Source organism: Podarcis vaucheri (assembly GCF_965113315.1).
Source record: "Podarcis vaucheri genome assembly, chromosome: 7".
In the NCBI taxonomy this organism is placed as follows: Eukaryota; Metazoa; Chordata; class Lepidosauria; order Squamata; family Lacertidae; genus Podarcis; species Podarcis vaucheri.
The window spans coordinates 676,597-745,692 of NC_138765.1; the positions used below are offsets into that span (position 1 = coordinate 676,597).

The 69,096-nt window shown below is 52.2% G+C and overlaps 4 protein-coding genes across 5 annotated transcripts; all 4 read right to left on the reverse strand.

Annotated features, from left to right (window-relative positions):
- Positions 1-2,731: 2,731 nt before the first annotated feature.
- LOC309536903 (uncharacterized protein) lies at positions 2,732-7,191 on the reverse strand. The gene is made up of 2 exons (XM_082231293.1): positions 6,930-7,191; positions 2,732-5,309 (listed from the first exon to the last, which is right to left on the reverse strand). The coding sequence occupies exon 2, from the start codon at positions 5,284-5,286 to the stop codon at positions 4,300-4,302; it is 987 nt and encodes a 328-aa protein (XP_082087419.1). The 5' UTR covers positions 5,287-5,309; positions 6,930-7,191; the 3' UTR covers positions 2,732-4,299.
- Positions 5,563-23,316, reverse strand: LOC309536774 (uncharacterized protein). Its single transcript, XM_082231077.1, has 6 exons — positions 23,244-23,316; positions 19,293-19,787; positions 18,310-18,391; positions 17,621-17,703; positions 17,185-17,311; positions 5,563-8,709 (listed from the first exon to the last, which is right to left on the reverse strand). The coding sequence occupies exons 2-6, from the start codon at positions 19,704-19,706 to the stop codon at positions 7,223-7,225; spliced, it is 2,193 nt and encodes a 730-aa protein (XP_082087203.1). The 5' UTR covers positions 19,707-19,787; positions 23,244-23,316; the 3' UTR covers positions 5,563-7,222.
- Positions 23,317-26,783: 3,467 nt separating this feature from the next.
- Positions 26,784-55,719, reverse strand: PRX (periaxin). Of its 2 annotated transcripts, none has more exons than XM_082230930.1 (6): positions 55,712-55,719; positions 39,034-39,089; positions 37,817-37,909; positions 36,574-36,868; positions 35,410-35,603; positions 26,784-32,257 (listed from the first exon to the last, which is right to left on the reverse strand). In XM_082230930.1, exons 4-6 carry the CDS (start codon positions 36,758-36,760, stop codon positions 27,290-27,292), a joined length of 5,349 nt encoding a protein of 1,782 aa, XP_082087056.1. In that variant the 5' UTR covers positions 36,761-36,868; positions 37,817-37,909; positions 39,034-39,089; positions 55,712-55,719; the 3' UTR covers positions 26,784-27,289. The 2 variants fall into 2 exon arrangements, with proteins under 2 accessions (XP_082087056.1, XP_082087055.1); XM_082230929.1 differs by lacking the exon at positions 55,712-55,719 and adding an exon at positions 39,656-39,896.
- Positions 55,720-65,202: 9,483 nt separating this feature from the next.
- Positions 65,203-68,984, reverse strand: SERTAD1 (SERTA domain containing 1). Its single transcript, XM_082233369.1, has 2 exons — positions 68,845-68,984; positions 65,203-67,035 (listed from the first exon to the last, which is right to left on the reverse strand). The coding sequence occupies exon 2, from the start codon at positions 67,029-67,031 to the stop codon at positions 66,303-66,305; it is 729 nt and encodes a 242-aa protein (XP_082089495.1). The 5' UTR covers positions 67,032-67,035; positions 68,845-68,984; the 3' UTR covers positions 65,203-66,302.
- Positions 68,985-69,096: the final 112 nt, after the last annotated feature.

Consider the following 69,096-nt stretch of genomic DNA (forward strand, 5'->3'; position numbering starts at 1 on the left):
AACTGTCTATGGAAGAAATTAGAGAGATGGGGCATAGATAGAAGGCTGTTATGGCTTATAACCCAATTACATCAGGGGTCGTCGGCTAGAGTGAGACTCACACCGGCGGGAAACCTATCCAACGAGGTCCCAATAAATAGAGGTGTGCGCCAAGGCTGCATTTTGGCCCCACTCCTCTTTAACTTGTTTATTAGCGATATGAAGCTCATTCTGAATGAGTCTCAAGCCAACATTCATGCCCCCCGCCTAGCTGATTTCCGCTGCCCTCTGCTCCTATATGCCGACGATGCAGCGATCCTTTCCTACTCTAGAGTCGGTTTATGCAGAGCTCTAAAGACTTTTGCGGCTTATTGCAAACTCAACCATCTGACAATTAATCATGAGAAATCTAAAGTCCTGGTCTTTACCAGGTCTCGGAAAACTTACAGCTGGAAGTTGGATGGAGTCCAATTGGAACAGGTTTTCAAATTTAAATACCTGGGAGTCTTTTTTCACTACAACCTAAGCTGGAAGCCACAGATACAGTATTTACTAAACAAAGGGAGAACAATACTTTATACTCTACTCCATTTTTTTGCCGCCGACGGAGCCTCCCACATCCCTTCTGCATTGAAGGTATACCACGCAAAAGTGGTTTCCACCCTCTGTTATGCTGCCCCGCTCTGGGCCCCAGGGTCCAATTTAACATCGCTTGAGACATTGCAGAGTCAGTTTCTCCATCGCCTCCTGAAACTCCCCATGTGTGTGAGCAACGCAGCCATACGTTTGGAGTTAAGGATTGCATCATTGGAGACTGTCATCTGGAAGCGAGTCTTTGGCTATTGGCTGTCTAGCTGGCATAGGCTTCCCAACCATTACCTTTTCCAGTGCCTCTGGCGGGACGACTTTGTCAATCCGTGGGTAGGAAAAATCCATGCCAAACTCCTGAGCATCGGAATTTCCCCAGCGGACTCCCTAAAGATGAACTTATGCTCAGCCAAAAGCCTTATAGAGCAAAGATTAGCAGACATTGAAAATCAACACAACCTCGCCTGGGGTGGGGGTGTTTGCTCCACCAGGTATCACGGAATAACCCCACCACTTGGCCTTCCATCATACATGTCATCTCTTTCATCTGTACCACACCGACTTGCATTTATTCGTGCAAGGTTCAATGTCCTTCCATCGAACCTGCTGAGCCACAGATTTTCCAAGGGTTTGGTGTCTCCGCTATGCGTGTGTGACGGGAAAACTGTTGAACCTCTTCCACATATAATGTTCAACTGCCCCCTACATAGCATAGCCATTGCGCTTGGTTGGCAGGCCTGTTGAGTCACACGCCGCACTACTTTTGCAGGACACAGATCCCTCTGTAACTCTGCAGGTGGCGAGATTCCTGAACGCGGTTATCTCACACACAAAAACCACTAAAAAACAACATCATCAAAAACTAATCGGACAGTTATGATGAGAGTGTATGTCGGATCTCGTTTTCAGTTTTCCTTTTTCTGCGATCCGTCCCTTGGAGCTCCCCGGGCCCCAAGCTGTTATTTGGCTCTGCTCAATGACCCACCCTTGCATCGTGGTGTTCTCCTTCTGGTGCCAAATATATCGGTCTTTATGCCTCTGTCCTTTTATGTTTGTACATATTTTATGGGCTAATAGCCGTAAATAAATAAATAAATAAAATAAATATTTAAATACCTTTTTCAGTTCATTATATATCATTTCCCAGAAGGCCTTGATCCTTGGGCACGTCCACCAAAGGTGAAAGAATGTACCTTCAATCTCTTTACATTTCCAACATTTGTTATCGGGCAAATGATATATTTTTGCAAGCTTGACTGGAGTCATGTACCACCTGTACATCATTTTCATAATATTCTCTCTTAAGGCATTATATGCCGTAAATTTAATCCCAGTGGTCCACTTCTCCCAGTCAGCAAACATGATATTGTGACCTATGTCTTGTGCCCATTTTATCATTGCAGATTTTACCGTTTCTTCCTCAGTATTCCATTTCGACAGCAGATTATATTCTTGAAAGTATCTTAGCATTGGGTTCTAACAATTCTGTTTCTAACTTTGATTTTTCCACCTGGAAACCAATTTTTTTGTCCAAATTATAAACCTCTCTAATTTACTAATTTACTTTTTGGGCCACACAAGACACCTGAAGGCAGCCCTGTTTAGGGAAGCTTTTAATGTTTAATATATTATTGTATTTTAATATTCTGTTGGAAGCCGCCCAGAGTAGCTGGGTATAAATTTTTTATTATTATTATTATTATTATTATTATTATTATTATTATTATTATTATTATTATTATTATCATCATCATCATCATCATCACAGCATTACCTTTTAGGGGGTGTACTGAGAAAGGTGACAAGGACTGATTTTGCAGTCGTTCAGGGGAGTTTCATTTCCGAGGGTGCTGGAGACTTGAAATCAAGCCACAATTCAACTCAGCAGCAAGCTACACCCCCACTGTACAGCATTATTGCCAGTGTGGTGTAGTGGTTAAGAGCGGCAGTCATGTAATCTGGGAAACCGGGTTTGTGTCTCCACTCCTCCACATGCAGCTGCTGGGTGACCTTGGGTCAGTCACACTTCTCTGAAGTCTCTCAGCCCCACTCACCTCGCAGAGTGTTTGTTGTGGGGGAGGAAGGGAAAGGAGAATGTTAGCCGCTTTGAGACTCCTGAAGGGGAGTGAAAGGCGGGATATCAAATCCAAACTCTTCTTCTTATTATTATTTTACTTTCCACAAAACAAGATTCCACAATTAACATTGAAAATACGTGTCTCCCCCCCCCCACCTTCATATGTATATCTTTATCTTTTCATCATTATCTCTACTGAGATTCTTAAAATCTTCAAGCTTCCCCCCCATTCCCACTTCTGGTTCCTTATATACACCAAATTCTTCTGCATATCCATATCTACTATTAATCCATTATTATATCCTAAATTATCCAAATTTCTGGTAATTGCAAGCGTTTAGTCCAAAGCTGCTAATGTTTCAACTTGTTTAGTGTTCTTTGCACATATACAATAAATGTTTCCCACTCTTTTTTGAATTTCTCATTATCATAGTCTTTGAGCTTTGTTGTTAGTTTCACCATCTCTGCATAGTCCATAAGTTTGATTCGCCATTCTTCAAAGTTTCTTCCTTCCATCTTTGAACTAACAGGATCCAGGCCGCTGTTGTAGCATACATGAATATCTTGTTCTTTGGGTAGTTCAGCATCTATTGAACCTATTAAGAAAGCTGCTGGGTTTTAAACAAAGGTCATTTTAAACATTTTTTTCTGTTCATTATAAATCCTTTCCCAGAAATTTTTAATAATTCTCCAACTGAAGAAGTGTGCATGCACACAAAATAATATACCCAGAACAAACTTAGTTGGTCTCTAAGGTGCTACTGGACAATTTTTTATTTTTTTTAAATGAAACCAGACTTTCAAAAATCCCTCCGATCAAAGTGTGCCTTGCCAAACTCACAAGTATTTCCAGGTACTCACTCCACTTAATGGGTGTTCTCCTGCAGACATCAAGTTTCTTGGATGCAAGGTCATGTTCACAATTATAAATCCAATAAGAAATGAGAATGGGTTTGGGTTGCTTTTGATCCAACTTTCCCATCAGCAAGCTGCTGGCCATTTATATCAAATAAACTGGTAACTTTCCCACTTACAAACTTTCCCAATGCAGTGGCTATTACCTAGGAGATGGGGACGAACCTCCTTTTTATTTCTCTGTCTGGTGCCGAATTTAGTCGAATACAATCTTTTATAAAATCTTCTTTACCTTCCCATCGGCTGTAAGTAGTTTTGGGAAATCTCTGCTTCAGCCTAGAGTGGAGGCTTGTCTCCCACGGAGTTGCGCTGCTGCCAGGACCACTGGCTCCGTCACTGCTCCCCACACCCCTCCCCATGCCTTTCAGCAGAGGAATCGAGGGCAGCTGCAGAAGCTTTTGCGGGCTGCTGGACCCTCCACACCTGCAGAACCCTCTCAGGGGGTTTTGCGCACTCTGCCTTAGTGCTTCTCCCTGCTGCTCCACGGGGCTCAAGTGTCAGAGCGATCACTCGCACTCTGCAGTAACTCGCACTCCGACCGCCATCTGCAGAAACCAGAAGTCTCCCACTGTACAGCATTTTAAGTGTTTGTGGGAGAGGTGGTGTTGCTGTGTTGTTTTTCTTTTAGCTATTTATTCATGCTTTTACCTTGTATTTTATTTTGTGAACGACCCTGAGATTTTGTGATGAAGGGCAGTATGTAAATCTAAAAAATAATAATGCCTTCTAAAATTAAATCTCTACACAAACACTACTAGTCTTCCTCCACCGTGAGTTTTTTGATGGGAAGTGAGGCTGCTCTTATGTCTGAAGCTTTTTCCACACTCTTGGCACTGAAATGGTTTCTCCCCTGTATGAATTATTCGATGGGAAGCGAGATGGTAGCTGTGACTGAAGCTCTTTCCGCATTCCAAGCACTGATAGGGTTTCTCCCCTGTATGAATTCTTTGATGGGCAGTGAGACCTTCTTTCCAGGTGAAGCTCTTTCCACATTCCAAGCACTGAAATGGCTTCTCCCCTGTATGAATTCTTTGATGGTAAGTGAAACTATCCTTTCGACTGAAGCCCTTTCCACATTCCAAGCACTGATAGGGTTTCTCCCCTGTATGAATTCTTTGATGGGAAGTGAGATTTTCTTTCCTAGTGAAGCTCTTTCCACATTCCAAGCACAGATAGGGTTTCTCCCCTGTATGAATTCTTTGATGGGAAGTGAGATTTTCTTTCCAGGTGAACCTCTTTCCACACTCCAAGCACTGATAGGGTTTCGCCCCTGTATGAATTCTTTGATGGGAAGTGAGATTGGTCCTCTGACTGAAGCTCTTTCCACATTCCCAACAACAATGTGGTTTCTCCCCTGTATGAATTCTTTGATGGGAAGCTAAAGTCTGTTTCCAGATGAAGCTCTTTCCACACTCCAAGCACTGATAAGGTTTCTCTCCTGTATGATGTGATTTGTGGGAAGTGAGACTGTCCTTTCGACTAAAGCTCTTTCCACATTCCAAGCAACAATATGGTTTCTCTCCTGTATGAATTCTTTGATGGGAAGCGAAACTCTTTTTCCAGGTGAAGCTCTTTCCACACTCCAAGCACTGATAGGGTTTCTTCTCAAGGGGATTTCTTTGATGGGAAGAGGAATGGGAGCTCTGACTGAAGCTCTCTCCATAGTCTGAATACTGATATGGCTCCTCCACTGTATGGATTTCATTGTGGTCTCCCTTGTTCTTCATTTCCAATTCATCAATACCTGAAACTAAGAGGCAAACGTATTAGAGGCTTGGGAAGAAGTGCAGCTCAAAATTATGGAGGAATGCTAATTAAGGCTTGTGACAGGGAAAGAACTCAAGGGAGTTAGATGTTACAATGTTCATTTTGTTCTGTAAAAATGTCTAGTTTCATATACAAATCGAGTATTGGCTGTTTTCTCTCACTTAAGTTTTTAAAAGATTAACACAGCTTAACAGTCACATCAATTTGTTCAAATTTAAATATGGATCTGTACTACATTCATAAATAACGTGTTCTTTTATTATTATTTAAATGATGGACAATGAAGGAATGTTCCCTGTCCAAAATTAAGATATATTCAATATGCTCAATTGTTCAATATGCAGTAATAAATTTTAAGAGCTGGTGAAATATTTGGGAACACTGACACTGGACAGGCATGGTCTTAGTCAGCTGCCTTGTAGAGAGCAATGTAAGAGTAGGGGAACAAAAATGGAAAGCATATGGACTTCTGTGTGCTGAAAAACACTTTGTGTATTGAACAAATGTGTGTAGCAGCTGCCAAATTAAACTTCTTCCGTGGCTAAAAAATATAATTATGATGTGCATCACCTTAAAACAATTTGGATGTTTTCTTAAATTCTTGACATCACAGCATGCAGCAGAAACTTGTCATATTGGCATTATTATTATTATTCAAGTGTCCTTACTTAAATGTTACATTACTGCAAGAAGTTACAGGGGACGAGGCAGGGGGGCCTTCTCAGTAGGGGAACCCACCCTGTGGAACGCCCTCCCATCAGATGTCAAGAAGATAACTATGCAACTTTTAGAGGACTTCTGAAGGCACCTCTGTATGGGGAATTTTTAAATGTTTGATGTTTCATTATGTTTTTATATTTTTTGGAAGCTGCCCAGAGTGGCTGGGGCATCCCAGGGAGATGGGCAGGGTAAAAATAACAAAATTATCATTATTGTTACTACAGGGTTCACTGCCTGAGATTCAAAAGGCCTGGCTCTCCTTCCTCCTCTCCGTCTCAGAGGCTGGGCTTTCTGTCTCATCTCAAGGACTGCCAAAGCGCCAAAAAAAGCCTCTTGACTTCCACTCAAACAGTCCACATCAATCCTAAGCATCTCCTGTTCTGATTTCTATTTTTTGGTCTCCCTTTCCAGCTTTTTAGATTTTTCCTCCCTTCCTTTCATGTAGACATCAAGTGCTTCTGTTTTCTTTGTCAGTGTCTCTACTTTAGTGGTCAAATTTGTCACCATTTCACTATTTCTATCAATTCGGGCTAATAGCTTCTCCAACTTTTCCTTCATCTCTTTAGTCCGGTATTTTTTTAGGTCATCAAAAAGTTCCACCAATTCAGATGGGGACCTGTCCCCTGGGTCTTGCTCTGAAGATCTTCTACTCGGGCCTGGTGTTAACTGTTTTTTAACTGCCATAGTCAAAATCTCACTCTCCCTTTTCCAGCAACCCCTTATCAGTTTCTCAAGGCCACAGAATAACTCTTTCCTAAGAGATCCTGTTTCCTGTACTTTTCCAGCCCTCTCTCTTCCATCCAGCCTGATACCCAGAATGCATAAGCTGTTTAACATAAAATCCAGTTTCTCAAATTAAGATTCGAATTAACCAAATAATTACTTTAAGAGAGGAACCACAAGAAAGAAAAAAGAAACAATGTGTCCAAGAGGACACAGCAATTTAGATGTCCAGAGAAGAGTGGTTGTGTTGCAGTAATCCAATTCTCTTTAACTGTCTCACAGTAGAAGACATATTTTCCTTCGAAGAGCAGACTTGTCCAAACCTGTCCTGCTATTAGCTTTTTTAGCCAACTCTCAGTCCTTTTAAGAGCTCAAATGGTTTTTTAAAGAACTTTAAAAATGAGACCAGATTTTCATAAATCCCTCCAATCACTCTTGGCACTGAAATGGTTTCTACCCTGTGTGAATTCTCTGATGGGAAGTAAGATTGTTGCTTTGACTGAAGCGCTTTCCACATTCCACGCACTGATATGGTTTCTCCCCTGTATGGATTTTTTGATGGGCTGTGAGACTTTCTTTCCTGGTGAAGCTCTTTCCACATTCCAGGCACTGATAGGGGTTTTCCCCTGTATGAATTCTTTGATGGGAAATGAAACTTATTTTCCAGGTAAAGCTCTTTCCACATTCCAAGCACTGATAGGGTTTCTCCCCTGTATGAATTCTTTGATGCGAAGTGAGATTGGCGCTGTTAATGAATCTCTTTCCACATTCCACACACTGATATGGTTTCTCCCCTGTATGGATTTTTTGATGGGCTGTGAGACTTTCTTTCCTGGTGAAGCTCTTTCCACATTCCAGGCACTGATAGGGGTTTTCTCCTGTATGAATTCTTTGATGGGAAATGAAACTTATTTTCCAGGTAAAGCTCTTTCCACATTCCAAGCACTGATAGGGTTTCTCCCCTGTATGAATTCTTTGATGCAAAGTGAGATTGGCGCTGTTAATGAATCTCTTTCCACATTCCACACACTGATATGGTTTCTCCCCTGTATGGATTTTTTGATGGGAAGCTAAACTCACTTTCCAGTTGAAGCTCTTTCCACACTCCAAGCATTGATAAGGTTTCTCCCCTGTATGGATTTTTTGATGGGCTGTGAGACTTTCTTTCCTGGTGAAGCTCTTTCCACATTCCAGGCACTGATAGGGGTTTTCCCCTGTATGAATTCTTTGATGGGAAGTGAAACTTATTTTCCAGGTGAAGCTCTTTCCACATTCCAAGCACTTAAAGGGTTTCTCCCTTGCATGAACTCTTTGATGGGTAGTGAGACTTTCTTTCCAAGTAAAGCTCTTTCCACATTCCAAGCACTTAAAGGGTTTGTCTCCTGTATGAATTCTTTGATGGGAAGTAAAATCTGAGTTCCTCCTGAAGCTTTTTCCACATTCCATGCACTGATATGGTTTCTCCTCTGTATGAATTATTTGATGGGAAGTGAAACTTATTTTCCAGGTGAAACTCTTTCCACATTCCAAGCACTGATAGGGTTTCTCCCCTGTATGAATTCTTTGATGGGAAGTGAGATATAATTTCCTGGTGAAGCTCTTTCCACATTCCAAGCACTGATAGGGTTTCTCCCCTGTGTGAATTCGTTGATGGGAAGTGAGATTTTCTTTCCTGTTGAAGCTCTCTCCACATTCCAAACATTGATATGGTTTCTCCCCTGCATGATTTTTTTGATGGGAAGTGAGATTTTCTTTCCTGGTGAAGCTCTTTCCACATTCCAAGCACTGATAGGGCTTCTTCTCAAGGGGATTTCTTTGATGGGAAGAGGAATGGGAGCTCTGACTGAAGCTCTCTCCACAGTCTGAATCCTGATATGGCTCCTCCACTGTGTGAAATTCATTGTGCTCTCCCTTGTTCTTCATTTCCAATTTATCACCACCTGAAACTCAGAGGCAAACGGATTAGAGTCCAGGGAAGAAGTGCAGCTCAAAATTATGGAGCAATGCTCATTAAGGTTTGTGACAGGGAAAGAACTGAAGGGAGTTAGATGTTATAATGTTCATTTTGTTCTGTAAAAATGTCTACTTTCATAAACAAATCAAATTGAATATTAGATGTTTTCTCTCTTAACTATTTTTAGCTTAACTTGGTAGCATCTTTTTGTTCAAATTTAAATATGGATCTGTACTATCTTCATGAATAAAATGTACTTTTATTATTATTTAAATGGTGGCCAATGCTGGAAAGTTCCCTGTCCAAAATTAAGATATATTCAATATGCTAAGTTGTTCAATATGCAGTAATTATTTTAAAATAATTTTTATTGGTTTTCTTTTTCTCGTAACAAATATCCACTATCAATAACATTCATTTTCCAGTTTCTCCCCACCCTGTTGACTTCCCTCAGCTTCCATTTCTGGTTTATTACCTCATATATTACATTCTGCTATTTGTATAAAATAATATTTTGTCACATTGTAAAATTTCTTTTTCTCTATCAATAAAGCTGTAAACTGCCGAGTCCATGTGTCAGGGGTTCAGGAGCAGAGACGCGGGACAGGGAGGAAACAGAGAGCGAGGGGGAGGAATCCGAAGGGAGAATGAGTGATGATGACGACCCGAGATCTCCGAGCCTGTCCAGTGAGTCAGAGGATTCTCAGAAAGGAGCACCAGTGGTCAGAGCTAGGGGGGGACCCAGGGGGACACCCCAGGAAGGAGGGACCAGAGAGAGTTCAGAGAGCAGCAGCTGGAAATCGGGACCAACATTCCCAGCTGAGAGCAGCGGGGAGAAAGGGAAACAGGCATCGGGTTCCGGAGGCTGTCAGCAGGAGGGAGGGCATGAGTCAGGAGTGGTCACGCCCTCATCAGGAAGCGAGGAAACGGTCAAGAGGAAGGTAGAGGGTTGGGCGCGCGCGCCAAGTTCAAATGCAGCGGAAGCTGGCGCAGTAAGCAGCCCGGAAAGGGAGCCAGGTCCCAAAGCCCGCCGCAAGGAGGCAGAAGGGTCAGGGGGGTCCTCGTCAGCCTCAGCGTCAGAAGAGAGTAGGAAGGAGGGGACCTCGGGGGGCAGAGGGACCCAGCGTAGAAGGGAAAGGCGCAGGAGGTGGAGCAAGGCTAGGGTATTAAGTTGGTGTGCAGGAGGCGGGGAGTCAGACGGGACTTCGCCAGTCTAGCGTAGAAGACGTAGAGCTGCACGTTGCAGTTCGGAAATGAAACCTGTAAATCAATAAAGACTCTTATAAAATGAATGCTGGCCAGCGTGGTCCTAAGTGAGCTGGGATCAGGTTGCAGCTCTGACGCCATGTTTTTTTGTTTCTGTAGGAATGTTGTAAATGGTTCCCATACTTTTTCAAAGTCACTACTGTCCTTTTCACGCAGTTCAATATGCAGTAATAAGTCTAAACAAATTTTAAGAGCTGGTGAAATATTTGGGAACACTGACACTGGACAGGCCTGGTCTAAGTCAGCTGCCTTGTAGTGGGCGATGTAAGAGTAGGGGAACAAAAATGGCAAACATGAACTTCTGTGTGCTGAAAAATACTCTTTGTGTATTGAACAAATGTGTGTAGCAGCTGCCAAATTTAAACTTCTTCAGTGGCTAAAAAATATAATTATGTGTTGGGAAAAAGCACCAAGGCAAAAGCCAGCTCCAGATGGCTGGAATGCAAAACAGAATGCTGTTGTTTTGCACTGTACTATTGGAGAAAAGGTGGAGCCTATTCTCTGTACTGAGCACCGGATGTTAGCTCAGAGTGTCATGTGACCTGTGCTGGAAGTACAGGGGTGGAGTTTGTGTCTCTTCTGATGGAGTCTGAAGGGAACAGACGCATTTCTATGTACTGTTGAGTGACAGGAATAAAACATGTAAAAGGACTCCTGTCTGTCTCATTTCCCCTCCCTGGGGACAATGCAGGGAGGGAGAGAAGAAGAGAGAAGCAGAGGGTGTGTTCTATCTCACGTCTAATGAGAAGAATCGCCGGGTTTGTTTACCTAGCCTGCCGGGGTCGCAGACGGAAGGTAAACACAGTATCTTGCTCAATTGCCTCGGGGGAGGCCAGGTACCTCTGACTGTGAGCGAAGATACTAACATTATGATGTGCATCACCTTAAAGCAATTTGGATGTTTTCATAAATTCTTGACATCACAGCATGCAGCAGAAACTTGTCATATCAGCATTATTATTACTCAAGTGCCCTTGCTTAAATGTTACATTACTGCAAGAAGTTACGGGGGACGAGGCAGGGGGCCTTCTCGGTAGGGGCACCCACCCTGTGGAACGCTCTCCCATCAGATGTCAAGGAGATAACTATGCAACTTAGAGGACTTCTGAAGGCACCTCTGTATGGGGAATTTTTAAATGTTTGATGTTCAATGCCTGAGATTCAAAAAGCCTGGCTCTGTTTTGGGATGGAGTTTGTTTGGTTCAGTCGTGGAATCTGTGCCATCTCCAATGTCAAGCGACTCTTTGGTCAACCAGAGAGAGACAGAAGCAAGAACAAAAGCAGGAAACTGGACTGAAGCTACTCCAACACCCCAAATCACTCTGAAGCCTACATTTAAGAAGGCCTGGGCAGTTCAGACATCCTGGTCAGGGTTTTAAAAGGCAGAACTGGAGGAAGAATATTCACAGGGAAAACAATCAATAGCCATCCATCCAAGGTTTGCTGTGGGAGTGTTAGCATCCCAGGTGCTGTGAGTGGCGCTGTTGAGCCTCATCGAAATATCAGAGGTTCATCACCTAGATATATATCTTGAATTACAGGGACTTCCGGGTTAGCGCGAAAAGGTTAATGGCGGATTCCCTCCGAGCTCCGGAGGGAATTGGCTCCGCGGAAGACGGGTCCTGCCGCGGCAGCGACGCAGGGACCCTCAGAAACCACAGGTGCTGAAGCCTGTGGACTTGGTGACTCGGCGGGCACCATTTGCACCCTCCCCGACCCGCAAAAAAGCCTTTTTAAAGGCTTCGGAGTAGGGGACGGAGAGTGGCGCGGTGCTGAGAGTAGGCCGCTTCTTCTACGGAGTGAAGCCGCAAGCCATGGCCTGAGAGCGCTGACTTCTTCCTTTGAGCATTTGGATTACAAAAGTAACAACCCGTGAGTAGTACGGAAATTGGACTTAAAAATCTATTTTTCCTGAATTCGGTACGATCGGGGGAGGTGTTAAAAGGAAGTCCGCCCCCCGTCTTGCAGACAATTTAAAGCAAGAATTGGATAACTAAGGTCGAGAGACCAGGGCTATCGACTGTCTGGCTCCGAAGCGCCCTCTCCGATTGCATGGAGCCCGGACAGCCCCGTGGTTTTCTTCGGAGCTGAGGGCGATGAAACAATCGCTGAGACGGCTAGAGCGTCGGTGGCAGAAAACTCACTCCGAATCTGACCGGACACAGGTTAGAGCTCAACGTCGAGCCTACCAAGTGGCGATAGCGACGGCGAAGAAGACTTTCTTCACCGCCTCTATTGCATCTGCAGAAAATAGTAGCAGGAGACTCTTTCAGGTGGTCCGCAATTTAACGGAACCACCTTTACCATCGGGGCCTTGTAAAGACCCCAAGATCTCCTGCAACGATTTTGCAAAGTTTTTTGCAGATAAAATCACTCATATTCGGAAGGAGCTAGACACCACCGTGGGAGCAGGGCTGGGGCGGGAGAGTGCTAGAGCCCTGTCTGGTCAAGTTGCATGGAATCAATTTCAATCCGTTACCCCCGAGGATGTGGACAGGCTGCTTGGACGAGTGAAACCAACCACCTGTCTCCTTGATCCTTGCCCATCCTGGCTTATAAAAGCTAGCCGGGAAGGGCTGGGCGATGGGCTCTGCGGGGTGGTGAATGCTTCCCTCTGTGAGGGAACATTCCCAGATCCGCTGAAAGAGGCGGTCATTAAACCGCTTCTTAAAAAACCATCTTTAGACCCGGCCAGTATGGCCAACTATCGCCCAGTCTCAAATCTTCCATTCTTGGGCAAGGTGATTGAGCGTGTGGTTGCTGAACAACTCCAGGCACGCCTGGAGGATGCGGACCATTTGGATCCCTTCCAATCAGGGTTCAGGCCTCATCATGGGACTGAAACTGCCTTGGTCGCACTGGTTGATGATCTCCGGCGAGCTAGGGACAAAGGTGAGAGTTGTTTCCTAGTTCTGCTGGATCTCTCAGCGGCCTTTGATACAATCGACCATAACATCCTTCTGGACCGTCTAGAGGGGTTGGGAGCTGGGGGCACTGTTATACAGTGGTTTCGCTCCTTTCTCCTGGGCCGTGTTCAGAAAGTGGTGGTGGGGGATGAGTGTTCAGACCCTTGGGCCCTCACTTGTGGGGTGCCTCAGGGTTCCGTCCTCTCCCCCATGCTTTTTAACATCTATATGAAGCCACTGGGAGAGATCATCAGGGGGTTTGGACTGGGTGTCCATCAATATGCAGATGATACCCAGCTCTACCTTTCTTTCAAATCAGAACCAGTGAAGGCGGTGAAGGTCCTGTGTGAGTGCCTGGAGGCGGTTGGAGGATGGATGGCGGCTAATGGATTGAAGTTGAATCCTGACAAGACAGAAGTACTGTTTTTGGGGGACAGGGGGCGGGCTGGTGTGGAGGACTCCCTGGTCCTGAATGGGGTAACTGTGCCCCTGAAGGACCAGGTGCGTAGCCTGGGAGTCATTTTGGACTCACAGCTGTCCATGGAGGCACAGGTCAATTCTGTATCCAGGGCAGCTGTCTACCAACTCCACCTGGTACGCAGGCTGAGACCCTACTTGCCCGCTGACTGTCTGGCCAGAGTGGTGCATGCTCTAGTTATCTCCCGCTTGGACTACTGCAATGCGCTCTACGTGGGGCTACCTTTGAAGGTGACTCGGAAACTACAACTAATCCAGAATGCGGCAGCTAGACTGGTGACTGGGGGCGGCCGCCGAGACCACATAACACCGGTCTTGAAAGACCTACATTGGCTCCCAGTACGTTTCCGAGCACAATTCAAAGTGTTGGTGTTGACCTTTAAAGCCCTAAACGGCTTCGGCCCAGTATACCTGAAGGAGCGTCTCCACCCCCATCGTTCTGCCCGGACACTGAGGTCCAGCGCCGAGGGCCTTCTGGCGGTTCCCTCATTGCGAGAAGCGAAGCTACAGGGAACCAGGCAGAGGGCCTTTTCGGTGGTGGCGCCCGCCCTGTGGAATGCCCTCCCATCGGATGTCAAGGTGATGGAAAACTACCTGACATTCAGAAAACATCTTAAGGCGGCCCTATTCAGGGAAGCTTTTAATGTATGATATTTTAGTGTTTTTTGGTTTCTGTGGAAGCCGCCCAGAGTGGCTGGGGAGACCCAGCCAGATGGGCGGGGTATAAATAATAAATTATTATTATTATTATTATTATTATTTTTCTCTTTGTGAGACAAAAGTTATTAATTTCACGATTTGGCATTAGAAGTATTTTGCTGGAGGATAAGAACTAACTTTTAGGAGCTGACGTGCAACCCCCCGGGATCCGGGAGCGATCCGCGAGAGAGCCTGTTGAGGAGGTATAAAGAGTTTGACAGCTGTCAAACGAGCTGTCAATGTTAGAAAAAATTGCCTTTTGTTATTTCTGCTGGCTAATTTTGATACATTTGACTTCAAGTTGTTGAAAATAAAGAAGAAATAAAAACAAAGTAACTTGACTGTTGGAGAAAGAATACTAAGTAACCGGAATCCCTCTAGAGGGGGTTCTAAGACATTACAATGGCTGCAGATGGAAAAATACAGGCTGAGTTGGATAGAATGTTCTTTCTCTTGGGAAAATTACAAGATCAGAGTGAAGCTTTGGCTACAGATGTAACAACCTTGAATTTTAAAGTAAATAAACTTGTTGATTGTGCCGAGGACTTAACTCAAGAAGATTTTGCAGCTGAACAAGAAGAGATATGTGCTGATTCAGAGGAGTGGGAAGGAGGAGCTGAAATGCCGCAGGTAAAAAAGGACGACCAGAGGCCTGCAAAAATGGATTACAAGGAAAACAAGACCTGGATGATGAGAATTTGGTTTGAATTTGAGAATGAAGATTGGAGAGATCTCCCCATGGGGAGATCGGAAGACCTATGGATTACAAATTTGATTAAGACGAAAGTTGGAGCTTTAGGGACATTTGGATTTAAAAGGAATAAGAAACATAATTTGGGCTCCACTTTTGAATATGGAGGTCTGGTTGGAAGAAAAATAGACCCTACTGGGACAGAGCTTCTCCGAGACTCGATGTCCAACATAAAGGACTACCAACAAAACCGGCAGAGAGGGACTGAGAGAGATTTGAGGGCCTCGGATGTGAGGGACCCAGGTTGAGAACTGATAGATTGATGGATATTTTTTGGGGATCGAAACCGGGAAAGGGGGGGGCCCGAAAGTTTTGGATCCAAAGGGTGTATAATTACCGTAAATTTCGCTCTATAACACGCAGATTTTTTCTCCTAAAAAGTAAGGTGAAATGTCTGTGCGTGTTATTGAGCGAATGTGTGGTCCCTGGAGCTCATTCGCCGGAGCGCAGGGGCAAAATAGGGAAGAGAGAAGGCGGAAGCTTTCCTGCATTCTGCCTCAGGGTCTTACTGCCCACCTGCTTCTGTTGCTGCGTTTGCTCAAACTCAACAAAGAGCAGGGAATCCCCTGCCCTCCTGGCAAGCAGAGGGTTAAGGAAATGATCACGTCCTTCCTTCTTCCCTAGTCTCACACACACTGTGTGCAGGCTCCAGCCCACCACTTCCTCCTCTCTGTGCTCTAGTCTAGGGACTCGCAGGCAGCCGAAAAGCATGCAGGTGGGGGAGAGGGAGAGAGAGAGGGAGAGAGAGAGAGGGGGGGGCTGGCTTGGGGGGGACGACTTTTGCTTTACAATGGTAGGTTTCTCATTTCTTTTCCAAAAGCAAGAGAGCCCTGCCCCCAGGCCCCCTCCAAATTACAGCTTCTCCAAGCAATGTACTGCTGGAGGGAGACAGTATGCTTGTTTGGAAGAGAAACCCTGCTTCCCTGCTCGTAAGTAACAGCAGGCTGGATTGCAGAGTGAGACATGGAAATCTCCTCTCCCCTTCATTAAAAGCCTAATACTCTTCTTTGAAGAAGTATAACGTGAGAATGTTTTATATATATATATTTTAAAGTTCTTTTCCTCATTGTGTGCTATACACTGATAATTGCTGCCACAATAACAATTGATTGAAAATGGAATTTAGTCTCCCCCCCCCCATAGAGAGCTGTTCTTCAAACGTTTAGCCTTAATACAGTGGCTGATGTAATACCCTTCTGCTTCACTAGGCATTTTATATAGGGACATTAAAATTGATTTTCTACATCTTGGCAGATGAAAAAAAAGTGTGTTACATGCCCTATTGCCCAAAAGTGTGCAAGCACAGAGCAAAGGTTGCAGTGACAGAGGTGGCCAAAAAAGAAATACTGTAAATAAAAAAGAAATCATACTTCGTATATCCTGTCTGGCTTGGGGGGGGGAGGGCTTTTGCTTTCCTTCCCTCCCCATTTAAAACATGGTGACAAAGCACGGATCCACATGGATCCTCAGGATTTTTGCATTGGGTCACCCCAAATTCACCATCAGATCACATTACATGTCCATGGCTACAGTCTGTACCAAAAAATCACGCACCCACTGTTGCCTGGGGCTGCAATGGTGCAAAAACGTGGTTACAAAGCATGGATCCACAGGATCTTTGCACTGGGTCACCCCAAATTCACCATCAGATAACATAGCATGTCCATGGCTACAGCCTGGACCAAAAAAATCACGCACCCACTGTTGCCTAGGGTCGCAGTGGTGCAAAAACGTGGTTACAAAGCATGGATCCACATGGATCCTCAGGATTTTTGCATTGGGCTACTCCAAACTCACTGTCAGATCACATGTCTGTGGCCACAGCATGAACCACAAAAATCATACATCCACTGTTTCGTTCAGAATATTTTTTTTCTTGTTTTCCTCCTCTAAAAACTACGTGCGTGTTATGGTCTGGTGCGTGTTATAGAGCGAAAAATACGGTATATGTTGCTTTCGATGTTTTGTAATTAATATAAAAAATTGGGAAATTTGTGGAAGGGAACTTGGGTCGACCTTAGAAAAGGACGGAAATGATGGGTAATGTGGTTTAATCGAGGTTTATAAGTTAAATTTGGTTAATTAAGAAGAATTAAGTAAAATATTAATAAGGTAAAAGTTGTAGACAAGAACTTGCTGAGTTAACTATTGGAATTGGGATGCAAGAAGGGGAGGTGTGGGGAAGTCAGGGGAAGTGGTTAAGAAATTAAGGATTTGAAATTATATATGTTTGTCTTTGTGTTTCTATGTCTGTATTGTGTATTGTGTGTGTCTATATAAATTGTGAAAACCCAATAAAAATTTTACAATATATATATATTGAATTACAAAACAGATAAGATGATCCAATAGGGAGCCTTACTGAGAGAGTCCCACATCCCACGATTCTCCTCCATGACCTCCTGATGCAGAGCTCTCTGGTCAGGATCCAGCAACGCCCACTCCTCATCTGTGATATAGACAGCTACATCTTCAAAGCAAACTGTATCCTAACAGAACAGGGAAAAGGCTGTCCTCTTAGAGAACATTCACTTGGCTCTGTTGTTTTCTACAGCGGCCAGACCCCTCTCTGCCTTCCTCATCCCTCTCTCCTGCTGCAGCTTCTGCCTCGGAGTCTGGGCTGCTCTCTGCCACAGACTCCCTCTGCTCCCTGAGCCCTCTTCCCTCTCCAGCTTCAGACCCCTCCTCCTCCTCCTCCTCCCAGTCGGCTCCCTCTTCTCTGGCTCCTCCCACCATTCCTCTGCATCCAGCCAGTCTGCATCCAAGCAGTCCTTCCCCACAAGGCTCCTTCCCCCTACCTGATCTGGGTCCACAGCTGCTGCCTCCCCTCCACCACCATGAAAAGATGAAGGAGCAGGTCTTGGTGGCATCATTCCGTCACCTGAGAGAGACCAAGGTAAGTGGGAAACTGTAAGTGCATCTCTACGTACAGATGGGGCTTGTCCAAGTCTCCCCCTACTAGCTTCCGGTTCCGCTCTGCTTTAATGGAGGCAGCGGGAGATCGTTGGCAAAGGAAAAACAAGGATGACTGAGGGTAATTCTCCTTCCAAGTTGCCCCCAGGGACAGGGGAGAACGGGCTTCACTCCCAGTTCGTCTCGGTACCAGGCTCCGGCTCCAGCATGGATTGCGAGAGGCAGGAAGGCGCTGAGTGCAAACACCCTTCACCTGCCGAAAACCCTCCTTCGCTGCCATTAAGAAGCAGAGGTTCTCCTGTCAATTAAAGCTCAATTTGGACTAATGTACAGGTGTTGCTGGAAGGGATGAGATCATAAACTGTGGAATTGAACCAGCTGCAGTGAACGTCTCCCCTGCTGAGTACATTTGTACATTTATACCCATTTCATATAATAGTTGTGCAAAAATACATCTCTCCCCCCGCTCTGGGCTCCAGGTGTCTTCCCTCAAAAGATGCAAAGAAATCACAGATTAGTTTCAAAACCAAGAGAATGTGACAAAACAGGGGAGAAAACACTCCTTCCTCCTTACCCAGAGGCCTCACTCTGGCGTCCAACGAAGTCTTCTCTGTCTCAGAAGAATCAAGACCCATTTCTGCCAAAAGATCCTTCCTCTGAAAGAGCAACAAGGATTCAAAACAGAGAATGGGGAGAAGGGTTAGAAAAGGAATGGCAAAGGCAAGCGCTTTCGGGGGACAGAGGTGAAAGCTGCTTCCTGCTTCTGCTAGACTGGTGTCTGGGGTTGGCTGCCAGGACCATGAAACATTGGTCCTCACGGATCTTCACCGGCTCCCAGAATGTTTCCAAGCACAATTCAAAGTGTTGGCGCTGAACTTCAAAGCCCTAAACGGCCTCAAAGGCCCAGTATACCCACAGGAGCGTCTCCATCCCCTTTGTTCAACCCGGACCCTGAGGTCCAGCTCTGAGGGTCTTCTGCTGGTTCCCTCTCTGCAACAAGCAAAGTTACAGGGAACCAGGGAGGACCTTCTCGGTAGTGGTGCCTGCCCTGTGGAATGCCCTCCCATCAGATGTCTAGGCAATAAGCAACTACCCTACTTTTAAAAGACATCTGAAAGCAGTCCTGTTTAGGGATATTTTTAATGTTTAATGCTGTATTGTGTTTTTAATACTTGGTTGGAAGCCACCCAGGGTGGTTGGGGAAACCCAGCCAGATAGGCGGGATATAAACAATAAATTATCATCATCATCACCATCATCATTATTACAGGGAACAAGGCACCAACCCTGTGGAATACTCTCCCATCGGATGATAAGGAGATAAAGAACTGCATAACTTTTAGAAGACATCTGATGTCTTATTATGCTTTTCTATGTGCTCGAAGGCACCCAGCCACATGGGTGTGGTATTAAAATAATAACAACAACAACAACAACAATAACAGCAGTAGTAGTAGTAGATTCCCAAAAAAGGATGGGCCATTAAGAAATGATTTGGGAATACTCTCCCTCCTCTTTGGAGCCCCTTGGGAGTATCCAGAGGAAAGTCTCTCTCACCTGCTGCTCTGCCTGCTTCCTCTCCTCTGCCTGACTCAGGAGGAAACCTTCGGCCAGGGCCACTGCCTGGGAGGTGGTCTCCGCTCCGCATTCCCTCACCCAGCTCTCCATCTCCAGAGGAAGGACAGCCAGGAACTGCTCCAAGATCACCAGGTCCAACATCTGAGCTTTCATGTGCCTTTCTGGCTTCAGCCACTGGTGGCAAAAGTGGTAGAACTGGCTGCAAACCTCTCGGGGTCCTTTGGCCTCCTGGTAGAAGAACTGCCTGAGCTGCTGGCTCTGCACCTCTGAGCAAAGGGTGTCCTCCTCACCCAGGATCTTCTGCACGGATTTTTCCCAGAATTCCCCACTGCTCCCCGTTTCCATGGCATGGCCTCTTCCTGCTTCAGGGCCAGCTGAGTCTTGCTCATCCATCTCTGTTCCCAGGAAGTCTCCAAGAGATCGGAAAGTGCCCCTTGGTCCTCTGCCAAGTTCTAATGGAAGGTGCAGCAAATCCTACGAATCAAACACATTCTTCTATTATAAGATCAATACACAGCCAAGAGAAGAAGAATGTTCCCTGAGCAAGCGTGGGAAGAGGAGGAGGAGGAAGAAGTCATAACTGTGAATGACAAGTGAGTCATTTGTATCCCAACCCCACTTCATAGTCCAGAGCTTCACCCCAATCCAGCCATATCTGCTTGGGTGGCCTTGGTAAGCAGGAGGGCCCATGTCTAGCTCCAGCCACTGTCCCTTTGGCACAGACAGGATGTGGCCATGGGACTTCCTGCTCTGGATCCGAGGGGACGGTGGCAAGGCCCTCTGGGTGGAACTGCCCTGGAAGACACCTCGGAAACTGGCTCCAAATGCAGCGGTTGGGTTCTCAACTGGGTTCCCTCTTTTGCTAATGGCATTTCTATCCCACCTTTTTCTCCAACAGGCTCCAGGTGGTGTCCAGGACTGGACCCAAGAGGAATGCTGGAGACCCCCTTCCCTCCTCCTGAACCTTCCCGAGAAGAGGAGGACAGTACAGTGGTGCCTCGCATGACGAAAATAATTCGTTCCGCAAGTCTTTTCGTCTTGCGATGTTTTTCGTCTTGCAAAGCACGGTCCATCGCAACTGCGCCTCTTCAAGCGGCTTTTTAAAAAAAGCGCAAGACGTTTTCGTCCTGCGAAGCAAGCCCATACGGAAATTCGTCTAGTGAAGCAACACAAAACCGATAAACCCTTTCGTCTAGCGAGTTTTTCGTCTTGCGGGGCACCACTGTATAGATTGACAACACTGGTTTGCAGAAGGTCATAGTTCAGAGGCTGCAGAGGGGAGAAGCTGGGAAATATTGGGAGAGCAGCAGGAGGAAGCAGCAGCAGCACCAGGGGAGAGACAGCTGACAGACTCTGTGTCTTCAGAAAGCATTCCTGACCCCCCTTCTCCCAGGAGCCAGCATGCATTGAGAGTAGGAGAACAGGAAGCTCAGAGGCAGAAAGCACAGATCAGCCGACGCAGGGATGACGTAGAAGAGGAGAGACAGAGGGGTGGGACTTTACTCAGAACAACGCCATTACTGCAATGGAGAGGCGCTGTTCAAAGTCTCTCTCTGTAAGTATTGAATAAAGGACTCGGCAGGAACTCTTCTTGTTGTCTACTTCTTGGCTGGCCACAGGGGGGGGGGGGGATGGGATTCCCTGAAGCCTGACAGGTGGCATCTACCCCTCCTCACTGAAGACCCACGAAAATCCTTTGGCATACATGTAGTTCCTGTTTTAAAATACCTGCATTGGTTGCCAGTTCATTTCTGGGCCTAAGTTCATCAACAGACCAACACTTTATATTGTTTAATTGGCAATGGAAGAGGAGAAAGGCCCATGACTCACCCTTAATCGAAGCACAACCACAAGGGCTTTGCCATGTGGAATGCTCTCTGTTCTCTGCTCACTATGTTCTATCCTGCATTTTTGGTTATATTCAAACCAATTCATTAACCATCTGCCAAGCAAGATGGCTTCCTCCAAAGAGTCTTGGGAACCGTAGTTTATTAAGGATGCTCACAGTTCTTAAGAGACACCATCCAGCTGCCCCACTAGATCCTAAAAAGATATTGAAAAGCTTTGAAAACACACAATTAATTTAGGTTCTCTCCCCCCCACCCGCCAGCAGATGCTTTGGCTGCCCCCCCCCCGGGAATTCCTGGCTACGCCCATGGCCTCCATCCTCCTTGTCAGCGAGTCCCCTAGCAACTCTCATCACTCAAGTGTGGGGGTTGCCTCTTTCGCGCCCACCCTCCGCTTGCTTCCTTTCCAGGAGGGCCTCTCCTGCCTTGGATTCCTGGGGCATTTAATGACCAGCTCCAGTCAGCATTCCCTAATGTAGAAGCAATTCTGAGAATGTTCATTTGAATGATGAATGCAAATTGCCATGGAGAAAGATCCTTTTCTCAGCTGAAGAGGATAAAAAATGAATTTAGAACAACAAAGTTTCAAGATAAATTATGTTACCTCAGCATCATGTGCACAGAAAATGACAAGCTATGCAGTTTATCGTTTGATGATATCATCAGCGATTTTGCTTTGGCAAAAGCAAGCAAAGTACTGTAATTTAGATCATGTTTGTGTACTGTTTGAATCCACAGTATACAATGAATCATGATAAAATTATACAGCTGAATGGGTATGGGGTAGATGCAATAATACAATTAGTCCTGTTTAATAATTTTTTGATGTACAGGCATATATAGTATTGGTATTATTTATGAATGATATATTACTAGAAATACTGTCATTTACACTCAGTAAGTGTAACAGGGTACAAAAGTCTGCTGTCCCAATGAACAGTGTGGACTACTATGGTGATACTGCATTGATATTATATAAAAACACATTGTATTAACTACAATTGCATTGTACAGGTTATACCACTTAATTTCATATTAATAAAGCTATTTATAATTATTAGTAGTTTGCCTCATATATTTACACCTCTTATTATTTCATGTTATATCAAGTTTCTAGAGACTTGATTATGAGTCTTTGTAAATTGTGTTTCTGAAGGAACTTTTGTCATTGCCAAATGCCAATGGGTTTGCATTATTAAGTTTGTTATGAATAAAAAAATCATTTCAAGTTAGAGCTTAATAATTATTTCACTATTAATATACTTCCTCATTGTATTTCACTATTAATATACTTCCTCATTGTATTTTAGTTCAACAATGACTTTGATAAAATACATATTTTGCTAAGTGCAAATGGCTTGAGATAGAATCCTAGAATCCTAGAGTTGGAAGAGACCCCAAGGGCCATCGAGTCCAACCCCCTGCCAAGCAGGAAACACCATCAGAGCACTCCTGACATATGGTTGTCAAGCCTCTGCTTAAAGACCTCCAAAGTAGGAGACTCCACCACACTCCTTGGCAGCAAATTCCACTGTCCAACAGCTCTTACTGTCAGGAAGTTCTTCCTAATGTTTAGGTGGAATCTTCTTTCTTGTAGTTTGGATCCATTGCTCCATGTCCGCTTCTCTGGAGCAGCAGAAAACAACCTTTCTCCCTCCTCCATGTGACATCCTTTTATATATTTGAACATGGCTATCATATCACCCCTTAACCTCCTCTTCTCCAGGCTAAACATGCCCAGCTCCCTTAGCCGTTCCTCATCAGGCATCGTTTCCAGGCCCTTGACCATTTTGGTCGCCCTCCTCTGGACACTCACAGATACCTCTGAGCTCCGCCAATTACCACCTTGCAGATATTCAGTGCAAAAACAGCGACCATTTGCTGTGGCCCCCGAGCAGCTGGACTCCTTCGAAAGGGCCCCATTGCCTTCCTCCGACCTCACCCCGGCCCTCTTTGGGGGCCCCCGGCTCCTGGGGGAGGGAGTTCCACGGGTTCCCCCCCCGCAGCCCCCCCATGCCCCCCCCGGGCAGTCCTGCCCCCCCCCTCGCCCTTCTCCCCGAGGCGGAACAGAGAGGAGACCCACCAAAGGCCCGCGGGCGAGGGCGAAGCCGCTCTCCACGAGGAGACCCTCTTGCAGGAAGTGACGGAGAGGGGAGCGGTCCTCTCTAGGAAGCCAGCTCGGTGCCCCTTAACCCTTGGCGAGCGGGGCGCGGAGGAGCGCCGGGCGTTGCGCAGGCGCAGAGCTGCTCCCTCCCCGGAATGGTGGGGGGGGACCTTGGCGGGGCCTGGGAGGGTGCGGGGCCCCCGGGCCGAGAGGAGGGGCGCCTGGCCGGGAAGAAGCCGGGACTGGGCGCGTGTGCGTGGGAAGGGGGAACCCGTGTCCGGGAGGAGGAGCCCGTCTGCCTGCCCCCATGGGGCTCCGGGGCTGGGAAGGGGCGTCCGGGCGGGGGAGGGCTTATGGGGGGGGGCGAAGGGACCAGATCGGGGGACCCGGGGGTGTCGAGTCCCGCCTGGCTCTCTTGGGGACCCCTGGGCAGCTCTGGCGGGGGGGGGCTGCGGGGGTGGGAGGTGGGGGGGGGCTGCCCTGTCCCAGCAAGGGGGGGTCTCCGGGGGCTGAAAGAGCAGCTGGAGGGGGGGGGGAGACGTGCTTCAGAGACATTGCATACAAATGTATGTATTCCGCTTGCCAGTGGTGTAGAGTGGGGGGTGCGGGGGGCTGGCCGCACCGGGCGCAACATCTGGGGGTTAGGGTTAGGGGGTGCAAATCCACGGGTTAGGGGGCGCAAATACATGGGTTAGGGGGCGCAAATTACTTGCCTTGCCCCTGGTGCTGACAACCCACGCTACGCCACTGCCGCTTGCTTGTGTATTCTGTATTGTAGCATATGTGCTTTGTTCCTATATTTCAGCAATAAATATCATATGTTCTTATCTGTTAGTGAAGCTGCCTTTGAAACAACGCAGAAGCAGTCAAAGGGATTTTCCTAGGAAGCCTTTTATTCCACCTCTGGTGACATTGTGTGTTCTGAACACACTGACATTCTTATAAGTTTGTGGGTGCCAAATGGCCCAAAATTCCTGGATTCCATAAGTGTTGCATTTGATTTAGAGTTGGGTTGGGTTGCCAAAACTGGTTGCCAGACCCATGTTTATTAAACTGTGTGTTAGACACTTCCAATCCTCTGGAATCAGCATGTCTTCAAAGCTCCTTCAACCAGGCAAGTTTGCCATGAAGTGAGAGGCTGGGGTCATGGGCTGTTCAGAGAAGAAAGGGACTCGGTAGGAGAGGCCAAGGTGAGAGGGCCCTCTTCTTCCGCCGGTGAAGCAAGGTGAGCTGCAGAGCTTAGGAGTTATGGGATGGAGAAGCAGCAGGCAGAGCAGGAGGGTTGAGGTTTGTTTGAATCCCTCAGCCGCCCCTGATCTCCTTTGCCCCAGACCTGGCCGTGTCTGGGTAGTGAGGGGGAGAGAGAAGGGAGACTGCAGAGGGACAGGGGCCAGGGTGGGGCAGTGGTTAGAGTGTTGGACGGGGACCTGGGAGACAAGAGTTCAAATCCCCCTTGGGGGGGGGCAGTAGCTGCCTCTCAGTGTCACCCACCTCACAGGGCTGTTGTGGGGATTAAATGGGGAAGGGGAGAACCATGCATATGGCACCTGGAGCCCCCTGGAGAAAACAGTGGGATGTAACTGCCATGGAATCAGGGATGCGGGTGGTGCTGTGGGTTAAACCACAGAGCCTAGGGCTTGCCGATCAGAAGGTTGGCAGTTCAAATCCCCGCGATGGGGTGAGCTCCCATTGCTCGGTCCCTGCTCCTGCCAACCTAGCAGCTCGAAAGCACGTCAAAGTGCAAGTAGATAAATAGGTACCGCTCCGGCGGGAAGGTAAACGGTGTTTCCGTGCGCTGCTCTGGTTCGCCAGAAGAGGCTTAGTCCTGCTGGCCACATGACCCGGAAGCTGTATGCCGGCTCCCTCGGGCAGTAAAGCGAGATGAGCGCCGCAACCCCAAAGTCGGTCACGACTGGACCTAATGGTCAGGGGTCCCTTTATCTTTACTAAATGCCATGGACAAACTAAGTGTCCGTTGTATATCAAGCAATAGGAAAAGACCACACAAAAAGCAATAACGTTAGTCCACAGATTAATTTTTATTTAAACCCAGAATAGAAAAAAGCAGCAGTAAGTACAGTGTCTCAAAGATACAGCGTAACATCTTTACCTTAAAAAAAGTAATTAAACATAACAATCGGCAAAGAGGCAGTTAAATGGAATTTTTTAGTGGCAAGGAAAAAAAGGAAGCCCATCACAGCAGGCCTGTGTTGTTAAAAGTTAGGACAACAGATTTTTGTACATCTCAAGAGCAATAAGAAAGTATTCCTTCCCACCCTTTGCTTGAGAAGCTAAGACACCCCCCCCCCACTGCCGCCCTGCCCCTTCCTGGCATGTAAACACCTGAACGAGGTCCCTGCACCCCCCACCCCCTCCCTCACTGACACACCTGAAAGTGCCCCCCCCTTGGGGGGAACTCAGGAGATACTTTACATTTGTGGGCCTGGGACGAATTCATGGCTGCTTAAAATAAGGCAGAGGGTCAGTGGGTGGGTGGGGATAAGTCACAATTTAGCCCTTGTTCCTATCTCAGACCCCTTCCAAATTCAAGTAAAGTTGGGGATTGCTGGCAAAACACCCCCCCCTCCCATGAAGGAAATGCTGAGGAGTGGGAGAAGAAAGAGAAAACTCTGGAAGAGAGAGAGCTGGTTCTGACTGAGCAAAGAGGAAGGCAAGGGGGGTCCTGCAAGAAGAAGAAGAAGAGGGGAAGACCCCATTTTACAGGGGTGAAGAAGAGGGATTGGGCTCCAGGTCAAGAGAGCACACTGGATCCTGGCACTGAAAAGAGAGGGGCCCCCCCTTTGTGCCAAAAGTTAGTTCCAACTTGAAAACCACCTGAAACGCCCCCTAGTCCAGACCTCACCAGGGAACATTTTAGCTGCACTTCCTGCATTTCAGGGGGCGGGTCTAGATGACCCTTGGGGTCCCTTCAACTCGAGGTTCTCAGACGCAGAAGAGCCACAGAAACACACAGGCCCGATATCAGGCGTGGGGGGCTGGCCCAGGAGGCCTTGCCAGGCCGGGGGGCACAGCACAATGGCTTCACCCGGCCCTCCAGAACCAGCCCCCCTCAATGGGCTTTGGACTACAACTCCCAACCGGGCCTGCCAGCAGAAGGCGGGGGGGGGATGGAAACAGCCGTCCAAAAGGTCCGGCCAGCTCCAGAGGCGACCCAAGGCTGCTCTCCAACGGGGCGCTGCTCCAGGCATCTGAGTTGCCCAGTTCAAGGGAGCTGGCGGGACCAAGAACCGGGGTTCCTGAATTGCAGGGGTTGGACTAGATGAGGCTGGAGTGTCCTCTTCCAGGATTCCTCTTCTGGCTCCCAATGCCAGGTCTGGAAATTTCCCGTGAAGCTGCGCCACCCCCCCTTTCACAAGAGGGGAGGAACTCTTTTTTTCCTGCGTCTTAAACTACCCTTTGACTGGCAACCATCTCCAATCTCCTCGCTGGACACTCCCAACCAAAGATGCATCAGATTCTCCTTCCACCTTGTCCCCAATTTCTAAATAGGCTTTATTTCAAAACAGGGTGGGGGGTTGAGAGGGCTTAGTCTTCCAAACAACCCTTTATCCATTAGTTAGTAGAAAAGCTTCCCAGTGCAAGGAGAGGAAAGCAGACCCCTGAGCCCAGCCTGGCCCCCCACCAAATTCTGCCCGCATGGCTTGAGGCCCCAAGATGGGCAGAGGAAGGCCTGGGGGGCAGCTGCTGGCTGGGACTTTGATTGGGGCAGGGTGGGGGCACAGGGAGAGAAGCCCCTGAAGACAGGAAGACCGGCCAGGGGGTGGCACTGGGGGGATTTATTCACATTGGTTTTTTACAAAAAGAAACCACCACCCCCGGCTGTGAGGAGGGTGGCGCCTTCATGGTAGGCTTGCAAAAGCAGGTGGGAAGCCTCCAGTGACTGGGGGGGGGCTCTGATTGCTTCCCCCACTCCTTTGCCAAGGCCGGCGCCCCCTTGTGGTTAGTGCTAAGCATTGCACAGGGAGTGGGGCGGGGTGCAGGAGGGCCCTAGGCAGCTGCCCCACTCACACAGTTGCCTCCCCTGCCTCTCCTCTGGCCCCCGCCACCCTGCCCTCCAAGACCTGCCCCTCATGCTCCCCAGAGAAGCCCACTGAGGGCAGCTGGATCCTCAAACTCCCCTCGCCCTGCTCGGAGCCCCCCTCCGGGGCCCCTTGAGCTTTGGGGCTCAGGGCCACCTTGGGAAACCGGGACTTTGGGGACCTCTCCCCCCTGGCGCCCATCTCAGCCGCTTCCAGAGAAGACATCTCCAGCCGGGCAGCCGAGGAGACCACGGCCCCAGCAGCCCCCTCCCCAGTGCGCTTCCGGAAGCCCGAGAAGGAGATCTTGGGCGACTTGAACTTGGCCGCCTTGAGGGCCGCCAAGGCTCCCCTGCCGGCCCCCAGGGCTTCGTCCTTGGCCTCCTCTGCCCGCACCAGCTCCAGGTTCAGCTCCAGGTCTGCTCCTGCCATCTTGGGCGGGGAGGAGAGCTCCACCTGCGGCAGGCGGATCTTGCCCAGCCTGGCCCCATTGTGCAGAGAGGCCCCCGCCTGCTCCCCATTGACTTGGGGCCCCCCCTCGCCCTTGGAGAAGCCCAGCTTGGGCCCCCTCATCTTCAGGGGAGAGCCGTCCTCCAGCTCCCCATTGACTTCGGCTCCGCCTCCCTTGGCCTTGGGTGAGAGGGACAGCCCAAAGGTGGGGGGCTTCAGCTTCAGCTTGGCCCTCCCCCCCTTGCTGCCATCTGCCTCCTCCCCCTCCCCCTCCAGGAGCCCCTCCGCCCCTCTGCCCTTGGCCCTCCCCAGCCCAAACGGGGCCCTCTTGACCTTGGCCTCCCCCTCGTGCCCAGGGGGTCCTCCTTCCCCGCCTTCTGCTCCCCCTTTGGGGAGAGACAGCCCAAACTTGGGGATCTTCACCTTGTACCTCTTCCCTGCCTCCGCCTCAGGGGCCTCCCCGCTTCGGCCCCCCTGGGCCCCCTCCACCTGGTACTCGGCATGCGCCTTGAGGCTGGGGGCCGAGAGCTCCACGCCGGGCACGTGGAAGGCCGCTCTCTTCCCCTCCAACTCGCCTGGAGAGGGAGCGCCGTCCCCCTGGGGGCCCAGCAGCTCCACAGCTGGCACCTTGATCTGGGGCGCCTTCAGCCTGGCCTCGAACCCTCCCACTTCCACATCCAGATCTGGGAGCTTCCCTGCTTCCCGCCGGGCAGCCTCACTCTTCCCCTCCTGGTCCACCGAGAAGCCCACATCTGGCAGGGCAATCTGGGGCACCTTGAAGGAGAAGTCCGCCCCTTCGGGTGGGGGGCAGAGGGGCTGGGTGTCTGCACCCGCTTTGGAGAGGCCCAGGGACGGGAGCTTGATCTTGAACTTGCCCTCCTCGGGGGACCCCCGGGCCTCCGCTTCCCCCTTGGCAAGGCCAAAGCCAATGGGCACAGAGGGCATCTTGATCTGGGCGCCTTCCTTGGCCTCAGGGCTCAGCGCCTCTGCGCTGCCTCTCAGTTTGGGGGCCTTCAGCTCCAGCTGTGGGACTCGGGGCAAATCCGCCTCAGCTTCCACTTCCCTGTCCGAGGTGGAGCCCCCAAATTTGGCCAGCCTGATGACCGGGCCCCCAGCTTTGGCGCGTGTCCCCTTCCCTGCTTCCGAGCCCACATCCAGCTCCACCTCAGGGGCCTTCACTCGGGGGGCAGAGAACTTGGGCAGCCCCACGGAAGGCATCCGGAACTTGGCTTCTGACCCTTCAGGGACCCCCTCTCCCCCCTCTGCCGTCAGGGGCAGCTCCGTATCCGACAGGCGCCCCTTGGGCAAGGAGAGGTCCACTCTGGGCAAGCGGATCTTGGTGCCCAGGAGGGAGGTGTCCACCGCCCCTTCCCCACCTTCCTCCCCGAAGCTGAGCCTGCGCCCCCCAAGCAGCTGCACCTCTGCCCCACCCTCCTCTGCTCTCCCAAACCTTGGCAGCTCTACCTGCGGCAGTTTGATCTTGGCCTCTGCTGGCAGCATGGGCTCTTCCACCCCGGCGGTGGGTAAACTCACTTCCAGCTCTAGTTTGGGGGTGGAAATGCCCACCGTGGGGATCTTCAGCTCCCCCTCGTATCTGCGGAGGCTGGCCTCCGAGACGCCCCCCACCGGCTTCTCCCCTTCACCTCTGCTGCTGGGCATGGAGATCTCCAGAGAGGGCACCTTCACCTTGAGGGCAGGGCTCTCTGCACCCACGGCCAGCCCCACCTCATCCCTGGCCCCGATCCTGGGCAGCTCCACCTGGGGAAGCTTCACTTCCAGCTCGGGCGGGGCCTGCAGATGTGCCAGCTTCCCTGGGTCTGCTTCCACCTTGGGGGAGGAGAGCTTCAGCCTGGGCATCTTGGCGAAGGGGCCCCCCTTGGGCTTCTCCCTGGGGCTGCCAGGGGCTTTCTTGGCTTCTGCTTCCATGCCCGCTGTGTCCCTGCGCATGAGGCCGAACGAGGGCATCTTGAACTTGGAGCCTTTGGCCTCCTTTTCGGGCACCTTTGTGCCCAGGTCTCCTGCCAGGGCCTCCCTGCTCCCTCTCAACTTGCCCTCCTGGCTCTCAAATGCCAGGTCCCCTTCCTTGCCTTTGCCCCAGAATTTGGGCAGCGAAAACTTGGGTACTTTCAGCTTGATGTCGGGCACCTCAGTGCCAACCTCGGGCAAAGGGGTGCCGGAAGGCTCTTCACCGGGCCATGCGGGGAGGTCAAGGTCCACGTCCACCGCCGGCACTGTGACATCCACCGCTGGCAGCTCCACCCCCCCGTGAGCCTCAAGGGCTGCAGTTGCCCTTGCCTTGGGTGCCGTCCCTTCCACGTCCACTTTCGATTTGGGAAAGGAAATCCCAAACCTTGGCCCTTTCAGCTTGGCTTCCATGCCACCCTCCGCCTCAGGGGCCGAGGCCTCTGGGCTGGCCTTCCAGGCTTTGGGGCCAGAGATGCCGAACTTGGGGAGCGTAAACCTGGGTGCCTTGAGGCTGGCCTGAGCCGCCAGGGCTTTGCCGCCCTCCAGGGTCACATCTGGGATCTTGACGGACGGGATTTCGACAGAGGGCAGCTTCACTTTGGCCCCCTCCACTTCCAGCAAAGGCTGGCCCTTCACAGCCAGGCTGCTCTCGGCTGCTCCTTCCTCCTTCCCCAGAGAAAGGTCCACTTTGGGAATCTTGGCCCCCACCCCGCTGACATCAGGCCCCCCCAAGACCCTCTCCCTTGGCTCTGCCTCTGGCAGGCCCCCCTGGCACGTGGGGACACTGATCTCCACCTCCAAGTCTCTGGTCACGGCCTTGGGCGAGGGCACCCTGAGCTTGACCTCGTGGCCCCGGGGCAGCTGCTCAGAGGCCGCCCGCTCTCTCTCCACCTTTGGCAGATCCAGTTCCAGCCCAACTTTGGGCAAGTCAATGTCCAGTGCAGGCACGGCCGCCGACGGACAGCTCAGGCGAGCGGCAGGGACAGCCACCTCCACCCGCGGCTTCTCCACGGAGATATTCAACTCTGGCCTGGGCACGGGGGCCTTGGGCAGCTGCATGTCCGGCAGCCGCATTGCCGGCAAGGAGAGGTCCACCTTGGGGACGCTGACCTTCATGCCGGCCTCACCTTCCAGCCTGGGCACCTGGGCATGCATCTGGGGCAGGGAGTCTGCCTTGGCAGAGAGGTCAAACTTTGGGAGAGACACCTGGGGCACCTGGAACTTGAACCCGGGGCCTTCAGCAACCTCTCCTGACTTCGGCCTCCCGGCGGGGGCTGCCACCTCCCCCATGGGCCTGGGAAGCTGCACCTCCCCCACTTTGGGGAGAGCAATGTCCAGAGATGGAACCTTCACCTCGGGGAACACGGCCCCCTCTTTGCTTTCTAGCTTGCGTTCCGTCAAGGAAATCCCGAACCCTGGGAGCTGGATCTTGGGGCCTTTGGCTTTCGCCTTGGGGCTTTCATGCCTCCCCATGCTGAGCTCCACCTGGGGCAGCCGGCCTTCTTCTTCCCCTTTCTCCAGGGGGGCTCTGGAGCCCAGCTTGGGCAGGTTGAGCAAAGGCACCTTGACGGAGACGTCTGGGACCTCTGCTCTGGCCTTCGGAAGCTCCACTTCAGCCTTCCCCTTGGGCAGGGGGATCCCCAGCTCCACCGAGGGGATCCCCACCTCCAGGGGGGGCAGGGCCACCCCCGCCTTCAGCTTCTCCTCCCGCTCTTCCGTTTTGCCCAGGGCCACTTCGACAGCCGGGACCTTGACGCTGGGTGCTTTCAGCTCCGCCTCCTCAGCAGAGACCCCAAACTTGGGGGCCCTGATCTTGAAGCCTTCCCCTTTAGGGGTCGTCTCTGGGGTGGCTCTCTCCAGCCCAGGGAAGGACAGGTCAACGTCCACCTTGGGGGCTGCCACTTCGGCCACAGGCAGCTTCAGCCGGCCCTGGAGACCCCCTTCTGGGAGCTCCACCCCGCTGACTTTGGGCAGGGCGGCCTCCAACTTGGGCAGTCCAAACTGGGGAGCCTGGACTCTGCTTTTGGGGGACTCTCTGCCAGGCCCAGCTTTGGGCAGTGGCAGGTCGAGCTCCACCTGCGGGGCCTGAAACTCGCCTTCTGCCTTGGCCCCCGCCCGCTTGGCCTTGCCGAAGGGCGTGCTGAAGCGGGAGAGGCCGCCTGCTGCTTTCGCCTCTACCGCAGCCTTGGGCAGGCCCACCTCCAGCCAGCCCCCGGCCCCCTTGGCTCTCGCTGCCGCAGCCTCCTTAACCTTCAGCCTGGGGAACTTCAGCCTGCGCCGCTTGGTCTCCAGGGAGGACAGGCGAGGAGAGATGTCTGGGCTGGGCTCCGAAACGGCCACTTCTCCTGCGCTCTTGGCCTTGCGCAGCTTGGAGAACTTGGGCAGAGAGAACTCCACGTCGACGGGAGCCACGTCCAGCTTGCCACCAGCCAAGTCCCCGCTCCAGGACGCCCCTGACGCCGCCTGCAGGTCCTTGGCCTTTGCAGCCACCGCCTTCTTCTTCTTCTTCTTTTTCTTCAGTGATGTCAGGCTCTGGATGTTCTGGGGAAAGAAGTGCAAATGAGGCATCTGATCAAGATCTGCATTTTAAAATGAGCTTAAAAAATATATTTGTAAATGTTTGTATCTCTCATGCCAGGCAGAAACCATACTCTGGCAGCTGTTTATCTTCCTGGACAAAGGCCCCCCTGATTTATTTATAGCAGGAGCCAAAATTCTCAAAGTTGTAAAAAAGGGAATTACAGGCTGGGAGCAAAGGTTACTAGGTTACTGACCCTACAGAATACAATCAAGCTGCAAAAGCACTAATTAAGAGTTGGTAAATAGTAGGATTCATTGTTTAACAAAATATAATACCATGTGTCTCCCATTAGAGCAGGGGTGCCCAAACATTTTTCAAAGAGGGCCAGATTTGATGGAAGTGAACATGCATGAGGGCCGACCAAAGTTGAGCTTTTTTTAAGGATTGAAGAGCTTTTGGGGGGATGTCCCCCCAAGGTTTATTGACCTTTTTTAAGGATTTGACAGCAATAAATGAATGAACTGCCACAGGGGTCTGATAAAACCGGCCGGAGGGCCGAATTGGGCCTCAAAGCAGACTTTGGATATGCCTGCCTTAAGAACTAGCACAAAATAACCCATAGATAAAACACAGTACTTGTTGCTTCTTGTTATGTGTCACACACACACACACACACACACACACACCATGGTACTTGTTGGTTCTAGCTCCTGAAAGCTCTATTTTAAAAGACCTCCAACCCCTTTGCCACCATCTATTTCCCGAATTCTTCCGTTGTCCCCCTGTTGTTGTCTTTTTATAATATAGCATTCATCAAGAATACAAACAACAAGTAATGGATACCGGTCACCAGCTACAAAGCGAAATGAGGTGGAAAATAATAGCAGCATGCTAAAATTGTACCTTGGCTTCAGGATCAGTGCTACAAACTTTTTCGTTTGTTTGTTTTTTGGAGGGGGGAGGAAAGCTGCACCCTACTTTGCTAAATTCCAACTTATCCTCATGAGGGAGGTTATAATCCCACCGACACCAGCCCCATATTTTTTTCACCTCTCTGACTTCCTCCTCTCTCATATCTATATCAATATCAGGGGAGGGAGCCTCGCCTGCACAATAAGCGATAAAAAGAAGGGTGCTGCTGCTGCTCGGCTTTTCTTCGCGGGCTTTCTGCTGAGGGGCGGGGCGGGCGAGGCAGAGAGCGCTCTGCACATGCTCAGTAGACCCCTTAGCCCACAATAAACACCCTCCCCCCCCGGACCCTGAGGAGGCAGCCCAGCCTCTCTTGGCGGCTCCCCACCTGCGCTGCTCCCGGACGAGGCTCCGCCATTCTCCTCCACGGGCATTGCGCCGCCGCTTCCGACTCGCGCCGGGTTTCGAATGCCTCGCGGCGCTTCCGGCGGAGTGGGCGGAAAAAACCTGCGCACTTTCCAAATATCGTGAGATAAAAGCGGCGGCTTCGCGTGAAACTGCCGAGACAACAAATCCCTAGACTGGCGGCCGCCGCCGGCTACAGGGGCCACAAGACGAGGTCTGGCGGGCCGGATTCGGCCCGCGGGCCTTGTGTTTGACACCCGTGCATTAGAGATTTGAGCCACATTTCCTAAGGTTAAAAGGGCAAATAGAAACAGCAGCTGGACTAGGGAAAGAGGCTTCTCTCTGAAGCTGCTTTGAAGCTTCAGAGAACTCAGAGAACTTAGAGAACTTAGCTTTTATTAAATTCCTTTTTATTTTGAAAAGGCCTTTCCTTTTCTTCTAAAAATCTATATATGTTATGTATGAAATATATTGGCTTAAATGAAATTATGCAAAGGATTTAGAAAGTAAGAAATGTTAGATTCTTATGTTAGATTCTTATTTCATTGATGGTGTGTGAGAAGGTGAACCCAAGATCTCTGTTTAAGATAAAAATTAAAAACCATGCACCATCTGCTTTAGCCATCTGTTTTGCAGTGAATAGGGCAACAGGGGCCAAAGGTTATCTGGTAATTAAGGTGCCTGGTCAAGGTAGATATATGGCTACTTGTTTGCCATTTATAGATAGAAGGAAATATAGTTCTTTGTCTGCCATAAAAGGTAATAGGAAATGGGTGTATCTTTTATGATTGGTTCTAGCAAACAGCCAATAGGAATTTCAAGCAGGCTGATTGGACAGAGGCAGCCAAAGGAGGAGCAAGGGGGCTGGGCTGAGGGAATATAAGTGCTGGCCATCAGGGCTGGAGTGGGCAGAACTTTGGTAACCATATACCACTGTGCCTCTCATTTATTTGTCTGACAAATAAATTATTATTTTAATTTCTCTATTGCTGCGTTGAATATTTCATTCCAGCTAAGCGTTAACCACAAGCAGGGTGCTACACAAGGGCTGTGTGAGTCTTAGCAAGAGGCGCCCAGAGAGAAGTGAGGGAAAGGAGCCACGTACATAAAGTGGTGCGTGGAATGGAGAAAGGAGAAACGGGCGTTTCCCTGCCTCTCTCGTGGACATCCAGTGATGATTCAGGACAGGGGAAAGAGGTTCCTTCTCCCTGCAGTATAAACTGTGGAACAGGATTATTAACTACGAACCCCCAAATTTTGGATCTCCTCCAAACCTGTGCCAAAGTTCTGCAGTGAAAACCCTGCACCCCCAAACTGGATCCCATCCCACATTTTGGGGTTCATAGTTAATGAAGCCCTGTGGAACTCACTCCCAATTGGGATGGCTTTAACAGAGAATATAAGAGGAGATCTAGTCCAGTATCCTGTTCACACAGTGGCTAACCAGAGGCCCATTGTGGAAAACTAGCAGGCAGGATCTGACCACAAGAGCAACTCCTGTAGTTTTCAGCAACTGGGATTCAAAAACAGGGCAGAGCCATTGTGGCTGTGAGTCACGGACAGCCCTCCTCTCCTCCTCCATGAATTGGCCCATTCCTCTTTTAAAGTAATTTTTTTTAATTTGCCTCCTATGGATTAGACAAAGTCACGGAGAAGGAGAGGACTAGCAATGGCTACTAGCCAGGATGGCCAAGTTCAGATTCCCCGTTTGGAGGCAGTGCTGCCTCTCAGTACCAGTTCATAGAATATCTATGTCAACCTCTGGGTGCCACCCCAGGCACCCTCTCACCCCTGGAGACAGAGGGGGGTGCACCCTGTCACTGGGCCAGCGCCCCAGAGCAATACTAGGACCACCTACCAGTTTGGCCATCTTGGCTTTGGGGCCCCTCACTTCAAAGGTGGTGGCTCCAGGCTTGCGGGAGACGTCAGCGCTGGGTACGGTCCGTTTCAGGCAAAAGGAGATCTTGTAGGGCTCAGCGCACTTGAGGATCTGCAAGGCGTCTTCGTACTTGATGTTGTCGAAATAGACTCTGGCACTCAGGAGCTGGTCGCCTACAAGGCGGGGGGACAGGGGAAGATGTCGAAGCTGAGTCACAGCCCTGCAGTGCTATCCCTTCCGCTGCCCTTAGCTCATTCTGCCAGAAAACAGGGCCCAGGCCTGAAACGCCAGAGATGCTGTCCGGGGCAACTTTACAGGAACACAAACTTTGGCTCTGGGATTATTGACACAACTGGCAAGAGTGCCCCTGCTCACGTGCAGAGACCATTCCCGTCCCTGTTCAGCAGCGGCACCCTTAACCGTACCAAGGTTGAGCCCCGTCCAGGGCTGCCAAGGTCCTGAAGGGGTGGTCCACCAGCAGGGCACAGAGGCACCAGCTGCCTCCCTTGCCCCTCCCTCCGCCAGGTCTCCTGGCAGCTGTGCGCAAGGAGAGAAACTCTCTGTAGAAGCTGCCCCCATCTCATAGAGGGCAAGGGAGGGGCTGTGGCAACCCAGTCAGATGGAAGGGGTATACGGTAAATGATAACATTATTATTATGTTGCTTAAGGTGGTCAAGGCGCCCTCGCCAGAGCAGAGAATCACCCCTGTCCTTCAGTCCTCCCTCCCTTCACGGGCCGTGTGGTGCAGTGGCTAGAGCATTGGACTGGGACCTAGGAATGACCAGTGTTGAAACTCCCTCACAGACAGAGCTGTTGTTGTTGTGGGCATTAGATGAGGACCAGGATTCAGGAGAGACCCGGGTTCCAATCATGACGTTTGCTGGCTGAGACCTGGAGGGCCTAACCTACACTGCAGGGCTGTTGTGAGCATTAAGTGAAGAGGGATGAACCACGCAGGCCACCTTGGAGGGAAAAGGTGGGACATGAATGCAATAGAGACTCAATCTCCAGGGAGGTTTGGGAGCAGAAGCCCCAAACGGCCACTGCTTCCAGCCTGTGCAGGCAACAGTGAGCTAGGAGGGAGCCAGACTCTGGCTTTGCGCCGGGTGGCTGCTCTTTCCCTCCACCAACAGGGAGGCTCACCTTCGCGGAGGCTCAGGGCCCGAGCAGCAGGCGAGTCCTTCAGGACGTCCTTGATGAAGAGGCCGCTCTTTCCCCCTCCGGCCACGCTCATCCCGCTGACCCCGGCTTCCGCCTCCGTCTCCACGATGATCTCCAGCAGCTCGGAGGTCTCAATGGTCTTCTCCATGGAGCTCACCTGCGCCTCCATCTTGGCTGGGGCCAGGGGCTGCCCCCTCTCCTCTTCGGAGCTGCGCTGGCTCTCGCCTTTCCTCTGCAGGACTCTCTTCAGCTCCGCATGCAGCTTCTCCTTCTGGGCCTGGGGGGGGGGAAACCGAGAGGGTGTCCACACAGCACACCAGACCAGGGGGGGGGGGACCAGTTCGCTGAACCGCCACAGCTTCCTCCCAGGGGCTCCTGCTTCTTTTGGGAAGACGATGGAGCTATTTCGCTAGTGGGAGTTTCTTCCTCCCAGCCCCCTTGGAAGAACCATCCACACAAACACACCCCAACACCACCCGGCAATTCTCCTCTCGCTATCCGGCTTAAACGTTGGCAGAGGCTCCTAAACTCCCCTCCCCTGCTGGCCAGTCCAGAGCCAGCTTCCTCCTCTCTGCCCCGCCTAATGGTGATCTCAGATAGCCTAAGAGCATAAGACCAGCGACTGGATCAGGCCAAGAACCCATCCAGCCCAGCCTGCTCTTTTCACCTAGGAATCCAGATAGACGGCCACTGGACCGGGAGGTTCCCAAAGAACATACAAAGAGCCTGGCTGCTGGATCAGGCCAACCGGGCCCATCGAGACCAGCATCCTGTTCTCACAGCAGGCAACCAGATGCCCCCGTGGGACGATCACAAGCAGGATCCGGGCGCAAGAGCCACTCTTTCCTCCTGCAGGTTCGAGAAATGGGCATTCAGAGGCAGCCTCCCACTGTGGAGGGCCTGGCATCGCCCTCGTGACTAGGGGGCCTCCATAGCCCTCTCCTCCTCCAGGAATAGGCACAGTCTGCCATCCAGGTTGGGGGCCACCACTGCCTCCCCCTGTGGAAGGGAGTTCCATGGTTTAACTAGGCACTGCATGGAGATGTAAGAGGCGGCAGAGGCCACACCTTGGAGGGGCAACAGGCTCAGGGACCCGGCGTCACCCAAACATCTTCAGATGTGTGACCTCCTCCTTGGGGGGGGGCACAGCCCTACCTGCCTCCTCCACCCTCAGAACGTGTCTTCTTGTCTGTCCCCCCCCCGCCCCACCCTCTTCCCGACTTACTGCTCGGTCTGCGTCACCAGCTTCCTCCGGGGGCAGGTGCGGGGGGCTGCCTGGGGGGGGCTGCAGCTGCTCATTCCCTTTGGAGCCGGCTGTCTGGAAGGCAGGAGAGAAGCAGGAGGTGGGGGGGGTGGCTCTGCCAGCTCTCAGGGACCCCAAGAGCCCAACTGGGAATGGGGTGCAGCCGGGGGGGGGGCTGGCCTCTGCAGTAGACAACGCCAGTGGTAACAGGGGCACAATCGGTCTGGGCTGGGGAGGTGCTGAAGGGACACAGGCGCAACTAGGGAACAGGCTCCCTCGGAAGGTCGTGGACTCTTCTTCGTTGGGTTTTTAAGGGCTCGATGACCCTTGGGGTGCCCTGCAAACTGCAGTTCTATGATTATAAGCAGATCTGCTGCTTTTACTGCGACAGAGCAACACAGCCACTTCTCGAAATAAACACACCTGAGTTACACTTAGAACCACAGAACTGTTGAGTTGGAAGGGACCCCCAAGAGTCATCTAGTCCGACCCCCTGCAATGCAGGAATCACAACTTAAACACACACAAACGGCTTCGTAAGGCACCCACTCCCACCTATAGATCTGCCGGCCGGAGTCATGGAGGAGTGGGGAAACAGCAGGAGCCCACCAGGGAGGGTGCTGACCTGCAAAACGTCCAGAGAGATGATCGCCAGGCCCAGAGGACCAGTGGGAGAACCCTGGGCCTGGGAGGACCGAGTTCAAGTGATGGAGCAGTGGCTGGCGTGTCGGACTGGGACCTGGGGGACCAGGGTTCAAATCCCCATTGGGCCATGCAGCTCACTGGGTGGCCTTGGGCCGGTCATTGCCTCTTAGCCTATCTTACCTCACAGGGTGGTTGTGAGGATTAAATGAGGGTGAGAACCACGTCTGTTGCCTTGAGCTCCTTGGAGAACAAAGTGGGATATAAATGCAGTAGACAGGCAGCCAGGCAGGTAGGTACTGCAGGCAGGTAGATAGACCTGGGGGCAGGGCCATCGATTCACCTGCCACCTATCTGGAAAATGGGCACAGGGTTGTGTCTGCAGCCCAAAGAGCTGCACTGGAAGCGTCATTTGAGAGAGGCGTGCAATTCCCAGGCTTCCTTGAAGAGGGTTTCTGGTTGGGCTGACCCAGAATTCAGAGAGGGGGAGCACAGCTTGAGGGTGGGGGCTGCACTAGTGGTGATGGAGGAGGAGGAGGAGGTGCCCAGGTACTTACAGCTGCTTGCTGCCTTGTCCTGAACACGTGGCTCTCTGGAACCTGGCCCTGTGCAGCTGTGGAGGGGGAAATGTTATTATTTTATTTGTTATTATTTATTATATTTGTATACTGAAGATCACAGGATATTCACAACATAAAAATACAAAATGATAACACAAAATACATAATAAAACAAACACAAACCAATAACCCCAGCACTCTGAATTGGGCCGGGAAATTAATCAGTAGCCAGAGCAGTTGGACCAAGATCTGTGTCATATGCTCAAGCCGTCTTGTCCCAGTGAGCAGCCTAGCTGTCAAGTGCCAGCTGAAGTTCAGAAGCCGCTCTACGTAGAAGGCATTGCAGTAATCCAACCTGGAGGTTACCAAAGCATAGACAGCAGTAGCTGGGCTCTCCCTGTCCAGATGGGGGCACAGCTGGGCCACCAGCCAAAGCCGATGGAAGGCAATCCGGGCCACTGAGGCCCCCTGAGCCTCAAGCAACAGCAGAGGATCGAGGACCACCAAGCAGTAGCCGGGCTCTTTTTAAGTTTCTATGGAACCTCCAGGTCCAGAGGCAGTCTACCTGGAGCCCTGGGTCCCTCGGGGTATTTGACCACAGTGAGAAGAGGATGCTGACCCAGCAGCCAGGCTCCTCTGAGGTTCTTCTGCCCACCAGCCCCACAGGCGTCAGCCTCTGGGATGGAGAGGGAAAAGGCATGGCCCCCCCTAGGCTTCCACAGACGGCCCCCTCCTCCTCTCCCACTGTTCCTTCCTGCTGCCCTCCTTTCCCTGCCCAAGAAGACTCCAGTCGGCACTTGCTCCCTCCCTTGGTGAAATCCCAGGCTGCCACGGAGGGGTGGCATTTCATTCCCACGCCCGGACTCCGAGGACCCACGCCACGCCGTTCCCCAAAAGGTCAAGACGCGATGCCGCACATTCCCAGGCCAGAGGACAAAGGGACGCAGCGTCTTGGCCAACCCCTCACGGGCATCGCTGGCATTCCTGGAGCCGTTCCCAAACACCTCCCCCTCCTCAGCGACTGCCCCCTGGAGATGCTCTGGCTGGCATCTCCGTGGAGAAACCCAACAGTGTGACGCGGCAGCTAAAAAAGCCAATGCAATTCTGGGCTGCATCAATAGGAGTATAGCATCTAGATCAAGGGAAGTAATAGTGCCACTGTATTCTGCTCTGGTCAGACCTCACCTGGAGTACTGTGTCCAGTTCTGGGCACCACAATTCAAGAAGGACACTGACAAACTGGAACGTGTCCAGAGGAGGGCAACCAAAATGGTCAAAGGCCTGGAAACGATGCCTTATGAGGAACGGCTAAGGGAGCTGGGCATGTTTAGCCTGGAGAAGAGGAGGTTAAGGGGTGATATGATAGCCATGTTCAAATATATAAAAGGATGTCACATAGAGGAGGGAGAAAGGTCCAGAGAAGCGGACACGGAGCAATGGATCCAAACTACAAGAAAGAAGATTCCACCTAAACATTAGGAAGAACTTCCTGACAGTAAGAGCTGTTTGACAGTGGAATTTGCTGCCAAGGAGTGTGGTGGAGTCTCCTACTTTGGAGGTCTTTAAGCAGAGGCTTGACAACCATATGTCAGGAGTGCTCTGATGGTGTTTCCTGCTTGGCAGGGGGTTGGACTCGATGGCCCTTGTGGTCTCTTCCAACTCTAGGATTCTATGATTCTATGATTCTATGAAACCCAAGGCAGCAGGAGCCCCAGGGCCGAAAGCAGACTCTGAGCTTCTCCACACTGGCCTTTTGCCCTGTGCTGTCCAGACACAGGTTGCCACTTCAAATCTCCCTCTCTGAATGCTCTTTAAAGCTGAAGTGCAAACCCAACCAATTTGGGTTTCCCACAGACTGACGTTTGCTCTGATTCAGCAGTAAAGAGTGGATTTCCGCAGGGGAAACTCCAGAGCACGAACAAGAACATTCAAACATGGAGATTTAAAGGGCAGACCTAGGCCTGGAAAGTTCAAAGGATTGTTAGTGTGAGTACGGTAAGTCTCCAGGCAGGTCCTCACACTCACAGCCAGCGTATTAAACGGGGGGGGGTGCTCTGGATTCACACCCCACAATGTGTGCTTCTGGCTGAAGAAGTGGGACTCGTAAGCATAAGATAAGAATTTGGGTGGCTTTCAAAGAGAATTAGACAAATTCATGGAGGAAAAGTCTATGGAGGTAAAGGTAAAAAGGTAAAGGACCCCTGGACGGTTAAGTCCAGACAAAGGAAACTATGGGGTTGTGGCGCTCATCTCGCTTTCAGGCCGAGGGAGCTGGCGTTTGTCCACAGACAGCTTTCCGAGTCATGTAGCCAACATGACTAAACCGCTTCTGGCACAACGGGACACCGTGACGGAAACCAGAGTGCACGGAAACGACGTTTACCTTCCCACTGCAGTGGTACCTATTGATCTACTTGCACTGGTGTGCTTTCGAATTGCTAGGGTGACAGGAGCTAGGACACAGCAACAGGAGCTCACCCCATCGTGGGGATTCAAACCACTGACCTTCCGATCAGCAAGCCCAAGAGGCTCAGTGGATGAGACCACAGCACCACCCAGGATGGAAATTTCAGAAGGGGAGAGGGCTGCTCTGGGGCTCAGATTCCGCTTGCTGGTTTCCACACAAACCTAGTGGGCCCCTGTGAGAACAGGCGGCTGGACTAGATGGGCCCCTGGCCTGATCTGGCAAGCTCGTCTTCTGCTCTGATGCTTCTTTCACTTCTTCCCACTTCCTTGATTGCTTTGGTGGCCCTTTTCCAAACCTCTTCCAACTCCACAATATCCCCTTTGAGGTGAGCTGACCAGAACTGTTCAGGTGCAAGCAGCAGATGTTCTGCCTGGGGCCCCCGGGGCCCCCTCTTTCCTGCTCTGCTCCCTCCAACCTCTGAATGCAAAACTCAGTGGAGAGAGATCTGCTCCCACTCCGAGCCCAAGACAAAGAGGGGCCTGTTCAGGTCTCTCTCTCTCTCTCCCACCTCCCTCGCTGCAGCGTCACCAGCCATGCATCGTGGCAGAGCGTGGGAGAATGCCAGGCATTCTGTAGGCTCAGCAAAGCCAGAGTTGCGGCCAGCGAGGGGCAGTGGGGAGAGAGAGGCAGGCCCGGCCTGGGCCAGGAATGCTGCAAAGCAGCCAGGAGACAGGGCCCAGTGTCCCAGGGAGCTCTCCTCCTTGCTCTGGAGCCTGAGCCAGCCTGCGGGGTCAGACTAGATGACTCTGAAGGTCCCCTGTAGGGATGCAGAAAAGGTTTCCTGCAAATGACAGGCATTCCAGAAGGCCCACCTCAAAGCCAAAGTGAGGGAAGCCCATTCACACACCTCTTTCAAACCCCACTTGAGGCACTGCACTCCTTCCTTCCTTCCTTATGTGCAAAGCTTGAGTCAACCTCTCTGCCATTCCTTCTGTCTCTTCCCCCCACCTCCTTGAGCCCCCCTCCCTGGCCAGCTTCACACATGCAAGCACATCACTTAACTCCCCAATGGAGCCTAGGAACCAGCAGCTAGAGCCAAGCTGTTTCTGTGAACATGAAAGCAGAGCAAAGTTTCTCACACTCTGGGCCTTGGCCCTTTGCCCCAACCCCACCTCCAAAAACACCTGAGCAGGCTGGCTTGTACTTTGGGGCCAAGGTGTGGGACAGAGGGACATAAGAACGCTATTATATTTATTCCATTTAAATGCCGCCCTTCGTCCACTGCTGGGTCAGGTCCATGGCCCGTCCAGTTGAGCATCCTATTCCAACAGTGGCTGAGCCGTTGCCTGTGGGAAATCTCCAAGCAGGATCTGAGTGCGAGAACCACTCTCCCCTCTTGCGGTTTGCAGCAAATGGAATTCAGGAGCAGTGCTGACTTGGGTTGTGGAGGTCAGAGCAGAGCCACTGTGTCTGGCAGCCAGTGATGGTCCTCTCCTGACCACCTTGGAGGTTTCTTAGCAGAGGCTGGATGGCCGTCTCTCAGGGATGCTTGAGTTGAGATTCCTGCGTTGCAAGAGGCGGCTGGACTAGAGGAACTTTGGGGCCCCTTCCAATTCTACAATTCTATTCCTCAAGGAATTTGCCCAATCCTCTTTTAAGGCCTTCCAGGTTGGAGGCAATCACTGCCTTCTGGGGGGGAGTTTGACAGAGGGAGAAAAATTTCACCATCTCCACTTTCTCCATGCCAGGCATAATTTTGTAAACTGCTATCATGCCGCCTCTGACTTGACTTTTCTCTAAAATGAAAAGGCCCAAATGCTGCCTCCTTTTCTCATGGGGAGACACTCCCCCCCCCCGGAATAGCTGTGTTAATTTATTACCCCCCCCCTTCACCCTAAGGTCCCAGAGGTGTCAGCAAAGGCTCAAAGAGATAGCAGGAGGCCAAGCAGAGCCCTCACTGCAGGGAGGAGGCAATCATCCATAAGGGGCAAATGGGGCAGGACCCCCCTCAGCACAGGCACCACTTTGCCCCTCCATCACAAGTGTGATGTAGTGGTTAGAGCATTGGACTGGGACCTGGAAGAGAGCAGGGTTCAAATCCCAGCCCCATGGCCATGAAGTTCCTGTGTGTGTCCTTGGGGCTAATCATCCCCCCCCCCCTCAGCATAGCCAACACTGCAGGGTTGCAGCGGGGAAGCAGTGAGAAGGGGAGGAACTCTGTCCAGGCCACTTGGAGCTCCTTGGAGGAAAAGGTGGGATCTAAGTGCAACAGAGCAACAAACAAGCCAAAGGGCGTCTGCCCCTACGCTGGCTCACAGGCATCCCATGGGACTCTCCCCCATTCGCCCCCTGTCATCCCTTTCTAAACTGAGCACATGCCCTGAAAGTGCCGGGCTTAAGGTTTAAACAATGGGCAGCCACAGGTTGAAGAATGTCTGCCCTTTCCTTCTCCGGACCAAGGGACTCTGATTCTGGACCCAGGTGGAAGGAAGAGCCTCGGTCAGGAGGAGGAGGAGCTACAGCCAAACCATGGTGAAGTGGGGGAGCAGAGCCCCTTCACCTTGTGAACCAGCAATGCCCAATTTCCTAATCTAGCAGCAGAGAAACTGCTGGAGCAAGAGGTAAACCAGAGGCGTCCCCTGGCCCCAACCTCAGCTGTCACGAGAACCAAAGAAGATCCGGCCTGGATCAGGCCAGTGGCCCACCAAGTCCAGCGCAGTCAGATGCCTCTTGGAAATGCAGAAGCAGGATCCAAGCAACTCTCCCCTCCTGCAGTTCCCTGCAGAGAATGCCAGAAACTCAGATATATGAGCTGGTGCCCAATGGCTTCATGGACCAAGGCTGAAGTTGCCATTTGGGGACAAGTCAGCTCTAAAGTCTTTGTTTTCAAATGATGGAGTGATTGATTCTCAGTTAAACATCCGGCTAGTTCAAATGGCAACCTTGAGCTGAGAACTTCAAAGAAGAAAAGTCCCTTGATCCTGCACATATATTGGCTGATTCCTTTTTCTTAATGGGGACACAGACCATTCACAGAATATTCCTCCCAACTGTGAGCAGGGCAGTGGGAGAAGACAAGCAACAACAATTCACTATAACATCGTTCATTGCTCCTGCTGCTCAGGCTGCACAGAAAAAGCATTTTGGTGCCTAAAATTCATTCTGATGGTGCAAATAAAATATAACGGATCGCATTCTACAGGAGGGGATATTAGTGTGTGAAAACAGTCCAGATCCAGTGATCCCCAGATGGTGATGATGTCAGGTGCCATCCTGACAGCGCCCAGGCATCTTCACTTGGTCACAAGTGGCCGATAGCCGGGTGAAAATTGCACCTGGCCTCTGGCTAATTTCAAGCACGGTTCCCAGGGAGTGAAATTCCGCAGCATTGCGTCCTCCTCCTACTGTGGAGGGCAGAGCAGAGCCTTGTGTCTAGCAGCCCTTGAGAGCTCCATCCTCTTTAAAGCCGTCCAAGTTGGGGGCCACCACTGTCTCCACTACTAGGCACTGGGTGAAGAAGGACTTTCTTTTCTCTCTCCTGAAACTGTCCAGCATCCATCCGGCTTCCAGTTCTGGGCCTGGGCGAGAATTTGGGGCCCTGGTCTGGATGCCCCGTTCTCACCAGCTCCAGGCAAAGCCCCTCCTTCCTGGGGGAGAGCAGGTACCCCTCTATTTTGCAAGGTAAGTGCGTCACTCTGGTCGCCCTGACTTTGGGGCAGGGAAACACAGATCCCGCCTGAAACCCGAGGCTGTCAGCAATCCCTGAGAAAAGGGTCTGATAGGAGGAGGCAAAACATAGTTTTGCTCCTTGGCTGCAAGTGACGTACTTTCAGGCGCCATTCCAAGGCTGTATTCCTGGAAAGCCCCTCTGAAGCCCCCCTCCCCCGTGGGTCAGGCAGATAACATCTCCACCAAAGGATTTCCTGCAGCAAATCCTGCTTCAGCAGCCACACCTCAACCAGGCACCCTGCAAACGCCACAGAGGGGGGTGGGGGGCTGAACTACTCAGCAGCCCCACCCTCACGGAAACTACAATTCCCAGGACTCTGCAGGCCAAGCCATGAAAGTTCAAGGCCGCTTCCAAGGCCAAAGCAAGAGAGCGTTTCTGCCTAGGAGTTATTTGTGCCTGAAAAGTATGATCTAAAGAGTTCAGGAACATGAGGAAATAAGAACAGCCTCTTGGATCAGGCCAAGGGCCAAGAAGGCGGCCTCGAAGGGTGTGTGTGTGTGTGTGTGTGTGTGTGAGAGAGAGAGAGAGAGAGAGAGAGAATACCCCTTTCGAAATTGCAGTTTTTCTTTCAGGTTTCCCAGTCAAGCCAGTAACAGCAGTGCGACTGCAACATGCACATTGCCAAAGAAGATGGCAAGTGACAAAATCAGCAGAAGCTCCCCTGAACCTCCCACCCAGCCCTCAGGTCCTTGCGAAGGAGAAGGGGCCACTTAACTCCCCGTTGGCCCCTTCTTGTCTCAGCACCCCTCTTCTCAAGCCCTTCCCTCGTCTCCTCCACCTGCCCCGCTGGGTGATCCCCATTTCTGCTGCTGCTGCTGCTCCTTCAGCTGCCTCTGGGCTCCCCAATCCTTTGGGATCTCTTCCAAGGTTACAAAAGAACATCAGAAGAACTTGCTGGATCAGGCCAAGGATCCTGTTCTCACAGGGACCAACCAGATTTCTTCAAAGGGCTTCAAACAAAAGAGCTTTCCAGCAGGTGAGATTCAGAAGCATCCTGGCTAGGAGTCATCAATAGCCCTCTTCTCTTAATCCTGCGGCCCAGGAGGCGGCTCTCATGAGACGGACAGCTTGCTGGATCTGTCCCCCCCCCCATAATAAGATCAGAAGAGCATGCTTAGAACCTGCCTGCACTTGGATCCTGCTTGCAGGTTCCCCGCAGGGCCTGATCCAGCAGCCAGGCTTTTCTTATAGAGGCAGATTTAGGGGGCACAGAGTCAAGGGGGTACTGCAACTATCATTTAGGATGGAGACCAAAAGGTGGGCAGGGAGACCAAATTGTGTTGCTGCACAGGATGCTGCTGAAATTTGAGGCTCCAAGGTCCACTGTGACTTCTTCTGTTCTTATGGACCTCGGGGTGCTTGGGGTCCGTGTGGACCTCCCAGAGGAACAAGCGGCTCCCCTGACAGGAAGCAACGCCTCTCTGCAGCTCCCGTCCAGAGCTCAGCAGTTGCCCAAACAGAAAAACGAGGCCAGGAGAGTCAGCAAGGGGGGAAACAAGGCCGCCCCAGTCGCCGTCCCTTTGGCTCCAGAGCTCCTGATCCAATTAAGGCAGGAAAGAGCCGCTTGCTCTTCTGGTAGCAGCCTTTAATTGGGAGCAGCTCTGCTTGGAACGAGGCCGGCCCCTGGCCCACGTGGGCCGCATCCTGCTGAGTTCAGGGGCAGGAAGGAGCGCTGGTGAGAGAAAGCTATCATCATCGTCACCATGGCTGCTAGACAGACAGACGGCCTGTCCCAGCCCGCAATGGTCTCTGGCCAACAACGCAGGGAAGGAAAAGGATGGCCAGCGCTCTTGCTCTCTCCTCAGCCCCCAGGTTGGGGGTGGGCTGAAACAGCCAAGACCTGAGACTGTCCCTCCTCTGGCTCTAGCAGCTCTCCCTCTCAGGGGGCCGGGTAGCCTCCTTTGGGGCCACCCTCGCGGCTGTGGCACAGATACCCCAGAGCTGCTTGTTAAGGTTTTGGGCCTGGCAAATGCAATGTCAAGTGTGCCTCTGAGCGTGTGCGCAGAGCGCCTTCCCCCCAGTCCCACTGCCAGCCAAAAGGACACCCACATCCCAGGTCGGCCATGGCTTTCAGGAAGGGCGGAGCCCCCAAACCTCTCTTTTGAGCAGATGTGATGCAGCTGTTTGATGCCACTCCCCAGAAAGGAGATCTGGAGTCACAGGCAATGTGCCCTAAGCATAAAACCAGGCGTCTCCCTGCCAGGGGGAGTTTTCTGCTGCTGCAGCAGCAGCAACACGGGCAGCCTCTGAGCCAGAGCTCTTGGCTGAAGGGCAGTCGGAGGAGCGGCTGGCTTTTCATCTGCCCTGCAGCCTCACCCGTTGCTGGACCACCATGGCAGAGGGAGAAGGCTGAATGTGGGCTTCCCCTTGGGGGATCTGCTTAGCCACTGGGAGAACGGTGCTGGGCTAATTGTGCCCCCCCTTGCGCCTGATCCAGCCGCCAGGCTCATCTTGGGCTCTTATGGAACCTCCAGCTCCAGAGGCAGTCTATTTAGATTCCCCGGTTCTTAGTGTTTGGCCACCGTGAGAACAGGAGGATGGACTGGATGAACCCCTGGCCTCATCCAGGTCTTCCTCATGAGCTCAGGGCAGCTGACCTGGATGCCAGTTACCCCCACTTTATCCTCACAACCCCCCAATGAGTTGGGCTAAGGAGAAAGGGAGAGAAATGGGCCTGAAGGGTGAGGTGAATGGCTGAGGAAAGATTTGAACTCTGATCTTGCCAGCCAGAGCCCACCACTCTAACCATTAGGGCCAAAGTCCTCACTTCCCCTCCCCCTGGGCACAGCCAGGTGCCCCCCCCCAGGCACACAGGGGCACTGAGAAGGTCTGACAGCCAAGGGGGGGGGCGTTGCTCCAGGCTTCCTGTCCTGCTAGCTGAGGAAATGAACTGGGTTTCCTTTGAGTCAGGGCTCTGCTGAGGTCTTGCCAGGAACGCAGGAAGTCAGAAACAAAAAGAAGGTGGCACTTGTGCGGGCAGCATCCCACCTCGGCCCGCCTGACCCCAGCCAGAAGCCTCTTCTTCTTTGGCAATCCCTCGTAGCCGAGTAAGATGGTCTTCCCTGAACACGGCCTTAACAGTGAGTCCGTGACTGTGGAGGCCAATTCTGGATCCACATGTCCTTCCATGGTGGGACACGGGTTTCCAGGCAGGAGTTGATCATGGTGTGATTTGCCAAGCATGCCTTCCTCTTTGCGCATTTCTCCCTTGCGTCCTGAGTTCGAGTGTCTTCAAAACCCATGACACCTTGGGTCAAGGCTGTTCTCCAACTGGAGCGCTCGCAGGCACCAGTGTTTCTCAGTTGTTGGTGTTTATACTTATTTTTTTTAGATTTGCCTTGAGAGAGTCTTTAAACCTCTTTTGTTGACCACCAGCATTACGCTTTCCATTTTAAAGTGTGGAATAGAGTAGTTGCTTTGGAATACGATAATCAGGCATCTGAACCATATGACCAGTCCAACAAATGTTGGACTCTGCTGCTCCAGAGAAGCGGACACAGAGCAATGGATCCAAACTACAAGAAAGAAGATTCCACCTAAACATTAGGAAGAACTTCCTGACAGTAAGAGCTGTTTGACAGTGGAATTTGCTGCCAAGGAGTGTGGTGGAGTCTCCTCCTTTGGAGGTCTTTAAGCAGAGGCTTGACAACCACATGTCAGGAGTGCTCTGATGGTGTTTCCTGCTTGGCAGGGGGTTGGACTCGATGGCCCTTGTGGTCTCTTCCAACTCTAGGATTCTAGGATTCTAAATGTTGAAGAATCATTGCTTTTTCCAGTACACTGATATTAGTCCGCCTTTCTTCCCAAGTGATGTGTAGAAATTTTTTGAGACCCTGTTGATGGAATCTTTTGAGGAGTTGGGGATGGCGTTTATAAGTGGTCTGTGTTTCACAAGCATACAGTGAGGTTGGTAGTACAATAGCTTTGTAAACAAGCATTTTTATTTCCCTGTGAATGTCCCGGTCCTCAAACACTCTGCACTTCAATCGGGAGAAAGCCAAACTCACAGAGCTCAGGTGATGCTGGATTTCGGCATCAATGTTGGCCCTTGTGGAAAGATAACTGCCCTGGTAGGAGAAGTGATCAACACTTTCCAGCGTTACAGAACTGAGTTAGATTTGTGGCACTGCAGAGGGGATATTTTGTACTTGTTGGTGCAGCACTTTGGTTTTGGGGGTGTTGAGCAATAGACCTAAGCTTTTCATAAGCTTCTGCAAAGATATTTAGGATGGTTTGGAGGTCATCCTCTGAGCGTGCGCACACTACACTGTCACCAGCATACTGAAGCTCTATGATGGAAGTTATGGTAACCTTACTCTTTGCTTTCAGCCTGCTCAGACTGAAGAGCTTTCCATCTGTTCAATATACGATTTCTACCCCGGTGGGGAGTTTCCCTTCAACAATGTGTAGGATCATGGCAATGAAAATAATAAATAGGCTTGGGCCAATAATACATCCCTGTTTCACACCTGATCCCACAGTGAATGGTTCACTTTGAGAGCCATTGTTATCTGCAATTTTTGCTGTCATATTATCACGAAGGAGCTGAAGGATGTTCACAAATTTATCTGGCCCACCAGTTTTCAGAAGGACAGTCCACAGGGCATTACGATTTACAGTGTCGAATGCCTCAGCAGCACCCACACAGCCGCCCTGGGGGCCAGGCTCGAGGGTGGTCCACCTTCAGGCTCTTCAGACTAGGCAGTGGGCACAATTTGGGCTTTGGGGATCCACTAACCTGGCACAAAAGGTGCACCTTTAGAATTCTGAGTCCGGGAGCCTACAGTCCTGGCACGCAAAAATCCCAGCTAACCCAAAAACCTTCATCTCAGCCGTATAATCTCTCTCTGTGTGTGTGTCTCATTTTGTTGCTGCTGCTGTTCCACAGTGAAGAGACAGAGCTCCTTCTGCAAGCCACCCAGAGATCTATCAGATCCACCTTCTAACCCTCCTGCTGCTTTAGGCTACAAATGGAACCTCACAGGGCTGTTGTGAGGATAGGAATGGGGTTGGCTGGGAGGACCCCATAGGCTCCCTTGAGCGCACTGGAGGAATGTGGGGTTTAAAAGGAGAAAAGTAGCTTAATAAAGCAGCAGCAGGGGTGACCCCAAAATTCACATTACTTTTGGCAGCCTGGCTCACCAGGTGGAGTGGAGGAGAGGGCTGGGGGGCAATGAGCCACAGTCAGGAGCAGCTGCTGGAAACCACAGGAAGGGAGAATTGCTCTTGGGCTTGGATCCTGCTTGTGATCTCCTCATAACAGGCCTCTCATGAGCCACTGTGAGAACAGGATGCTGGACTAATGCCCCCCCCCGGCCTGATCTAGGAGGAACTTCTTATGCTCTTGTGGAGCCTCCAGGCCCAAAGGCAGTCTAGCAAAGGCCTCCCCACCGTGGCAGCAGCAGACTTGACTTGGAGGAGAAGCTGTGCTCCGCTGTTCCAGTGGGGAGGAGAGAGAACTGTGCAGGTCAGTGAGGTTGAACCCGGGTCTGGGCAGAGGGCAGGAAGAGGAGGACACTCCCCGTCCTCTGCCCCCCTCCAAGGCAATTTGGGGAGAGGGGGAAACAGCAGCTCACACCCCAGGAAATCCTGCTCAAACCCAAACGTCCCGTTGGCAGGGAGAGTTTGCTTCCATCAGAAACAGGAAGCTGGCTTAGGAGGAATTGTGCCTCAGAAAGACCTCAGAAAATGGAAAGCTACTGGCCAGGTGGATCCACCCAGGCCAGACATGCTTTCAGAAATGTTGGCCAGCTAGGAGTGCCAAAGCCCCATCCATTCACTGCAGCTGGCATTCGAGGGTAGGCTGCCTTTGGAACTGGAGGTTCCACATGGCCATCATGACCAGGAGCCACTGACGGACCTCTCCTCCTATGCGGCTTTGCCTAACACCTTTTTAAAAACAAAAACCCTCCTGTGGCTCTTGCTGCAGGCAGTTCCGCATTAGGTGAAGGAGTTTGGTTGGCATCTGTCTGTCTCGGGAGATAATGGAGTGCACCTTTGTGGGTGAGGTCAGACTTTCCTGTCCCGTCCATTGCCTTCCAGGTGTCAGAGCTCCCTAGGGCCCTTGTCTTCCCACCACCTTACACACTGCCCCAGCCACACACAGGGAGCAGGCGGGGGGCTGTGATGCCCGGGATGTGCGTGGAAGGCAGACTTTACTGGCAAGAAGAGCTAAAGGACTAAAAGAGAAAGCCTCCCTCACCTTGGCCACAACACACAAGAAGCAAGGGCCTCTCAATGGCCCTCTGCCAAGGATGCTGGAGCTGAGATTCCTGCATTGCAAGGGGCTGGACTAAATGACCCTTGGGGTCCCTTCCAACTCTGCACTTCCATGATTCCATGAATTGTTGTGTCTCAGGAGAGGCCTTGGTACCTGAAGGCCTTAGTCGTCTCTCCCTCTTGTGGCCTTGCTGGCTCCCTTGACTGGTCTGGCCCAGGGACAAGGAGAAGAGGACGGGGGGGGGGGTCCTGCCTGCCAGCCTTTCCTTAGGCTTTTCTGCCATTTTTCTCTCTGCTTTGCATACAAAGAACATAAGAAAGATCAGGCCCAAGGGAGCTCATCTAGTCCGGCATCTTGTTCGCACAACAGCCAAATACCCCCAAGACCCCAGGAATCTAGCTAGGCTGCTTCTGGAGCTGCAGGATCCCTAAGTACAGAGGGAAAGCCTGGCTGCTGGATCCGGATCCGGCCCAAGGGATCCCATCTAGCCCGGCGTCTTCTTCTCACAGAGCCTGACCAGTGGCCCATCATGGGAAACCGGCAGGCAGGACCTGAGCCCCAAAGCAACTCTCCCCTCTGTGGTTTCCAGCAGCGCATGGTCTTCAGAAGCACTGCTGTCTCCCACTGTGGAGGGACAGCATGGCCTTCCTGGCCAGGCAACAGCCCTCTCCTCCTCCTCCTCCTCCTCCTCCTCTCCTCCTCCTCCATGAATTTGTCCCGTCCTCTTTTAAAGCCACCCAGGTTGGCCCCCCAGCCTCCTGCAGGAGGGAGTTCCACAGTTAACTCTGCGCTGAGGTCAGACAAGGGCACAGGCACGGAGCTCCTTCTCCTTTGCTGTCCCATCAACTCACTGCCAGGATGCTAAATTTAATGCTGGGGGGGGGGCCGGGGAAGGAGGGGACCGGGGCTGGGAGGGGAGCTCTCCTTCCGTGCTGTATGCAGCGGAAATGCTCTGCAGCTCCTGGTTCCCAAGAAAACCCCAAAGCACAGACTTAGAAAGAGAGAGAGGAGGAACTCTCCTCTCCCACAGAACTCCAGGGGAAGCAAAGCAGAGCAGAAAACAGCAGCGATTTGGGGAAGGGCCACAGAGCTGGGGGGGGGCCTGCTTTCCACGCAGAAGGCGCTCCACCCCCCACCCCCAGGTTGGACCTGAGTTTGAAACCCTGGCACGTTGCTGCCAGCCAGTGTAGATAACAGTGGGCTCAATGGACCAAGGCTCCTACTAATGATGCTGAGGAAAAGAGCTTCACTCTCCACCTTCTAATTTTCATCTGCTCTCTCTGTTTTTATCCACATCATAAAATGATTTTTTTAAAAAGTTTACCAAAAAAGAAAAGGTGAGCCAAGCCAGACTCCGCCAGGGAAGTCCCCACTCCTGTGACCCCCAAGGAGGCTGCACTCCCTGCTCCACATGCAACCCCCCCCCAACACAGGCCTCTTCTGCAAGGCCTCCACATGGGGACATGGGCCTGCCCTGCCCGGGACCATCCTGGCATTTCCCAACCCCTTTATTTGTGGGTTGGCACAGGCACTGCAACGTGCAGGAGGAGAGATCTCTGGGCAGCCAGTCCCACTCACTGCCCCCCCCCCGCTTGGCCCAGGAGGCCTGCCAAGCCAGAAGGGAGACTGCTTCCCCACAAGCTGAGAGGGAAGGCTTAGCTGAACCCCGAGGGGCTGAGCGTGCAGCCGCCCAAACCCAGCCCAGTCTCCCAGGGTGCACAGGCATGCGCTGGGAATCTTAGAATGGTGGTGTTGGAAGTGACTGAAAGGGTCATCCAGTCCACCCCACCCAGCAAGGGTCGTCGCTCAGCCGTGGAGTAAGGCTGGTAACCTTCCCTGCCTGAAATCTCAGGGAACAGCTGCCAGTCAGAGTAGCCAATACTGAGTCGCATGGAGCAGCTGTCTGGCTCAGGATAAGTCCCCAAACTAGAGCAAGGGCTGCCTGCTCTCCTTTCCTTCCAAAATTTCCCTGGGAAAGAATCACCCGGACGGCTGCGGGAAGCAGCAACCTCAAATAGCCACAAATTCACACAGCCTCCACACCCCAAAAAGACTGTTTGCATTTGAGACCAGGGCATCTCGACCCACAACCATGGGTCCGTGCTGAAACAGCTTCGGTCACCCTGATGGAGGACCTGCGTTGCGAAAGGGGCAGGGGGAGGGAGACCAGCTCAGTGGGGGGCCATATGGCAGCACTTCTGTCTGTCTCCCCAGGGTCGTAGCCAGAGAGTAGCACTGAGTGAGGGGTCCTGGGCCCCCTGGCACCTGTGTCGTGGGGGTACTCTCCTCTCTGAAATCCAGCATCACCTGAGCTCTGCGAGTGCAGCTTTCTCCCAACTGAAGTGCAGAGTGATGGAGCACCAGGACATTCGCAGGGAAGCCAAAATGCTTGTTTGCAAAGCTATTGTACTACCAATTTTACTGTACGCTTGTGAAACATGGACCACTTATAAACGCCATCTCCAACTCCTCAAAAGATTCCATCAACAGGGTCTCCAAAAAATTCTACACATCACTTGGGAAGACAGGTGAACTAATACTGGAAGAAGCAAAGATCACCAGTGTCAAAGCAATGATTCTTCAGCATCAACTTCGTTGGACTGGTCATGGTGTGCGGATGCCTGATGATCATCGTCCAAAGCAACTACTCTATTCCAAACTTAAAAATGGAAAGCATAATGCTGGTGGTCAACAAAAGAGGTTGTGTTACTTTTATTGTTGTTAGCCGCTCTGAGCCGCTTCGGCTGGAGAGGGCGGGATATAGATAAATTATTATTATTATTATTATTATTAAGACTGTCTCAAGGTAAATCTTTTAAAATGTAGTATAAACACGAACAATTGGGAAACACTGGCCTGCGAGCGCTCCAGTTGGAGAACAGCCTTGACCAAAGGTGTCACAGACTTTGAAGACACTCAAACTTAGGAAGCAAGGGAGAAACGTGCTAAGAGGAAGGCATGCTTGGCAAATCCTCACCGTGATCAACTCCCACCCGGAAACCAATGTCCCCACTGTGGAAGGACGTGGGGATGCAGAACTGGCCTCCACAGTCACTTAAGGACTCATTGTTAAAACCGTGTTTATGGAAGACAATCTTACTCTGCTACAAGTAATCACCAATTCCCTGGGGACTGGTTCAGAAGCTCCGGGTGCAGAATGCTGCAGCCAGATTGCTGACGGGAGCCTCTGGGCAAGGACATTGTTAAAACAGCTGCACTGGCTCCCCATCTCCTACTGAACCAAGTTCAAAGTCCTCCTATTAAGTTACGATGCCCTGAACAATTTAGGCCTAAATTGCTCAGGGACCAATCCTGGCTCCATCACTGAGATCATCTGCAGGAGCGCCATTGGTTATTCCCTGAGTTGGTGAGGAGCATTTGACAACAATGAAAAACTGAGCCTTTCAGCCCAATCCTGTGGAACACTCCGCCACTAGAGATTCAGAAGGCACCTTCGTTTGGATCTAGTAATGCTACTGAAAACAGTTCTATCTCACCAGGCAAACAGGAACACAGTTTTCCACAATAGCTAGCTGATCTCTGATTATAACATGTTTATATTGTTTTCTGTACAATGGTTGTAAACTGCTCTGATTTCTTTTTAGGAGTTTTTATTTAAAAAGCAACACTAAATGAGCTTCAATAGGAATCTAAGAGCCAGGCTTCAAATGGAGGTGAAAGCACACGCAGACCCCTCTCCATCCTTTCAAGGGGAGAGCAGAGAGCACCCCAATTATGGGGGGGGGGGATCAGACCAGGCCAGGCAACTCCCTGCCCCATCACAGGACAAGCTCCCCACGCCGGACCCTCTTTGGGCTGTACTAGCCAGCCAGCCAAACCGCCTCCTAGTCCGGCAGGCCAAGCCGGCGCCCCTGTCTCTGACCGGCCCTTGCTGGGGGGCTTTGAGGGGCAACTGCTGCTTTAGAGGAGACCCTCCCTCCCCCCCCCCCGACCGCTGGGCATACAGATCCTGTCCAAGACCAGCGTGGGGGGGGGGGAGGACAGGACACGGAGCACTGCGCCCCAAGAGGTGACAGACCTCCTGCTCAGAGGGTACTAAGTCCCGGCCTGGGGGGGGGGGGCTTGGGATGATTTGGAGAGGCGGGAGCGGAATAAGAGGGGGCTAGAAAGGGGCAGAGCAGGCGCGACACCCAGGAGACCCCCCCCCACCAAGAGAGGGGCTTCCGAGGGGTGGGGTGTTAGGAACAGCAGCCCCGCCCCGGCCTCCCCGCCAGGCTCCTGGGGCTGCCGGTTCGAATCCTGCGCCGGGGCGCCCGCTTGGCGGAGAGGCTTCCCCGAGAGAGCGGCGGCTGCTTACCCGCTCCGGCTCCGGCTCCCGCTCCGGCGCTGCGCTGGCCCGGGCCGGTCTGGGCGGGCGCGGGGCCGGGGCGCTGCCGGGCAGCAGGAAGGGGGCGGCTCCGGCCGGCCCTCCAGCCCGTGGGCGCCCAGCGGGGCCGGGCCGGGCGGGCGGGCGGGCGGGAGGGAGGAGGGTCCAGGCAGCCCCGGCCCCGCCCCGAGAGCGCGGCCAGGCGGAGGGGCCGGGGCGGCGCTCTGCACGCGCTCAGAGGGCGGGCGCCGCTGCAGACGGAACGACGGGCCGGGTCCCGGCTGCTCTGCCCCCGCCCACCCTGGAGAAATATGAAGGGGGGGGCGCCCCTTCTCAGCGTGGAAGGCTCCCCCGCTTCGCCCTCTCATTTGCCCGTCTCCACGTGCGGCCGAGGGGTGCCTGAGCATGTGCAGAGAGCCCGCGCCACGGCGGGGGCCACCGGGCTGGATGCCAGTCCCCTTCAGCAGGAGCCCATCCCCTTGCCCTTCAGGATGCCCCAAACTCCCTCCTCGAGCCCTGGCAGCAGCAGGGGGTTGCGCCCCCATTTGGCTTGGCGACTGGAGGTGCCTTAGGCCGTGCCAGAGAACACCCATCCCTGACTGGCAGCAGCAGCTGTCCAGGAGATCTCTCCAGCCAGCGCCACCTGCGCGCTGCCCTTCGGAAACTGAACTGGGGGTCACCTCCTAGGAGCCAGTCAGTCTCCCTGCCCTCGGGATCCCCCTTTCCTGAGACCAGGGAGGAGGGCTCTTTCCAGCAGATTTTCCTCCCCCCACCCCCACCTGACCAGGAAGCTGAAGCTGTGATCGACACAGAAGAGTTGTTATAGCAGATAAGAAAAGAGGGACGAGGAGGGAGAAGGAAAAATGGAAAGCCTTGAAAGTTACAGTTCTTATTAGAACCAGCTGAGCTGGAAATAGTTTATGCAGCATAACCTGTTTTAACTGCTTTTAATTATGAATTTTAAATTGCTGGAACCCACCCTGAGAACTACTGGTGAAGGGCTGGTAATAAATGTAATAAATTATTATTATTTCAGCCCCACCCCCATATACATTTCCTACAACAGCCACTTTGCAGGCTCCAAAAACTCCCAGCTCCTTTGTGGGTCAAGACACATCCTTCCTATAAGTTGAATAGGAGTGGCTGGGGAAACCCATCCAGATGGGTGGAGTATAAATAATAAACTGTTGTTGTTGTTGTTGTTATATAGGAGACACCAAAATCCGCCCCACCCAACACACGCAAAGCGCCCCTCACCTTCCTTTCAGGCCAGTTGTTGCCTCTGAGCCCAGCCTGAAAGAGGCATTCAGGGGCAGCGGGCAGGGGCAACTCCAGGGGAGCAACCCCCCACTTTCCCTTCTTCCAAGTCTGCTACCTCCCCCCCCCCCCCCGCAATTCCACCTTACCATAACTGGCTGCTGGGGACCAGGAGACCCCAAACACCCGGGCAAAGCACTCGCACATCTCTGCCCTGCTCTCCAGATCCCCAAGCTTCGTCCCACAGGGAAGCACCCACAGCTCTGGGGCGGGGGGCAATGCCGTGCCGAGCTGCCAAGCAGAGCGAGATGCCACCCAGCCCCCCAGCCCAGCCCCCCAACACACACCGAGGCATGAAAAGGGAGCCAGCCAGCAGGATTAGCGCAAGGCCACCATCAGCAGTTTGGGCAGCCTCTGAAAAGCATCCCCGCATTGTTGGACTCAGTGGACACCCGGCACAGACAAAAGGGAGGCCCCCCCCCCATGTCCCGTCTGCCCCTGGACGGGCCGCTCGGATGGGAGGGCAGTGAGCCAGAGGAAGCCGTCCAAGCGCCTGCCTCTTTGTCCCCTGCAAAGTCCCTGAGACCCAGACTCCTGGGCCACCCAGTGGAACAACAGTCCAGCCCCAGAGGCTTGGGCAAGTTATTTATTTGATTTAGAAATGTATACATCGCTTGACTTGAAGAAGAAACCCCAAAGAGCTTTGCGAAGAGACAAGAACATCAGGAGAGCCTGCTGGGTGATGGGCTCTCCTTCCTTGCAGGTTCTGGAGCAGATCTTGGATGCTTTAGCGGAGATTCATTAGCAACATTGCAGGGGGCTGGACTAGATGACCCTTGGGACGCCTTCCAGTTCTACAATTCCATGATTCTGTGGACCAGGCCAGTGTTCTCAGCACCCTGTTCTCCCAGTGGCCAACCAGATACCCCCAATGGAGGAGTGTGCCTTTGGGGGTGAAGTCAAACCACTGGAGAGTTGTGGCGCTTGCTGTGACTGTAGAGACCGATAGGGGAGAGGGGTTTTGTTGCAGCCGGGGCAGAGGAAGGCGTCCGGTTCTGCTGCTGCAGATGCGCAAGGACCTGTCTTCTCTCTGCGCTGCTCCCCAAAGCGGCCATTCCTCCTCTGGTCACTGCTGCGGATACACGACCTGATTACTCCATGAATTTGTCCAATTCTGCGCTGCTCCCCAAAGCGGCCATTCCTCCTCTGGTCACTGCTGCGGATACACGACCTGATTACTCCATGAATTTGTCCAATTCTGCGCTGCTCCCCAAAGCGGCCATTCCTCCTCTGGTCACTGCTGCGGATACACGACCTGATTACTCCATGAATTTGTCCAATTCTGCGCTACTCCCAGCGTCATTCCTCCTCTGGTCACTGCTGCGGATACACGACCTGATTACTCCATGAATTTGTCCAAAAGCAAATTAGCTTCTAATACTTTAAAAATTCAGAGATCACAAACATGCATCAGAAACTGAACTTTTGGTATTCAGTAAAGGAGAGAGTCAGTGTGGTGTTTAAAAAATGTAGTATAAACAGCAACAATTGGGAAACACTGGCCTGCGCGCGCTCCAGTTGGAGAACAGCCTTTACCAAAGGTGTCCTGGGCTTTGAAGACACTCGAACTCAGGACGCAAGGGAGAAACGTGCGAAGAGGAAGGCACGCTTGGCAAATCCACACCGTGAACAACTCCTGCATGGAAATCTCACTGTGGAAGGACGTGGGGATCCAGAACTGGCCTCCTCAGTCACTTACGGACTCACTGTTAAGACCATGTTCATGGAAGACAATCTTACTTGTCTATGAGGGATCGCTGAAGAAGAAGAAGAAAAAGAAGAAGAAGAAGAAGAAGAAGAAGAAGAAGAAGAAGAAGAAGAAGAAGAGTATGTCAGATGAGGTCCTGGGAGACCTGGGTTCAAATCCCCACTCAGCCATGAAGCTCACTGGGTGACCTTGGGCCAGTCGTTCACTCTTAGCCTGACCTTCCTCGCAGGGGTGTTGTGAGGATAAAATGGGGAGGGGGAAATAATGTATGCTGTCCTTGGAGGAAAAGTGGGATATAAATGCAACATTTCATTCATTCACTCATGGAGGAGAAGGCTGCAGTGATGTTCCACTGCCAGTTGCTAGCAATCCCAGGTGGGCAGGATTCTGCTTGTGGGCTTCTTCCCACTGGGGCATCTGGTGGGCTGCTGTGGGAAGAGGATGGTGGACTCCAGGAGCCTCTGGCCTGATCCAGCAGCCTCTCTTTCTGTTCTTGTGTAGCATTTTACAGCCCATCTCAACTGCCAGAAATGGACATTGGCAGAACTATGGACTAGCCACAGGGCAAGATGGGATTATTTGGAAAGGGGTGGCCACTGTACGCTAGTCACAGAATCTCTGCGACCCCCAGGGTCATCTAGGCCTTGCAATGCAGGAATCGCGGCTAGTCAGCAAGGGGATTCTGGAAACTGGCAGCAACCACAGAAAAAGATATAAGCTGGAAGGAGGGGTTGCAGGCCACCTTGCACCCCACGGGCTGGGCCTGGCCTCCCCACAGCACAAGGCACCCCCTGGACAGCTCCAGGACTTGGAGGGGGCTGAGTCCGTGTCTGCAGTTGGGAGCAGAGCGCAGGAAGAGGCCCCCGGACTCTCCGGGCCAAGGGTGAAAAGCAAGCCTGTTCCCAAGATAGCACAGGGAGCCAGAGCTATATTTGAGCCCTGTTTGGAATAAGACTCCGGCGCTCCTTGCATCCGCCCGACCCCCTTTCATGGCAGCAGGTCAAGCACCAGGAGGATCCAGAATAAACACCGGATGTCCTCATCAGAGAGGGGACTTCCTTGAGGTGACGGGAGAGCCAGGGGCCACGCCCAGCCGCCCCGCAGGAGAACGCAGGAGGATCCTGCTGGGTCAGGCCAATGGCCCTTCCAGTCCAGCCTCCTCTTCTCCCAGGGGCCGACCAGAAGCCTCTTGTGGGAATGCAGCAAGCAGGATCCGGGCGCAAGAGCCACTCTCCCTTCCTCCGGTCTCCAGCCACTAGGATGCAGAAGCAGGACAGAGCCAGTGCTTTTTCCCTAGATAAATAGGCGTCAGTACTCAACATAAAGCCCTCAGTGGCCCTCTCCTCCTCCTCCTCCTCCTCCATGAATTTGTTCCATCCTCTTTCAAAGCCATTCACCTCCTCAGGCATTCGTGGATTTCCATTTGCGAGGGCATCCCAGGCTCTCTCAGTGCTGGGAAGCAGCAGCAGCAGTCAGGGCTTTGTGGGGGAACTTAGACTCTCCCAACATGTCGCAGCAGAAAAGAGTAACTGTCTTGCAACCTCCTCTCTTCTGGTCCAAAAAGGCCTAAATCCCGCCTGCCTCATCCTGGCAACAACCCCCAAGCACATGGGTGGAAGTTTTGATCCATTTACTCTGCCTGTGATGGCCTGTCCTACAGTTTCAGAAACCCAAGAGGCATTTGATTCTTTCTGTTAGAAGTGTGCATGCACACCAAAGCTCATACCCAGAACAAACTTAGTTGGTCTCAAAGGTGCTACTGGAAGGAATTTTTTTTTATTTTGTTTTGACTACGGCAGGCCAGACACGGCTACCTACCTATATCTAGGAAAAGCTTGACCGTCTCCCACAGTGGGTGGCTATTAGCAGTGCTGGATTTATGTATAAGCTAAACAAGCTATAGCTCAGGGCCCCCACTCTCTTGGGGGGCCCCCCAAAAAATTAAGGAAAAAAACCTGGATGTACATTTCCAAAATATACGATAAAAAAGATAAAAACAAATAAAATAAAACCTACATCCAGCAACAGTGTTTTGTGTTGTGTAGGTGCCTATGATGTACCGTATTTTTTGCACCATAACACTCACTTTTTTCCTCCTAAAAATTAAGGGGAAATGTCTGTGCATGTTATGGAGGGAATGCCCACGGGTGGCATGCATACGGATTTTCCTCCTCTAAAAACTACATGCGTGTTATGGTCGGGTGCGTGTTATAGAGCGAAAAATACGGTAAGTCATGGGCCCTGCCTGCTTGTCTGCCCCCTAAAATATCACTGTCACTATTAATATACTTCAAGCCCCATGTTGGATAATAATACTAATAATACTAATACTACTACTACTACTACTACTACTAATAATAATAATAATATAATTTATTACTTATACCCATCCATCTGGCTGGGCCTCCCCAGCCACTCTGCTGCAACCCCAAGCCGGGCTGCCTCCGACTCCTGCGGAGCGAGTTCCGGGGTTCAACTCTGCACCGCACGAAGAAGGACTTCCTTTCATGGGCCCTGAAGATGTGAAGGGAGTGATGCTCCTTCTCAGGGCTTTTTTTCCCTAAACCCCTAAACATTTGGTGAATCGTTGTATTTTTGTCCAAAGTATTTATGTTTCCCGATTTGAACTATCAAATGGCGGCGGGGTGTTTTTTTAGTCAAAATGAGAGTGCCACCCCTAAACATTTTTATTTTTTTAGGGAAAAAGCGCTGCTCCTTCTAGTCCATCTCGAGCGCAGGCGGCCAGGGAGGGCTCAGCCCTGACCCAGTACCGCCCTCTTGTGGCCGTTCCGGAGCTTGGCATCCCGTCCCTCCGGCCTCTCTCTGGCTGCCCTTCTGTTATCACTCCTCCATTCCTCTACTCCCGAGGAGCTCTGGAAGAAACAGGGGCCCCTCTTGCTGCTGGAAGAGGCGCTGAGCTTTTAACAGGGCCATAGCACTGCCCTAGGAAAGCGTTTGCACGACCCACGAAAGAAGACCATCGGAATAGTACTCGAAACAAACTGATTTATTCAAAATCCAGTTAAACCTATTCACTTTAATTAATTCCACCAAACGAATAGTCTTGATCTGGTGATGCCATCTTTGCAAAGTATGAGAGGCTGGGCAGAGAGGGCTCCGTTTTTGTTTTCAAATTGCTTTTATTTTTTATGTATGTCATTTTAAATTGTGATTGATATGAATGCTGTATTCTTAGCTTTAGATTTTATAATTTATGTGGAATTTGTTTTCCATTTGGTTGTGTACTTTTTGGTGTGTTTTATTTATTGTTTATGACTTTTGTTATGTTGGTAATTATGTACATCTTGGCAGGTTGTAAGCCGCCTTGAGCATTCTTTTAACTATGAAAAGGCGGCGTACAAATAAAATGATGAATGATGAATGAATGTACACCTCCAGCTCCCCCTCTGCCCCCCCTTGCCTCTTAGCATCCCCCCAGGGAATCCCACCGCCCCCCAAGACCCCCCAAGAGCCACTCCCACTCACTTGGAGAACGCCTCCTAGAGCACATTCATCTATCAGGTGCCCCGAGGAGGGGGCGGGATGGAGCAGCGGGGGGGGGGACTGGAAAGGGGGTCTGAAAAGTTGGGCAGCCGCTGATCCCGCTCTGCCAGGCGTATGAAGGCGCCTTCCTTTTCCTTCATTCCAGGTCCCGCCTCCATCCCCACGCTCTGCCTGCCTGCCTGCCCCCAAACCAGCGGGCGATTAAGGCAGGCGGAATCTAGGGCAATGGGGCAGGACCCATGGGGTGGGGGGGGCAGGTGCCAAGGGACATGAGTCAGGCCAGCAGAGCCGACACATCATTTCCTCCCTCCGCTTCCTGCCCAGCCCCAGACTTCAAAACACCTGGCCCAGGTACGGCTCCTTGCCCTTCAGTGCCGAAGTCTCAGCTTCACAAACAGGCAGCCCTGCTTAGGGAAGCTTTTAAAATTTGATAAATTATTGTGTTTCATATTCTGTTGGAAGCCGCTCAGAGTGGCTGGGGTATAAATAATCAATTATTAGTATTATTACCCCTTGAGAAGTGGACACTCCCCGCCCGCCCCCCACACGCCAGGGCTCACCTGACTCCGTGCTAAAACCCCTTGCTCAGCCCAGCAGCTATGGGCCCCTCCACCCCCCACCACGTCCTCTTTCAGGCCACAGAATTGGGACCTGACTCTGGAAGGGCAAAGAGGCTTCCTCGTTCCCTGGTCTCCGTCTCCCAGCGCCAGCGGGATGCGAAAGTGAGACCACCTTCAGCTGAAGCCCCATATATTGGGAGAGCCCCCCAGAGGCGCAGAGGATAAGTGCATGGTTAGAAAGCAAAGTCTGGGGCGGAAAGAGACGTTCCCATTCTTTGCACCCCACAGGATTCCCTCCCTGGTGGAACCCACCAAACCCATTGGAGGACTTCAGAAACTCCCTTATCCCCTGGCTTTTGATGGCTGATGATAATGGCTCTTAATTGCTGTGGTATTATTTCCAGCTATCGAAGGAGGAGCTCTCATGGAGGAGAGCACTCTCAGTGGCAACATGGCCATGCGCTGCCTCCTTGGTCAGAGGCAGCACTTCTGAACCCCAGGGGCTGGAGTCAGGAGAGCTGCTCTAGTGTTCGAATCCTGATTGCAGGTTTCCCATCATGGGAGTCTGGTCAGCCACTGGGAAAACAGGGCGCTGGACTGGGTGGACCACTGACCTGATACCCCACCCATCTGTCTGGGTTTCCCCAGCTACTTTGGCAGTTCCTAACAGAATAAAACTTCAAACATTAAAAACTTCTCTAAACAGGGCTGCCTTCAGATGTTTTCTTATGGAACCTCCAGGCCCAGAGACAGTCTATCTGGATTCTTAGTAGTATTGAGCCGCCGAGAACAGGATGCGAGACTGGTGGTTTATGAAAGCCACGGGGTGTGTGTGTGTGTGTGTGTGCAATTTTGAATGCAGGATAGGAATGGTTAAAGAAAGAGGGTGGCGTGATGGTCAGAGTGCCAGAGGAGCAGCACCTGGGAGACAAGGGTCTGAATCTCACTGGGTGACCTTGGGCCAGGCGCTGTGTCTCAGCCAAACCTCCCTCCCAGGGCTGTTCTGGGGGTTAAATGAGGGGGGGGGAAGCCACGTGTCCCCCCTTAAGTCCCTTGGAGAAAAAAGTGGGATAGAAATGCAACAGACACAATGATACACAAAACATAAAATGCTGACTGTGAATTCCAGCCGCCTGCATTACACCAGCCCAAGCCAAAGTGAAGAGCGCCCCGCAGCCTTGCGTTTGGCCCCATAAGGAGATTCCCTGGATGCAGAGAGCGCAAGGAGGGGGCTTTTCTGGGCTGAATCACGCATTTCCCCCTCTGCGGTGGCTGTCGAACGAACCAGGACTTCTGTGCTCAACGTGGTCTGTCTGCTTGCAAGGCACTTTCTGTTGTGCCCACAGATGCAAATCAACGGTGTTGTGTGTGTTGCCTACAAATGGGCCAGGCGTGTGCCCAGCCTTTGAGGGGCCCCTTCCCCAAAACCGCTCAGGGCTCTTTTGGAAAAAGACATTTAGTATGATGGGAGAAGGAGCTAAAGTTCTCTTTACCCAACTTTTGCCTCACCCCCCATGCCAACTGAACAGAGCCTCCACGTACAGGGGTGATATACCTGCAAGTGCCAGACGTTGTGGGCAAATGCTGTGTTTGTAGCCTTGGTTGAGTGGGGGCTTCCTGGCGGCAGCTGGCTGGCAATGGTGCAAAAGACATATTGGGGGGGGGGGGTTGGCACTGAGCTTGGTCTGACCCAGCAGGGATTTTCTGACATTATTAAATGTAAATCAGTGTCAATGTGGTTTGAAATATGCCACCTACCTGCCACTGTGGTTTCCCGTCTGCTGGTTGCACCCCTCCCCTTCAACCAGTGGCTTTTAGGCAATAGATCCAGTCTGAAAGATCCCTTTCTGGGAACTTACGAGAATCACACGATAGTCAAGCAATTCTGGAGCAAGTGATTCTGGAGCAAACTTCCAATCAGCTGTTCCATCCCCCTTCCTCAAAGGATATCCAACAAGGAACACACACCCTCCCAATTTTCTTGCCAGACCACGAAGGAATCTTCACTGCTCAGATAGAGCACCTCTGCCCCTGAGCCATGAAGGAGACAGCAAGCTGCAATTCCTGCACTGCAGGGGGTTGGACTAGATGACCCTCGGACCCCTTCCAGCTGCCCCATGGAAGACGGAGCCAGCTTGTTTTCTGCTGCCCCAGAGGGCGGGACAGGAACCAACGGCTTCCAGTTGCAATAAAGGAGATTCCAGCTGAACATTAGGAAGACCTTTCTGGAGGTCTCCGTTGAAAGGCGTCTTTAAAGCAGAGGCTGGGTGACCACTGGTCGGGGATTGCAGGGGGTCAGACTGGATGAGCCTCAGGGGTCCCTTCCTTCTATGGCTCTACCTTTTCAGGTCCCCCAAGTGAAATGCACACACACACAGAGAGAGAGAGAAAGATAAATTTGGTCATTTAAAAAGTGATATGACACATAAACAGTACATGGGATTGCCAAGCTGAAGTCCTCGGCACTCAGACAATAAATTACCCTCCCAGACTCACAACCGTTTGCCGCTGAGGGCCGCTCTCAAGACACCAGACATCTGTGTGTGCGCACATACGCAAGGGAGCACTTTCTTGCCCTTGCCACCCAGAGGAGTCAGCCGAGGGTGGAGGAGGAAATGGAGAAGGCGGGGCCAGCTCAGCAAACAGGCCCTTCAGGACGACCGAGACTCAGGCGCTGCTTCTTTGCAAACAGGTTGGTCAACACCTCAGTCAGAATCTGGCCCATGGGGGGGGGGGTTGGGGGGAAGCCCCCCACAAATGGAAAATCCCACCCCCCCCTGCCCCTGGGAAGCAGGAGAGACATTCCTGCCGTTAAAAGCTGTTGCAGAACCTTGTCTTATCAGATACAGTGGGACATCGGTTTCTGAACTTAATCTGTTCCAAAAGTCCGTTCTTAAACCAAACCCATTCTTAAATCAAGGCGCACTTTCCCTAACGAGGCCTTCTGCCACCAGTGCCCTTCCACCGTTCAGATTCCGTTCTTAGACCAAGGTAAAGTTCGCAATCCGAGACACTACTTCCAGTTTTGTGGAGTCTGTAAACCGAATCGTTCGTAAACAGGACTGTTCTTAAACCGAGGTACCACTGTAATCTGTTTGAGCCTCTGGGAGGTGCCCAGATTCTCACGGAAAGTAGGACTCTGACTTCCAGGAATGTCATCAAGGGGCCCGCAGAGCCCCTTCCTTTGGGGAATTATCTCATACAGGAAGTTGAGGAAACAGCTTCTCGGAAGATGTAAATGGGGCCGTTTTGCATCTTCACACAAGGCTCTGGCTGTTTCAATGCAGTCAGCAGAGACCTGCTGAAATTAACCGACAGTCGGTCTACTTGGAGAAACACCCTTGAGCTGAATACAACCTGATGCTAACTGCAACTCCCCCCTTTCCCTCCGTTGCCCACTTGCGACCCACCCACCAGAGGTGCCTCCACCCCAAGGTGAAACTCGGCTCCTACAGGAACGTCCACTCCCCCCCTTTCCCCCCCCCTGCCCAGGTCACAGCTCCTGAGCCTCCACCAGCATGTCCATGAGATAATCGAGGTCCGCCAAGCCTGGCCGCTCGTCCTCCGAGCTGGGAAAGGCCTCCTTGAAGCTGGGGAGACTGGTGGGCGACCACAGCTCACAGTCATACATGGAGGTGTCAATGTCTTCAAAGATGCCCTCCAGGCCGTCCTCCAGGAGGTAGGTGCTGGGGCCCAGGGTGTCCAGCGGGGCGGAGGAGCACGGCTGCAAAGTCCGTTCCGGCTCCGAGCAGAGCGGGGCCCCCTCGGGCTGGGGGGCGGAGGGGTGCACGGCATCCCCAAACCCTTCCAGGCCGCTGAGGTCCTCCAAGATGGTGGAGAAGACCGAGAGGTCCATGCTGGAGAGGAGCAGCTCGTCCGCATGGGGGGCGAGAGAAGGCGGGGGCGGAGGCAGCCTCCTGCCAGGGTCCTGGGGGGCACAGGGCAGGGCAGCCCCAGAGCTCTCCCTGCAGGCGGAGCTGCCAGCGGGGGCCGCAGGAGGGTCCGGCGGCTGGAAGAGGGCCCCCGCGGCCGGCTGCATCTCCTCCTGGATGCGCCGCAGGGTGTTTGCCACGAGCACCAGGTGGCGCAGGTTGGGCTCAACGTGCTGGAGGCTCTGGTGCAGTTTGGAGACCGAGAGGCTGAAGAGGGAGCTGGTGGGGGCCGCGGAGGGGGCGCCCTCGTCCCCCTCCATCCGCTTCCGCTTCGTGCCCTTGGCCAGCATCTCTCTGGGGAAGGGAAGAGAAGAGAAGAGGGGGTCAGGGGGACTCTGCAGGGGAACACGCAAGGCCCAAGGCAGCAGCTGGCACAGTCACCCCAGGGTGGCGACAGCAGCAGCCCCTCCCCACCTGGAGAGGGAGGCCCTGCCCCTTCCGTGCAAAGCCTTCCCCCCCCCCCACACGCACCAGGCAAAAACTGGAGCAGGAGGAGCCTCACTAGAGAGGCGCCCAGACTCTAGGTCAGTGGCTCCCCATTTTGTTTGGAGAGGGGTCCTGCCCCATTGGTTTCATAACCCGCCCCCAGTGCCCCCCACCCTGTCAGAAGCATGACCCAGAAGAGAGGTTTGCACCAAGGAAGATAATAAATAACACAGTAGAAGTCAAAGCAGTAACAATCAATTCCACGTCTATCCAGAAACTGAAAGTATTCAGCATCAGCCTTTCTCAAGTTTGGGTCCCCAGCTGTTGCTGGACTACAACTCCCATCATTCCTAGCTATCAGGATCCATGGTCAGGGATGATGGGAGTTGTAGCCAAAAAACAGCTTGAGAAAGGCGGGTATAACGGATTCAGCAAAACTGGTGAACTGGGTCCAGCGATGCCAGAGTCCATTACCCCTCCAGTGCCCCCCCCCGCCACCCTCTGGCCTCTTAACTCCACACCCCCCCCTGGTAAATCCCACCCCCAGGGGCCACTTTGGGAGCTTTCTCTAGATCAGCCTTTGCTAGCCAGCTGCCTTCCTGGTCTCTGGACTACAACTCCCATCAGCCCCACCAGCCCAGCAGCATGACAGAGGGGCTGATGGGTAGGAAAAGTATCTGCAGGATCCCAGGACTCTGGGGAGAGTCCTGCATGCAAGATATTCCAGCTGTAGTCCATATTACTGCATTTTTTACAGGGCTGGTTTTTGGAAAACGTCATTTATTGTTTACGTATCTGTACCAATCTATAATTTTTAAAAATAAAAAGTCTGTGTGAGATGCTTCAAGAGGCCTGAAAAGCGGGGAATAAATTAGGAAATGAAATAATTAAACACACACACAGACCCGCCCCAGCTGTGAGGCTATTTGGAAGCTGGTTGTTGATTTTGCCTCCCCCGCCCCCCCCCAAAACAGCAGCAGTGCAACACTATTTTTGGTTTCGGTGTGAAAATATCCAAGGCTCTGATCCAAGGAAGCGCCGCGCCCCCTTGTCAGTTTATGGGGTGGATCCGAGGCTAGGCCTACTCAGAGGAGACCCACTGACGTTTAATGAACACGGCCAAGTGAGGTCCGTTAACGTCAACGGGGCTACTCTGGAGTAAAGCTCACATACGACGCCCATTAAGAAGAAAGGTCTGAGCCGGGCAGGATCTCCAGCTTGCGAGGAGGGTCGGATCCTTCCCCGCAGTTGCGGTGGGGGCGGGGGGATGGGTGGGGGGGGTCGCGGCGCCCAGGCCCCCCCACCCGGCCGGGCTTCCCTTCTGGATCCGGCCGCTCTGCACGCTGCGCTCCGGGATCCAGCTGCCCCGGAGGAGGGCGAGACCCGGAGCCCCTTCCCCCCGCTAAGGAGATCCCTCCTCCCAAGTAACCGCCCCCCCCAACTCTCTGGGGCGGGACCGGGCAAGTCTCGCCCGGCCCCCGCATTTGGGGAAGCCCCCGCGGGTCTCCGTCCGGGCGGGGGCGCGCGCAGCTTCCTCCCGGTCGCGGGAGCGGAGAGTGACTCAGGGCCAGGCGGCCGGGCTGAGTCCCCGGGCGGGCGGCGCAGTCCCGGGATCCAGCCGGGATCCTCCGGCGCGGCGACCCCGCGAGGGACCCCCGAGACCCCCGATTTACATACCCGGCTCTTCAGGGGCCAATCAGCGGGGTCTGGAACGCGGCGCGCAGCCAATCAGGCGCCGGCATGCTTCCCCTCCGCGCTCCGGACTGGACTCCTGCCGCCGCCGCTGCCGCCGGGAGGGAAGGAGACATTCGCCCTGCGGGGGCGGGGGGGGAGGCGCCGGCGCCGGCCAATGGCGGGGCGCGCCAGGCCGCCTCATCTGCATACAAGGGGGCGGCGCCGGGACGACTCATCGTTGCGGGAAGGAAGGGG

Coding starts and splice junctions, on each gene's coding strand:
- LOC309536903 (XM_082231293.1), bottom strand. CDS start 5,286: ATGAAGAACAAGGGAGACCACAATGAAATCCATACAGTGGAGGAGCCA.
- LOC309536774 (XM_082231077.1), bottom strand. CDS start 19,706: ATGGATGAGCAAGACTCAGCTGGCCCTGAAGCAGGAAGAGGCCATGCC. Junction 17,312..17,620: donor CAGCTGTGGACCCAGATCAG/GTAGGGGGAAGG, acceptor CTGTTCTGTTAG/GATACAGTTTGCTTTGAAGA. Junction 8,710..17,184: donor TGGGATGTGGGACTCTCTCA/GTAAGGCTCCCT, acceptor TCTGAGTTTCAG/GTGGTGATAAATTGGAAATG.
- PRX (XM_082230929.1), bottom strand. CDS start 39,881: ATGCCACCCCTCCGTGGCAGCCTGGGATTTCACCAAGGGAGGGAGCAA. Junction 37,910..39,033: donor GGACAAGGCAGCAAGCAGCT/GTAAGTACCTGG, acceptor CCTGCCTTCCAG/ACAGCCGGCTCCAAAGGGAA. Junction 32,258..35,409: donor AAGCCAAGATGGCCAAACTG/GTAGGTGGTCCT, acceptor TTCTTTCCCCAG/AACATCCAGAGCCTGACATC.
- SERTAD1 (XM_082233369.1), bottom strand. CDS start 67,031: ATGCTGGCCAAGGGCACGAAGCGGAAGCGGATGGAGGGGGACGAGGGC.